General features: G+C 37.4%; 3 protein-coding genes, 1 long non-coding RNA gene and 2 pseudogenes across 5 annotated transcripts; 3 read left to right on the plus strand and 3 right to left on the minus strand.

The window, feature by feature from the left end:
- Positions 1-698: 698 nt before the first annotated feature.
- On the minus strand, positions 699-1,510 carry LOC147518978 (transcription factor PAR2-like). Its single transcript, XM_086594825.1, has one exon. The coding sequence runs from the start codon at positions 1,454-1,456 to the stop codon at positions 1,091-1,093; it is 366 nt and encodes a 121-aa protein (XP_086450951.1). The 5' UTR covers positions 1,457-1,510; the 3' UTR covers positions 699-1,090.
- A 4,405-nt stretch (positions 1,511-5,915) lies between these two features.
- Positions 5,916-7,511, plus strand: LOC147518979 (pentatricopeptide repeat-containing protein At5g46460, mitochondrial pseudogene; annotated as a pseudogene).
- A 1,992-nt stretch (positions 7,512-9,503) lies between these two features.
- LOC147518980 (pentatricopeptide repeat-containing protein At5g46460, mitochondrial pseudogene) lies at positions 9,504-15,073 on the plus strand (annotated as a pseudogene). The gene is made up of 5 exons (XR_015211939.1): positions 9,504-11,642; positions 11,760-11,808; positions 12,082-12,494; positions 12,581-12,630; positions 12,743-15,073. The product of XR_015211939.1 is annotated as a pentatricopeptide repeat-containing protein At5g46460, mitochondrial pseudogene (transcript).
- A 29,857-nt stretch (positions 15,074-44,930) lies between these two features.
- Positions 44,931-45,483, plus strand: LOC147518981 (uncharacterized). The gene is made up of 2 exons (XR_015211940.1): positions 44,931-45,055; positions 45,132-45,483. It is a non-coding gene; the product is annotated as an uncharacterized LOC147518981 (long non-coding RNA).
- A 91-nt stretch (positions 45,484-45,574) lies between these two features.
- LOC147518982 (serine/threonine-protein kinase KIPK2-like) lies at positions 45,575-49,213 on the minus strand. Its single transcript, XM_086590650.1, has 2 exons — positions 47,303-49,213; positions 45,575-46,422 (listed from the first exon to the last, which is right to left on the minus strand). Exons 1-2 carry the CDS (start codon positions 49,198-49,200, stop codon positions 45,612-45,614), a joined length of 2,709 nt encoding a protein of 902 aa, XP_086446776.1. The 5' UTR covers positions 49,201-49,213; the 3' UTR covers positions 45,575-45,611.
- Positions 49,214-52,821: 3,608 nt separating this feature from the next.
- Positions 52,822-54,739, minus strand: LOC147518983 (CCA tRNA nucleotidyltransferase, mitochondrial-like). The gene has a single exon (XM_086594826.1). The coding sequence runs from the start codon at positions 54,676-54,678 to the stop codon at positions 53,128-53,130; it is 1,551 nt and encodes a 516-aa protein (XP_086450952.1). The 5' UTR covers positions 54,679-54,739; the 3' UTR covers positions 52,822-53,127.
- Positions 54,740-57,332: the final 2,593 nt, after the last annotated feature.

Below are 57,332 nucleotides of genomic sequence, written 5' to 3' on the forward strand. Positions count from 1 at the left end.
TCATACTGTTAAACAAGTCGAACCCGAGCCCCAGCCGCTCAGCTCAAATTCCACCCTTAACTTTGATATTGATCGACGGGTGTCATTGGCAACAATAGGCTCTGCACAACGGGGGCTGGTCCTAACTACGTATTAAGATTTAACAGGATGAGCCCCATAACATGTAGGGCCGGATTTCTTTCATCTGACTAAATTGGAGCTCACAGTTGGTTCACCGATTTAAAAACAGTCCAGACGTCCAGTAGGCACTTCTCTCGTGAAGCACTGATTCAAGTTTTGATAGTGCAGAAAAATGGAACTGAGGTTTGATTTTTGGGAAGGATGATCCGTATGTTAGGGAGTCTTTGTCCCCAAAAAATTAGTACCACCTCTATGTATAATGTTCCAAGATTTCATGTAAAAGCACGCTGAATCAATAAGCTTTGAAATTCATTTGAAAGCTGGGCGAAATTAGACGGGGTTTAAAACTTGAATATAAGTATTTAACTGATTTTGGATTCGAGATGATCTTCAAGTCCCTGTAATAAGTTTGTACCATTTGAGCAGAATAAGCGATGGACACAGGATCTGCAAACTATTGTGTGTACTAACAGCTAGTCCACACTCCACACAATTTCCATTCCCGTTTTAGGATATCCAAATGTTGAAATCTGTTTCTATTTCATATTCTCATGATTAAAGATTTAAAGGCCAAGGGCTAAGGCAATCCAGAATACTTTCATTTCTTTCGCAAGTTGTACAAAGTAAAAACAATGCATACATATCAATCACTCATACTACTTCCGAATATCCAATGTGGACTGATTTGATCTAATTCAAGTAGACCTCTAAGCCTTAACTTGATGTGCCTCTGACATTGACCACCTCACAGTAATTAGTTCAACTTCAAGTATGAACAAATTATACAAACAAATGTACTAATGCCAACAGGATAATTGTTTGATCCTAAAATAAACAAAAAAAAACAAAAAAAAAAAAATAGAATAGAATTTCAGACTACTAACCAACTTCTCATCTTGCATTGAAAAAGAAGAAAAGAACATTGTGAGAAAATTGGACTACATTGTGAAAATTAAATAATAAACTACCGCTATCCACCTATCTTTCTATTCTCCTTCTCTAAACCTTCAAAAAGGCTTGTTAAAATTTTCATAGTTTTCACCTGACCTTGCAATGCCAATATATACCCAGCTGTTTCTTCAAATAACTGGTCAATCTCAAGTGACTCTCCTCCAGGTACAAGCCTTTGCAATGCCACGATCCTTCTTTCTACACCCAACTTATCATCTTCTTCATCAACTTCATCATCACAGCATAAACTATCTTTGACACAATGTGTCTTTCTCTTTTGAAACCTGAGAATTTTTCGCTTTGTTGATGAACAAAGCTTTTGGTTCATAGCACCTTTTGAAGACTGAACTAAATCATGAACACCCATTGTTGTTTCTTCCTCCATTGATGCAGGGGAGAGCAGTGAGTGAGGAGGCAAAGAGACAAGGAGATATAATAGGAGAAATAGGAAGTGTATGACTATGAGTAATGGCATAATGGGTTAAATTATTGTTGAGTTCTAGAAATGTCAATGCCAACGAAGCAGGGTCCACTTAGTTTTGGAATTCTAATTACTGTTATTTGGATTTGCTTGTGATAGTGTACGGCTGATTGAAGTTGTATTTTGGCTTTAAGTTGCGTTTGGCTTGGCTTCATATATAGGGCATTTGGCCTAGATGGTGTTACCCAAAATAAATCTTCAGTTTTTGTTTTTGACATTATGACGTTGTCCATGTACATTAGGAAATGCTGTCCTTCACATACAAAACCAAGTTATATGGCTGAATCATGAATGCTAGTGAGATATGTTCACAGAGGTAATTTATTTCAGTGAGACGTAATTTTCATGCAGCTCACTATGCGCATTGCCTCCTAACATGCCCTCGTATTTAAAGAGCGATTCATCTATGAGCTGTTTTACTACCAAATTCAACCAATATATGCTGAATGTTATTACTATCAAATCATATTAAACTTGGTCTCAATGGTTAGACTTTGAGTGAGATTTATGCCAGTTTATCAACACAAACAACGCGATCTTCTATAAACAACTATGAATTTGGTGTGTATGATTTAGGAGCACTCTCTCTGAATATGTTAACACCAAAGTTCAAGAAAAGAGAAAGCTGGGATCAAAAGAAAGAAAAGTATAGGCCCAAAGCATTATGGGAAATGCAACAGAATCATCATTTCATTTGACCATCCAAACACAAAGGTGTAACGTAACGTACCAAGTACCAACTCATTGAAAGGTATAATTACAGTTCCATACTCCCATACAGTGCTGAAGAAATTAGAGGATCGAATCTTTTTTATTTACACAATCCATTAAGAAAAAAAAAAATAAAGGTGAAGAACTATAACAAAGTTACAAAGCCAAGCCACGGGGCCCTGGCCGTAAAAAAAAAGGTGGGGGAGAAAACGGGTCACACTCAATCCAACGGAATCACATGGTTTCACATGATTATCTCGAACCTAACACCACAACCATGTGCTCCCATTCTCCTCACTACCTGTTCTGAACTGATTTTCCATCATACAAATATGCATGCTCTACACGTGTCAATATCTAAATGGACTCAAGTTCATGATTCGACGGTGGTGGTGGTGTTTCCAAGGGGGAAACCAGTCGGCGATTTACTGCACATAATAAACACAGATCCACATTTGTGATAGGGATTGAAGTTTGGGATCCTGTTGGGCATATGGGGCTCCATGTTATCAGTGCTGTTGGATCTTTTCTCTCCCTTTGGGGTACATCTTTATTTTATTACCAATATTTTTCTTGTTTTCGTATCTAGGATCACTGCACTCACAGTTCAATTATTTATTATTTCTTGTACTTTTGTGAATTTTACTTTGCATTCAATGTGGCTATGGTATTCATTTGTACGGAATTTTGGCCCATATCCAGTAAGTACTAACCCAGACCAGAAACCCGACCATTACCGTGTATGTAATGGGCCTATAAGGCCCACGCCCAATGATATGAAGACTATTATTTTCAAGAGTTTGCTTGTTATGAAAGCCAGAAAATAGATGCGTACAATTCCCGCGTTTCAACCAACTTTTAAATCCTTCTTTATATCGTGTATTGGATTAAAAAATGGCACCAATTATACCACCACACGGTATACCATCTTTCAAGTCAAAGTCACACAAACTTCCATAGTTCCATGCCCAAAAAATATAACCAGTACCACGTCACAGTATAGTAGTATACAACGTCGCAACCTAGTATCCAATTATAGTCCGCGCCACGTAAGAAAAGCGAATACTTTAAGAGAAGAAACTATCTGAAGTGACGATCCAAAGAAGTCTTCCTGTTTCTTCTCAATTAAAATTAAACACATAAACTGGATTTAGTGCTCAGCTCTGTTGGATCTTTTTTCTCCCTTTTGGTTACATCTTGGTTTTATTACCAATACTTTTATTGTTTTCGTATCTTGGATCACTGGCTCACTGTGCACTCACAGTTCAACTATTTATTTATTGTACTTCTATGAATTTTACTTTGCATTCAATCTGGTTTTGGTATTCATTTGTACGGAATTTTGGGTCATGTCTAAAGTAGGTAGGGATGTAAATGGATTAGTTTGGGTCTGGGTCGGATTTCGGAATATCCATTACTAAACCGATAAGATAGTATAATATGGTATCTATTATGGGCACCTCCTATTTTGTGTTGGGCAAACCCCAAAAAAAAATATATTACAAATTTGTCATTGCTCTAAAAAATATGTTTTGTATTGGGCACCTCCCCAACTACCTCAAAGTAACCAATTGCAACCTTCTATTGTTCAAAACTCAATTATTTACTCACTCTTCCCAACCCTCAAAAAAAAATAAAAAAAATCCACCACTTAATGATGAAGAACATTTTAAAAATCAAAATTCGTACACCACTTAATGATGAAAAATATGTTAAAGTAATTTTCTTGTATTTTTTTTTAAAATAAAATTTAGTTAGTTAAAATAATGAAATGAAATTAATGAGCAAAATGTAATGATTATCTCATATTAATAAATTGTTAGCAATTACAACATAATTTCAAACATTTTTTTAAAATCTAATCAATTTAAGTCTGAAATTTAATCAATAAAATTTGAATTTCCTATAATATTTGAAATTTCGACATTACAATATCGTTTGGGAGAGCTTTGTGCAACCTATACAAGTCATTTGTGACCCTTGCCCTCGATTGTTTTGGGCCTTGAAAAGTTTGTTGGAAATATTGGCTTGGGGCGACACCACCAAGTAGTTTGGGTTGAGGTGATGCGGCCCAGCTAGGTCGTTTGGCACAAATGTAGACGAAACACCAATATCTGATTAGACCATGTTACTTGTATAATTATTTTGCTACAATAGAGAAAATTGTGGGCATTGGCACTTGGCAGGGCAGATGGTATTTGATTATCTGATGGAGTTTTTATAACTTGATTTGTAACCTCGCACTAGGAAGAGAAAGACTTAGCGAAGTAGCTAGGTGGATCATTAGCTGATGATGAAGTTTCAATCTACAAAATTCCACCTGTTCTAGCAATAGGTCGATAAACATGACCAGAAGACGAACCCATGTAAGCCAGAATCACTTACATCTGATCCAAAAGGACCACTAGGATCTAGGATTAAGATAAAGCCCGAATGCACGAGGCGCAACCATGCCAACGCTTAAACGGCTTAGTATATTGATCAATCCCACCATCTTCACCAGAAGATTTGCGCTTAAGAGTAGAATTGTAGTTATTATTATTAGCGTTATCAATGCGAATGTTTAATAAATGAGCAATCGTGGCCCATTTGTTACCAAACTTGGCACGAGCACGAATAATAGTATCATCTTTTTCAAGAGTGAAGGCTTTGTGTTCAACTTGAGGAGAAAGTTGATTGCACCAACAACAAAATTTCGCACATCAACATTTTTCAATTCATCATTTCTACTCAAACACAGCAACAAGAACCATAACAAATTCATCCAAACTAGCCAAAACTTCAAATTCTCATCCGATACCTTCACAAATCAAAACCCGTGTTGAGTTGTTGAAATCGTCATCATCTCAACAACTATCTTTTCTAGTTTAAATCTTCTTGGTTGAATCTTTAATTTCTTGACGTGAAATCAAACAATTTTGAGATAAAGAGAAAAATATGGATGAAACACCAAGCACGAACACCCCAAAAAATACACGAAGAGAAGAAGAGATGGGAAATTGTTAAAAACCGGTTTCTTGGTTTTTTCTAGTATGGTTTTTTTTGGGGTTGGGGGTGTATTGGACTTCATGTGGTGCCCAACACAATTGCAGACCCCAAGTTGGGCCGGGGTCTATCCAACACAATTTGGGGTATGTCAATAATAAGACCCTATGTATCCAAAACGAAACTGAATTGATAAATCTTATTGCAAATCGAAACTAAACCAACAACTATGAAATCAATCAAATTAAAATTATATTACTTAATTTTAGCCACACAATTTATAAAACCTATACAAAATTCATTATAAATCTTATTAAAAGGCAGGTTCATATTGGTTTGGTGCCAAGAACAATATCTTATCGGAACTCAAAATTACCAAACCGAAACCGAATTACCAAAATTGAAACCGATATATTCGGGTCAGTTATCGGGTTATCGAACCTATTGACGACCCTACTACTAAGTACTAGCCCAGACCATTTTGATCCTTCGTACGTCCATTACTGAGGCCCAATACCGTATATGGAATAGGCCTACAAGACCCAAGCCCAAAGATACGTAGATGATTCTTTTTCTAAAAAGACTTTGCTTGTTGTGAAAGCAAGAAAAGTGATGCTTACATTTCCCGCGTTTCAACGAAATTTCAAATCCTTCTTTAAATCCTTCTATGGTGTTTGGGTATTGTAGTAATGGTAGAATTGAGGATGGTTTTGAGCTGTTTAAGAGGATGCCGAGACGGGATGTTATTTCTTGTACTACGATGATTTGTGGACTTGATCAGTGTGGGAGGAGTGAAGAAGCTTTGTTTCTGTTTCAAGAGATGTGTGTGTTGGGTGTTAAACTGACATCGAGTACTTATTCGTCTGTACTAACGGCTTGTGCTAACATATCAGTTTTGTGCCATGGTGTGCAACTTCATGCCCTTGTTGTAAAGATTGGGTATGTTTTTGATACTTTTGTCTCGACTTCTCTTATAACATTTTATGCACATTGTATGCTAGTTAATTGATAATTCTCTGAAGGTTTTTGAAGACAATTTGGTTGCGAATGTAGTTTTGTGGACGACTCTTATAACTGGTTATGGTTTAAATAGTAAGCATGGAGAGGCATTAGAAGTTTTCTATGGAATGATAATGTCTGGAACCATGCCAAATCAATCCACTTTCACCAGTGCTCTAAATTCATGTTCTGAATTAGATGCTCTTGACAGAGGGAAAGGACTACATACACGGACAATTAAGCTAGGTTTGGATGTTGATGTGTTTGTTGGTAATTCTCTTATTGTCATGTATACCGAATGTGGATGTGTTGGTGACGGAATCACCATCTTCAACAATATGAGTAAGAGAAATCTTGTTTCGTGGAACTCGATAATTGTTGGATGTGCACAAAATGGACATGGGACATTGTCGCTTGAGTTATTTGATCAAATGATAAATGCAGAGGTACCACCAGATGAGATTACATATGTTGGCTTGCTTACAGCTTGTAGTCACTCTAGGATGTTGGATAAAGGGAAGTACTTTTTCGAGAAACTGAATCGGGATCCATCTGTTGAGGTGAAGCTTGAACACTACGCTTGTATGGTGGACATCTTGGGGCGATCTGGAAGGTTGGAGGAGGCAGAGGAGTTTATCTTGAGGATGCCTGTGAAAGCAGACTTTACAGTGTGGATGGCATTACTTAGTGCTTGCAAAGTGCACTCTAATTTAGACGTAGCCACAAGAGCTGCTCATCGTGTTATGGACATAGAGCCACATAATAGTGCGGGCTATGTTTTGTCGTTTAATCTTTATGCTTCAGCTAGCAGGTGGAATGAGGTCTCACACATAAGGATATTGATGAAAGAGAAAGGTTTTGTAAAACAAACAGGATCTAGTTGGCTTACCCTGAATGGAGCAAGGCACCCTAGACGACTAGATTCTTATGCAGAGAAGAATGCAAAAGAAGGTGAAGTTCCTGCCAGACTTCAGCTTGTGTAGACCACGGGAACAAACTTCTTTTATATACTGGTGGTGAATTCTGCATAGGGACCGAGCATCATAAAATTTTCAGTGACAGTCTCATCCTACAAAATGATACTCCATCAAATAAGGACGTAGCAGTCTCGCTAGAAGGAAATTTCTCAACGGACCGGCTTGGTCTTGGGCAATTAATACCAGACTTCAGATAGCTAAGGGAAGGATTTCACGTCGTGCTCTACGGGTGGACTCTCTGGTACGCTATACTATCTTCTTTTAGTACAACAAAAGAATTGATAAACTGGAAGAAATCATCCAAATTCTATTTTAAGAAGACACTACTAGTAGTAATATCTTCACAGCTACTTCTCCTATTATCATTATAATTATAATTATTATTATTATACTAAAGGGTGTGAAGCGAATTGAATCTAACAAACTCTGCGTCATTGCACTTGTTACCAGGAAAAAACAAATGGACAAATGTTCATGACACCTACGGGTGGAATTTGAGCAGAGTAGCTTGGGCTTGGCTGGACTTGGCTCGTTTAAGCTTGGCTCAAGCTCGTTCATTTAACTAAATGAGCCAAGCTTGAGCCCATATTATAGCTCGCTTAATAAACGAGCAGGGTGAAGCTCGGCTCAATATGCTCAAATACCATCATCACAGTGTAAAATAGCCGAGCTACTCGGACTCGTTCATATAATATATGAGCCAAGCTTGAGCCTATATTAAAGCTCGTTTAAATAAACGAGTTGAACCGAGCTTAGTGAAACTCGGCTTGATTAGCTCGAATTCCACCCCTATTGACACCAGAAGGTATTTGAGGTACATGTGATCAGTAACCCGAGCCCAATCCAATTTTTGTTGGTCCTGGGCTAACATTTTAGATCCGTGGTTCAGGCTTGGTCTTGTAAAATCAAAACCCGACTCAATTTTGGGTTGGACTCGGGTTTGAATATCAAATAACCGAAAAACCCGAGCCCGTCTGCATATATGTAAGTATATATTTCATTCATTCTATTATGTTATATTGTTTCTTTATAAAGATTTATTCTTGTCAAAAATAAGGTTGAAAATATCAATTTTAGAGAGAATAATTGAATCAACCAGGGTAGTTTCCATTTCAAATAATCAAATCCCTTTGATTTAGTTAGAATGTTGAATTTCGGTGTTATTTACTTCTTAATTTATTTATTTAATAGTGAAAAAGTGTTGAGTTCTTCACTGTTTAACATTGAAACCTGAAAAACTTACCAACCCAAATTTGGGCTGAAAATTTAATAACCGGGTAGGGCTTGGTCTTGAACTCGGATTAAGCCTCAACCCGACCCAACCCGCCCAAGTTTCACCCCTAATTCTTTTTAAGAGTTTGTTTGTTATGAAAGCAAGAAAAGAGATAATTACAATTCCCACGTTTCAACTAACTTTCAAATCCTTATTTATATCATGTATTGGCTTCATAAATGGCACCAATTATACCACCACACGGTTTACCACCTTTCAAGTCAGAGTCGCACAAACTTCCATAGTTTCATACCCAAAAAATTTAACCAGTACCACGTCACTGTATAGTGTATACAACGTCGCAACCTAGTATCCAATTATAGTCGTCCTGTTTCTATAATTATCTGAAGGGACGATCCAAATAAGTCGTCCTGTTTCTTCTTAATTAAAATAAAAACATAAACTGGACTTAGTGCTCTGCTCTGTTGGATATTTTTTCTTCCTTTTGGTTACATCTTGGTTTTATTACCAATACTGTTCTTGTTTTCATCTTGGATCACTGCGCCCACTCACAGTTCAATTATTTATTTATTGTACTTCTGTGAATTTTACTTGCATTCAATCTGGTTGTGGTATTCATTTATACGGAATTTAGGGTCATATCTAAGTAGGTAGGGATATCAATGGATTAGTTTGCGTCTGGGTTGGATTTTGGAATATCCATTACTAAATCGATAAGATAATATAATATTCAAAACTGATCCAAATTAATAATTCTTATTGCAAATCGATCCGAACCGAAAACTATGAAATCAATTAAATTAAAATTATATTAATTAATTAATTTCAGCCATACAATTTATAAAACTTATACAAAATTCATCATAAATCTTACTAAAATACAATTTTATCGGTTCATGTTCATATCGGTTTGGTGACCGAACCAGTATTTTATTGGAACTCAAAATTACCAAAACTGAAACCGATAGATTCGGATCGGGTTATCAGGTTATCAAACCCATTGGCGGCCTACTACTAAGTACTAGCCCAGACCATTTTGATCCTTCGTACGTCCATTACTGAGGCCCAAGCCCAAAGCTCAAAAACTCTTTCGGATTACGAGAATTGAGGGTTCGACTCCTTCCATCTCCAACGTTAAAAAAATGAAAACAAGAAAAGTGATGCTTACATTTCCCGCGTTTCAACGAAATTTCAAATCCTTATTTATATCATATATTGGATTCAGAAATGGCACCACACCCACTTATTCCCTTGATTCAGAATTCAGGAAACACCTCAAAACCAACAAAATAAAGGAAGCCCATCAAATTTTCAACAAAATCCCATCACCCAATGTTTACCTGTACACAATGCTGATCACAAGTTATTACCAAAAAGGTGAAATAAACGAAGCCCTTAGAGTTTTTAACGATATGCCGGTTAAGGACATTGTTTCTTGGAACTCAATGATAAAAGGGTGTTTATCTTGTGGGGATTTAGATATGGCTAGAAAGTTATTTGATGAAATGCCCGGTAGAAATGTTGTTTCTTGGACTACTATTGTCGATGGGTGTGCGCAGTTTGGGGAAGTAGAGATGGCGGAGGAGTTATTTGGTAAGATGCCGTGGAGGGATATTGCGGCGTGGAATTCTATGGTGTTTGGGTATTGTAGTAATGGTAGAATTGAGGATGGTTTTGAGTTGTTTAAGAGGATGCCGAGACGGGATGATATTTCTTGGACTACGATGATTGGTGGACTTGGTCAGTGTGGGAGGAGTGAAGAAGCTTTGTTTCTGTTTCAAGAGATGTGTGTGTTGGGTGTTAAACCGACACCGAGTACTTATTCGTCTGTACTAACGGCTTGTGCTAACATATCAGCTTTGTGTTGTGGTGTGCAACTTCATGCCCTTGTTGTAAAGATTGGGTATGTTTTTGATACTTTTATCTCGGCTTCTCTTATAACATTTTATGCACATTGTACACTAGTTGATAATTCTCTGAAGGTTTTTGAAGACAATTTGGTTGCGAATGTAGTTATGTGGACGGCTCTTATAACTGGTTATGGTTTAAATAGTAAGCATGAAGAGGCATTAGAAGTTTTCTATGGAATGATAATGTCTGGAACCATGCCAAATCAATTCACTTTCGCCAGTGCTCTAAAATCATGTTCTGAATTAGATGCTCTTGATAGAGGGAAAGGACTACATACACGGACAATTAAGCTAGGTTTGGATGTTGATGTGTTTGTTGGTAATTCTCTTATTGTCATGTATACCGAATGTGGATGTGTTGGTGACGGAATCACCATCTTCAACAATATGAGTAAGAGAAATCTTGTTTAGTGGAACTTCGATAATTGTTGGATGTGCACAAAATGGACATGGGACATTGTCGCTTGAGTTATTTGATCAAATGATAAATGCAGAGGTACCACCAGATGAGATTACATATGTTGGCTTGCTTACAGCTTGTAGTCACTGTAGGATGTTGGATAAAGGGAAGTACTTTTTCGAGAAACTGAATTGGGATCCATCTGTTGAGGTGAAGCTTGAACACTACGCTTGTATGGTGGACATCTTGGGGGCGATCTGGAAGGTTGGAGGAGGCAGAGGAGTTTATCTTGAGGATGCCTGTGAAAGCAGAATTTACAGTGTGGATAGCATTACTTAGTGCTTGCAAAGTGCACTCTAATTTAGACGTAGCCACAAGAGCTGCTCATCGTGTTATGGACATAGAGCCACATAATAGTGCGGGATATGTTTTGTTGTCTAATCTTTATGCTTCAGCTAGCAGGTGGAATGAGGCCTCACAGATAAGAAAATTGATGGAGGAGAAAGGTTTTGTAAAACAAACAGGATCTAGTTGGATTACCCTGAATGGAGCAAGGCAACCCTAGATAAGAGGCTGCATGAGGTATATTTCCGGGAGAATCTTCAGGATCTAGATTCTTATGCAGAGAAGAATGGAAAAGAAGGTGAAGTTCCTGCCAGACTTGAGCTTGTGTAGACCATGGGACCAAACTTCTCAGTGACAGTCTCATCCTACAAAATGATACTCCATCAGATAAAGCGTAGCAGTCTCGCTAGAAGGAAATTTCTCAACGGACCTATACTATCTTCTTTTAGTACAACAAAAGAATTGATAAACTGGAAGAAATCATCCAAATTCTATTTCAGTGATAGAGTTTAAGAAGACACTACTAGTGGTAATATCTTCACAGCTACTTCCCCTATTATCATTATAATAATTATTATTATTATACTGAAGGGTGTGAAGCGAATTGAATATCTAACAAACTCTGCGTCATTGAACTTGCTACCAGGAAAAAAACAAATGGACAAATGTTCCTGACAGCAGAAGGTATTTGAGAGGTACATGTGATCAGTAACAAATGTGTTCTTCATTCCCAAGGCTTTAAGAACCGATTACATCAGATTGTTTTTTATGAGTAAAAAACGAAGCCTATTTTATATAGGAATTCTAAGGCAGATGACTAGACTGGGACATCATGCCAAAAAAATTCGTGATATCTCCAAAATCATAAGCCCAACCAGGAATAATCTCACTCTCATCATCATTTTTGCCCGAAGAGGTAATATTCTGAACTAGTAAGATTCCACAGTTTTGCCTTTTTTGACTTTCAGGGACCCCAGGAACTGAATCGGAACCAATTCGTTGACACCGAACATCTGTCATCATTATCTACTCATTTCTCTTTCTTATAGTCAGAGTATGGTTCAGCTATGGACAAGAAGGAAACTGAAGGCATCCAAACTATAACTCCTCTGTCTTATTAGTCAGACTTGTCCGCAAAACTACACTCTTTTTCTGTAGTCTGTCTTCAACAGTTCAACCACTAACGTCATTAAGATCCGTCTTTGCTCCCCCACAATAAGACCATTTTGCTTCCTTCTCACCAATTTGTTTTTTCTTCTTTTCTCATCACAGAAAGAAAATATGGCTTTCTCTTCATTATCATATGTGTCTTTGATTCTCATCTTCATGATGGTGTGTACTCTTTTCCCACATCCATCTTTAGCTATGAGAAGACTCAGAGGTAAAATAGATAATACGTACAAGACCTTGATATCTATGTATTGTATATCAATTTGTTAATGAATCTCAAACGGGCCTTTTTTTCAGAAGTGGAAACTGATAGTGAGGAAGGATCATTAAAAGACGTTGAAAACATGGTGAGTGAAGCTATATATTGATATTCTTGTTTATTTCTTGCATTGCAATAAGCTTTCGGTATATTCAGTACAGTATTCTTAATTCAACTCCTCTCTACTTCATTTCGATCAGTTGTTAAGGGGTGAAGTTGGACATCTGCCAAGGGTGAAGTTGCATGAAGTGCATTCTGGGCCTAATCCCATCAGCAATTTCTTCCCACAAAGAACTCCATGACTGTTGTACGTGACAGCGTGGTGATTATTTTTCTTTTTTTGGGTTCGAGCTGCAAATATAATAAAGTTGAGGTTTGGAGCAAAAGAACATGGAATTTCATGGGCTGCCAATGTTTTGTGTTGCCTCTCTCTACCCCTAAATAAAATGGAACATAATACAGGAAAGAAAGATACCAGCAAATGTGTTGTGTACTTGTGTGTAACTTTTTCACATATCTCGATATGATTTTGGCTTTTTAGTAATTATAGTTCAAATGTTCAATGCTTGAGTACCAAATAAGATTACTTTAATAAAACACTAGTTCATATCACTTTTAGGTAAACAACCATTACGAAATCAATCACGTGGACGCGTGCACATCAGAATTCTAGGGGGGGGGGGGGGCAGTTTCGTAGATTGTGAGAAATTCTAGTCCATTTTTCGCATGAATAGCTCTGTGAAACCCTATCGATTCCAGTATATATTCTGTAGCATCTCTTGGCCCATTTTTATGTGCCACAGTTATGGCTTGATCTAATTTTTCATTTTTCATTGTTTATTTAGTTATTAATTTTTCATTTTTGAATTTCTGTTTGGAAAAGCACTCTTCAGTCTTCACTATAATCTCTGCTTTCTAATCGTAGCAAAGATTTGATTAAGAGATGCAAAATTAATAACTACTTGTGGACATGCAGAAACCTTAATAATTTCATTTGTTTCTTGCTTTTTCTCGTAAGTTGTACACATATTGTATATGAAATTTTGGTATTTATTTGTTTTTTGCTCTGTGATGATTGATTGCTTTAACCACACTGAAAAAAAGATCTGAAGAGGAAATTATATCTCCTTTTCATTAACATTAGCTAAACTTTTATGCTTAGTGTGTTGCTATATGATCTTTTTTCTTTGAGAATGGGGATCCTTTACCCATTTTAAAAGGAGAAGGAGATGGCCGTATTGAGCAAACAAGTAGGCTTTGTGTTAATAAGATGGGGATTTTTTTTTTTCTTCGACGATCTAATGTGGAAAAACTTGTGCCTTTCAACTGAGAGCAAAATTCACAATGTTTTTTTTTTTTTTTTTTTAAGTAATTTATATTTTATTTTGATCTATAACGAATATTAACTTAATATATTTATCTATGGTAGAAAAACTTTTAGACACTGTTTCCCAGTAATGAGTTTGTCTTGTGGCTTTTCGTAATTCTGAATTACAAAGTTCAGCGAAGTGGGATGTTATCAAATCACCCAAAACTGGGATTACGGCCGCCTCCTTTTGTAATCTGCATATTGAACTAAAAGGAGTACTCATCTAACTATCCAAGTCATCTAGTAAATGTTGTTCATTGGATTAGTTGTAATCTGAATCTGACCTTATGTACCCTTTTCTTAAACTCTGGAATTGAATACCTATTTGAGGCAGGTACGCGCCGTGACAAGAGATTATCAAGAAGAGGGCAGTTGGAACTAAAAATTAGAAGCACCTCTGTGGATTTTGGAAGTTATCCTAACATAACAGATTGTCATCTTTAAACTATAATCAATGTTGAAACTTTTAAATCGTGAAGGCCGGAGAGCTTGAGCAGTTCAATGTTGAAACTTTTAAATCGTGATGGCCGGAGGGCTTGAGCAGTTGAGCTCTGCTGATTGCCTTATTCTGCTCTGCTGAATTTAACTGTTTCTGTACAATTTTGGTTGACGTAATGTGACCAATAGAAAATGTGATGAACAATGAAAACGAGCTGCTGCAACAGCTGCATGCTTTGATTAGATAACTAGAAGAACCAAAGAACACCCAAAACACTTTACTATTGCTCCAAACATAGATTAATTGATGGAAAGAATTCAGTAGTCAAAGTGCACATATAACATTATGAATCATGAAGAGTACGAAGCATTGCACAGCAATCATTATAAATTAAATCCCTCGTCTGTATTTACATCAAATAAAATTACTCGCCACTATAGATGGCCGCCACAACAACAGAAGAAGAAGCACAGAACCGCAACAAGTGCAATAGCTTCCAACACAGAGATGATCCTGAAGAGTACGCTATCGAGGAACTTTGACTGAAACTCAATTCGTTTCCATCCAAACCGGTGCTTTGTAAACAGCTTCCTTGACCATGGCCATGACTCTTTGTTTATCTTCTTGGAAAACCACCGTTTGTTGCCCATCTTCATAGCACTAAACAGCCTCATCTTCTACCAAATATTATGAGAGAGATTCTGTATGAAACAGTTTATAATCAGTTCAATATGTATGGTAGATAGGAAAAGAAATAAACTCGGTTTCTTGGAGTATGACTTTGAAAGACCAGCGGAAAGACAGCTAGTTATGATGGCTTATGCGCGTTAAGATTGTTCAAAAGTAAAAGCTATATATATATGTACGGGCGTATGGCCGAGTGGACGTGAAAGGAGAATATGACATGTGTTGTGGACGTGGGGTTGAAGCCTTGAAGGTATGTGGGACACTGTAGACCGGCTTTAAGACTTTGATGGCTTCCAAAGAAGGTGCATCCGTGCGTCTAGAAGACCAAATCGTAAGTACATGGAATTAAGGACTCTTTATAAATGTAGAAGATTTTTTGGGCCGAGGTTTAAGTCCACAAACCCAATCCAAACTTCTCTGTTCTCATTCCAGTATTCCACGATCCACGACTCTAGTTGGGCCTAGCATACGTGAGGAAGTCTACTAGACTGAAAAATTAGCCTAGCCTGTGTCATATTCAGAAATCAGAAGGCTGAAAGTGTGCTTCTGTACAGTAGTGATTAAACAGAAAAGAGAATGGGTTGCATTGATATGAAGTGCTAAAATGGCTTGAACCATCATTTGTGCTAAAAGGCCCAATTGGCATGCTATGTTGCATTGACTTGCTCTAACATGTTCTGTTTCTGGTTTCATTATTTTCTTGGATGTTGATAATACGCAACACTGAAGTCTATCTTGATGTTAGTAGTTTAGAAACTGACTTGACATTAAGAACTGGGTTGACAGTTAAGAGCACGGTGACAATTGGAAGTCTCACTCTTTAAAGGGGGGATTAAAAGGAAATGGACCAATTTTTTTTCTACCACTAAATACCCTTCATAAAATATTCAAACAAATTATTTAATGCATTTAAAAAATACTATTTGGTCATTTCAAATTTTACTACCGTTTATACCCTTAACTTAACATAGGAAAAAGAGGGTGTTTGTGTAAATTCAAGTAGAAAACCAAATGCACGCAATATGTGAATTATACGCCTATATTAATTATTCATAAATTAGATTTTAATTACCATAAATACACTCTGCTCCTTTCCCCTTCCGTCTCCCTCTTTTGGTAAACAATAACTTTTTTCCTTTCATCTTCTTTTTCCGTCTCCTCATCTTTTCTTCTCGACTCAAAAATCTCTAGACACTCTTCTCTTTCTTCTTTCACTGTCAGTGCAAGTGCATAGAAAAAGAAAGTACTTATTATTAATACTAACAGTGGTAGGCATGCTGTTATTGGGTTTTACTTTGCTAAAGATTTTTTTTTGAGTTCGGTCATGAAGTTCTTGTATTGATTTGTTGGTGAAGAGAGTTCGGACAAGATGAAAAAAGCCTCCATTTAGTCGATTCTCAGTTAGTATTCTCTCCTTCCTTAGTTCCTTATATCTCTATTTGGGCATTTGTATTTTCTTGCTATGCAAATTATTAGTTTGTTGATTTCTGTTTGGAGGTATGATTTATTTTAGGAAATTGTGAGTAGTGGAGGAGGATAAAGTGGGGGAAACCCCGGATGTCGGGAAGGTTGTTGGCGAGGCATTCATGATGTTGTGTTGGATAACAATGGCAAAGATTTGGATACTGTGAGGTTTGTTTCCTGTCTCCAAATTAACCATTACTATTTTTGCCTAACTATATTTGAATTGTTTGCTCTTAATTTGATGAAGGATTAAATGCGGCGGTGATCGTGATCGTATCGTGGAGAGTTAAAGCTCTTATAATAACGGTGAAACAAGAACTAGCAAAAGACTGTTTCATGATAATCTTTTGACCTGGTAGAGTTTGGTTCCTCAGGATATTAGTGTTAAGATGATGTCCACTGTTCAAACTTGGAAATGCTCATGGTCTTTGATAGCAGCCATTGCTTCCTTAGTTACATTAGTGTCAACTGTGCATCTGTTTTTCTTTCCTTTGGTGCCATCATCTTTCACTAACTTAAGTGCCCACCAAATTCAGAATTCTTCTTTTCCAAACAATGGGTTGAGTGGAGAAGTTGGTCCACCTACCAACCTAGATCATAAATTTCCTGTTGATTCACATAACGCTGTGGTTTACCATGGTGCACCATGGAAGGCAGAAATTGGATGGTGGCTTTTCGGCTGTGATTCAACATTGTCGAGGTACGGAGACGTGAAAATAGTGTAGTGTTTGTATTTTATTTGTTTATTACAATGATTTTTTGAGAATTGAACTTTCAAGCTTGGATAAAAAGGCTTGAAGTTTATATGTTGATCTCATCAATGAGAGATAGTAGAAGATCTGAGCAACATTACTTCATTTTCATGTTTTTTCCTACTTGTGGAAATTTGAGCATTTGCACTGATTGTAGAGTTGTGGATAGGATTAATCGCCGACCTTATCTCTTACTTACACCCACCGGTTCTCGTCTCGCAGAGAATAGGTGGAAAGACATGCAAGAGTGATTGCAGCACCAAGGTGTTTGCAACCGGAAGTGGGACTATCTGCAGGTGTTTTCCACGGATTTTCGGTCTATATCTCCTCCTTACGTTCATTTCATTTTTTCTATTAATTTCTGATTGCATGATAATGCTTGTGATCATTTAAAAAAAAAAAAATTAAATGGTTTTGATGTATTGAGTTTCTTTGGTTATCCATTTGCTGGGATCTTATATAAGGTCTGGTACTTTATAGGGGAAGGATGTTCTGAGAGGTTGCAGTTGGAATGCAATTTACCAGGATCACCAGAGCAACCTTATGGGCCATGGATTGTTTCAATCTGCCCTGCTTATTGTGATACAACAAGGGCTATGTGTTTCTGTGGACAAGGAACAAAGTACCCAAATCGCCCAATAGCCGAGGCCTGTGGGTTTCGATCAAGTAAGGACTCCCCAAGTCTCCGGATAATATCTTGTGGTGAATAATGATATCCTTTGTGAAATTGATCATAGGTGTAATAATTTGTTTCAGCTTACCTTCAGAGAACGGTGGTCAAAAGTTGACCGATTGGGCAAAAGCGGACACGACAATATTTTCACAACAAATACTAGCAGACCTAGCGGATGTAATGTGGATTCATTAGAAGCATATGCTTCCAAGGTGAAATTTAAAGAGGAATGTGATTGCAAGTATGATTGTCACGCGTTAGGCGGTTCTGTGGAGGTGCCCGTGCATTGCAGTGTATAAACCGGTCTCGCCATGGATATTGTCGAGGTGGATTTTGTCGTAAAACGTTAGGAACTTCCTTCTCTTTACATCTAGGAATGGATAATCACTTCCTCTACAAACAGAGGTGAATGAAGAAAAAATTGATCCAAAGGATCATGTTTATCAGTAGTCTGCTATAGAGGCTTACTCATAGCAAAAGGTGAACTTCGTTATTTGTAATTTGTCTGTCACACTTTTTACTAATTTTTATGTGACACATTTACTAATGATTTTTCAACCATTCTCTTTGTGTTACCCTTAACTTAACATAGGAAAAAGAGGCGTTTGTGTAAATTCAAGTCGAAAACCAAATGCACGCAATATATGAATTATACGCCTATATTAATTATTCATAAATTAGACTTTAATTACCATAAATACACTCTGCTCCTTTCCCCTTCCATCTCCTTGGTCAACAATAATTTTTTTCCTTTCATCTTCTTTTTCTGTCTCCTCATCTTTTCTTCTCGACTCAAAAATCTCTAGCCACTCTTCTCTTTCTTCTTTCATTGTCAGTGCAAGTGCAGAGAAGAAGAAAGTACTTATTATTAATACTAACAGTGGTGGGCATGCTGTTATTGGGTTTTACTTTGCTAAAGATCTTTTGAGTTCTGATCATGAAGTTACTGTGTTGACTGTTGGTGAAGAGAGTTCAAACAAGATGAAAAAGCCTAAATTCCTCCTTCCTGACTTCGGATTTCAATCGGTCGAATTGATCTTATTCCTCTCTTCTCCGCTTTTAACAAGAACGAAAAGAAACCATAAGTCCACAAAATTCAAAGCGGCGTGCACTTGCTATTGAAGGTATCGTTTTCTTCAAACATGATTATTGGAGAAAGAGAGTTTAGAAAGAGGTATGTAATTTCTCATATGAGTTTTTTTTGTTGATCTTTGAGTTTATTAATTTTGATTTTTGATTTATATTTTACAAAAGGCAGTTTTGCTATCTCAAATTGGGTTTTTGACTGTCGATCAATTTCCCAATTTAAGTTTGCTCCATATAATTTGGTTTAATGTAGCTGGTATGGTGATACCTGATGATTAATTACTTTTGTATGATGTGTTTTAGAAGCTCAAGCTCATGAATATTGTTATTGTGAATATGGTTCAGGTGACTTCAGATCATCATGAAGAAGTGATTAAGGTTGGGATCAGTCCATCACTGAAAGAAAGTGAGTCATTTCAGAAGATTCTCTATGTCATTGCAGGCTATCCAGGTGATGTTAGGTGTTCCGGCCCCCACAAATGTGGCCCAATATAAGCCTAATTCAATACAAGCCCATGCTCAGAGCCCAACTATAAACAAGCCCACGCTCAGAGCCCAACTATAAACAAGCCCACGCTCAGAGCCCATGCTCAGAGCCCAACTATAAACAAGCCCACGCTCAGAGCTTATCTATGAAAAAGCCCATGCTCAAAACCTACATTCCACGCGGTGACAGGTTCTCCCCGATTCTCCAACTTCATTCCACGAGTTGGCCGATGTCGGCAGTTCTCGACTTCAATCCACGAATCCGACAGTTCTCCGCCCGATTCTCCAACTTCATCCTACGAAGCCGGATGTCCCGCCAGTTCTCAACTTCATCCTACGAAATGACGGATGTCCCGCCAGGTTCTCGACTTCATCCCACGAATGGTTCTTCTCCGCGGTTCTCAATTTCATTCCACGGCCGACGGTTCTCCGCCCGATTCTCGACTTCAATCCACGAATCGACGGTTCTCCGCCAGATTCTCCAACTTCATCCTACGAGGTTTGATGATGTCCCGCCCGGTTCTCAACTTCATCCCACGAAGTGACGGTTCTCCAACTTCACTCCACGAGCTACGGTTGTCCCCGCCAGTTCTCAACTTCATCCCACGAGTGACGGTTGTCCCGGCTCTCCAACTTCATCCCATGATTGGGCCAGTTCTCCGCCAGTTCTCCAACTTCATCCCACGATTGGAATATTGGAGAACGAGGAAGTAACTATCACCAATGCTACCTATAAAATCCAACCTTCGTCATTTTTCCGAACTTCATGTCGAGACTTGATCCCAAGCAATATCTTTGGAGTGCGTAGGCAACTTCAAAACGAAGTCCAATCTCATCTTTCCCCAATCACCATCTCCTTCACCATCTCCAAAAACATTACTCACAACCCTCAATCGTGTGTTTTGGCAAATCTTGCTTCGAAACATATTTGGCGTCAGGTGTCTCCTACCCTCAACCACAAAACAAAAGTTACGTCAATGGCTTCTCGAAAAACAAACAACGGTGAAAGTATCCCTTTTACCGCACAAGTTCAGCATTCACCTTCTGCTGGGAATTCACTTTCCAAGTCCGATGGTCCTCGCCATCTGCGGGATCGAGTGGAGGGTATTCAGTATCGATCCATCAACTCAAGTAGACTGTCGTCTCCGACAATTGGAGAGCAAGAATAACAATCTGAAGAAACAGCTGCGTCAACTTCTCGAAGATGATTCAGGGTCTACGGCAAAAAGTGTTTGGGATCGTTTGAACGCTGAAGCATCACTGTCAAAGACTCCGAGTACAAACTCCCGCACCAAGAGAAACCGTGCGAGTCGCTTACGAAAGGCTTCGCGCAAACAAAATGTGCAACGCCGAAAGCCTACACTTTCCAGTGTAATCGTAAGCGAATCCACAAACTCCTCTGCCGACCTTGATGCCGACCACCCTGTCAGGGATCACCAACTCACAAAAGATCTCATGACGAAAACCGGTTTTACCGATTTGAACCGTACTAAGGGAGATCGGCAAAATATTCATATAGGTCAGCAAGATAGACTACCCAACCAACGAAAAACCAAAGAAGTTCCTACACCAAGCTATAGAAGGGGTAGGCAAGTCATCAGTAGTCCTCGTCCCTCGAATAAAGCAGATGTCGCCCGATCTCGACAGCAGGACTATTCACCAAGCAGTTCCAGTTCACAACCAAGTCGCTCAAGTTGTAGTCCCAATCCAAGAGCTCATTGTCGGCCAAAGTATGTTGAAAATGGTAGCCATGGAGATGGAGACTCACTTGCATCAGGTCAAGAAAATGGTTGTGACAGTCCAGCACTCCGTCCGTATTCTCCCGATGTTCACCATAGGAGACGAAGGAACCGAACTCCTCTACTGGCTCGGTCACCTTCACCTACATGGGCCGGGTCGACGAGAACTCACTCCACCTCCTCCAAAGAAATCTTGGCCAAAACGTCCACAGTTCGGTCGTGACCATCGTCAAGAGAATGTTCCATTTTCTGAACGACGTCTACACGAAATGATACTGAAGGCTGTTAATGATAAGGAGTCACGAGAAAATAAAATACGAAATCTTGCTATCGAGAGTGGTATCGATTCTCCCTTCTCTCTCCGAATCCAAACAACTGTTCATCACAAGGACTTCAAGCAGCCAGAATTCGAAAAGTATGATGAGATTGATGGAGATCCTTCGATGCATCTTGTTAATTACAGAAACAAAATGATCTTATGGACTTTCGACAATGCTCTTCTTTGCAAGTTATTCCCGTCCACACTCATTGGAATTGAGTCGATGAGATGGTTTAACATGCTTCCAGAAAGATCCATCCACAATTTTACTGATCTGGCTTACAAGTTTGCCGAGCATTTTCGTCACAACTGGAAAGAACCGAAACATATTGATTCTCTATTCAGTATTAAACAACAAAAAGACGAAAAGCTCAGTAAGTTTGTTGCAAGATTTCGGAAAGCGGCTGTTGAAATCCCAGATGCATCTGATATTCTTGTCATTTATGCCTTCAAGGAAGGCATTAATTATGATAGGGACGGCATTTACAACTCTATTGTAAAAGACGTCCCAACAACTCGTTATGAACTTTTCTCTCGAACTCAACAGTTTATTCGAGTTGAAGATGATGCATCGGCACGAGTTCACAGAGATAGGGATCGAATAAGCAAGCCGCAGGAACAGAGTCAAAAACCGAAGTTTCAACAAACAACCGATCAAAAGTCCAAGAGTGATGGTAGGCCACAACAATGGAACGACAAAGAACAAAAGAAACTTCCAGAGTTAAAGCTTACCGCCCTCAACAAGAAGTACGCTGTTATCTATGAGAAGATTAAGGGAAAGAATATCTTATCTCCACCTTTTCCTCTCTCCGAAGATACCAAGGCTACACGTGATAAATCCCTGTGGTGCAAATTTCACGATGATTTTGGTCATGAAACTGAACAATGCCGATCTCTAAGGGGTAGAATCCAAGGTTTGATCGAGAAGGGTATGCTTCAGGATTATGTGCTGGGTAAAACGAAACAAGCTTTAGTCGTTACCGCACACAATGTAATCAAAGTCGGTCATGCCAGAGTTGATTCAATGTCTAACACCCAGCGCAAGAATTTCAATCACTCCAAGATCACTGATCTCAGCCACCACTATGTTTATAGTGGATATGATTTTCTCCACGGAATGGGTACTGAAACTTATGAGGAAGGACCTCTCTGTTGGACTGACAATGACCTGATAGGAGTGCACCATCCTCATTATGATGCCGTTGTAATACAAGCTTTTGTTGGAATTCACCGTGTGCAGAAAATAGATACAGGTAGTTCGGCAAGTGTGATCTACAAGCGTTGTTACAAAGGACTCAACCTCCCCGATAAAATGATAGTTCCCGATCCAAATCCTATCATTGGCCGATAGGACAGCAAAGAACATCGGTTGGTAGATGCTCTCTTCCGTGACATTAATGAACAAGGAAGTTACAATTGATTTTCTTCTCTTGGATTGTAACTCCTCCTACAATGTCATTCTGGGAAGAGATTGGATTCACTCAATGGGAGTCGCTTCTTCTACTTTCCATCGCTATCAAGTTAAGTGTGATGGTAGGGTATGCAAAGTTCGGTGATCGATAAGCGACTTTGAAGTGCCATGAGTCTATACTCGAAGATTATAAAGATTCGAAGTCAAGAGTAACACCATCCTAAATGTCGATGGGAAAAAGTAGCAATTACAAATTCCATTGGCGGGTAAACGCTATGGAGCAGCATTATTTAGGTGGCCCCCGACCATCGATAGACTCCTCGGCAATGTACGGATCGGCAACAAAGAAGAAGAAACCACTTTTATTTCTGCGGAAATTTCCAAGAAAGAACGGGATAATCTCATTGAGCTTTTGAAGAAAAATTGCGCGGTGTTTGCGTGAATGGTCGAACAAATGCTTGGGATTGATCCTTCACTTGCATGTCATGTCACAGTGGATATCGACAAAACACAAAAGCGGTCGTCGGAAGCCTCGCCAATGGCTCCCGATCGAAAAGCTCAAAGTGAAAGAAGAGATCGACAAACTTCTAAGTGTTAATTTTATTAGGCCTGTACTATATCCGAAATGGATATCAAATGTAGTAGCAGTCCCTAAGAAAAATGGGAAACTTAGAATCTGTGTTGATTTTACTGATGTCAATAAAAAATGTCCTGTTCACCCGTATCCTTTGCCTCGTATTTCTGAAATGGTTGATGCCACTTCAGGGTTTAAACGAATTTCTTTTATGGATGCCTCAATGGGATTTTATCAAATTGCATTAGCCGAAGATGAACAAGAACTTACAACTTTCATAACAGACCAAGGCTTATTTTGCTATAAGGTAATGCCTTTCGGTCTAAAAAATGCACCGGCAACATATCAGAAATTCATTAATACATCATTTTCAGACTTCTTAGGCAAGTTTATGGAAGCTTATATTGACGATATGGTCATCAAGTCGCATGAAGAGTCATCACACCTTCATCACTTGCAAAAATATTTTGATCGGCTGATACATATTCGAATGCGTCTAAATCCATCAAAATGCGCATTTGGATTAGCATCGGAAAAATTTCTTGGATATCTTATGACCAAACGAGGCATTGAAGCTAACCCCCTCGATCAAATCCGTGCAATTACTTGAAAATGCCCTCGCCAAAACCAAGAAGCAAATCCAAAGAACTTACGGGTAGGATAGCGGCTTTGGGTAGATTTATCTCAAAATATTCAGATCGGCTCCACCCTTTTTCCAAGACATTAAGGGATCCCCAAAATGGACGGATGAGTTGTGGCGTAGTTTTCGAGAAAATGAAAGAATACCTAGTACTGACCGCCAATTGTTTGTCCGTGGTCGACTAGCAAGAATTGGCGAAAGATCGTAAATAGGCGCGTGAGTGCCGTCTTATTCATTGATGATGAAAATGAACAACCAATTTTCTTCATAAGTAAGACCCCACAGCTCCATAAACAAGGTATTCACAGATTGAGAAAATAGCTCTCTCACTTGTCCATAGTGCCTAAGATTGAAGCCTTATTTTCAAGGGCGTATCATCAATGTCTACACCGAATACCCCTTGAGAAAAGTTCTTCAAATGCTGATTCGAGCCGACTAGCGAGAATGGGAAACATATTTGAGTGCCTACTAAATTATCTACAAAGCCCGATCATCCGAGAAAGGCCACTTAATGGCATCACTTATGGCCGATTTTCCGTCGATGACATACCGACCATGGAAGAGCGGTTTGATCTAACCTCCTCCTAATCCACAACAAGGATCGGCCGATCCATCCACAAGTGCCGACCCTACTTTATGGACTATACACACGGACGGTTCCAAGAACAAATCGAGTTCAGGCCTTGGTTGTGTTTTGATCCGACGATGGCGAAAATTGAAAAATCTGTTTGCCTCGGATTTTGGCGCATCAAACAATGAAGTTTGAATATGAAGCGGTTCTTTATGCAATCTGAAGCGGCACTTGACACGGGGCGACAAAAATCGAGTTATTCACTGACTCAAAGCTTGTTCGCGAATCAATTTGGTGGATCTTTTGTTGCTTTCGAAATGATAGGATGGTCTGCATATGTCCAAAAATGCATGAGCTATCCATTCATTTCAAATCCATTGCTTGCTCACCAAGCTCTCGCAATGATAATCGTCATGCCGATGCCTTAGCCTATCTCTCTCGCATGATTGATGTTAACAATGAAAGAAAAATCTATATTGATTTCCAACCTTTTCCAAGCATAACTGTCATAGAAGAACATGTTCAAAACTTATATATTGCTCATCTATGCTATTTCCGGGGCGACATCTCGAATTCGAATTGAGCAAGTGAATGCCGTAACAACAAGGAAAAGAAAAAGAGAAGAGCTAGCTCAATCGGCGGCACATGTTCAGAATCTCACTCAGAGGAAGCAGCTCAAGAAGATTTAGCCGACCATCAAGGTTTGGCCGATCATCGTGTTGAGAGTGATTCTCCACCCACACATGATGCCGACCAAATCAATGTTGATATGGAAGATGAGTCCCACGAAGCAGATAATTCTCCAGAAGTACCACATTTGGATCTCCAATCTATCGACGGTGACACTTCACTAGATGATTGGAGACCTATTTATTTAGAATTTCTGTAACATGGAACTCTACCTGAGGATTCGTCGCTTTCCTACAAAATTAAGAGAGATGCCTGAAAATTTGTCATAATTCCAAATTCTAAAGGAAATCTCCTACTTTATAGGAAAGCAAATAATTTCAGTCCTCTTTTCAGATGTCTTTCCAAAGATCAAGGTCATCTAGTTCTCGAAGAGATACACTCCGGACTTTGTGGAAACCATTCTGGGGGACGTAGTCTTGCACATAAAGCCATGACTCAAGGATACTGGTGGCCTAGCATGCAAAGACACTTTCAATGAATTTGCCCAAAATGCATACCATGTCAAAAACATGCAAATATGGGCAAACTTCCAGCAACGGAACTCCACCCAATTCTAAGCCCTTGGCCTTTTGCGAAATGGGGCTTGGATATTGTGGGACCCCTACCAAAGGCTCCTGGAAGTGTACGATTTTTATTGGTTCGCGTGATTATTTCACTAAATGGGTAGAAGCTCAACCGCTTTGTCAACATCTCAAAGAACGGATGTATGCGGCGTTTCTTATGGAAAAACATCGTTTGTCGCTTTGGAATTCCATCTAACATCGTCTCGACAACGGTAAACAATTCGATCTTGGAAGAAATTCACAAATTTTATTTCACTAAAAAATTCAAAGATAATTTCTCCGCTCCATATTATCCACAAGCAAATGGACAAGCGAAGCAACCAATAAGGCGATTCTCTCGACTTTGAAGAAGAAGCTTAATGAAGCAAAGGAAATTGGGTTAAAGAGTTGCCAGCGTGATTGCTTTGGGCTTATCGCACCCACTCCAAAGCATTCTACCAATCTTTCCCCTTTCAATCTAGCTTATGGCATGGATGCCGTCCCCTCCGCACTAATTAATTGCACCAACTACAAGGGCGACGATTACAAAACCGGTAACAATGATGCTACTCTAACTTTGGTGGCGGACTCAATTGATAAAACTTCGAGAAGAAGCTTTACAATGTCTAATAAAATATCGGGCAACCATGAAACGCAAAATATGATAAAAAACTTTGCCTCAAGAGTTTTGAACCAGAAGATTGGGTACTTAGCCGCAAACAGAAGCTCATTGAATCTGGGAAGCTGTCAGAGAATTGGGAAGGACCGTTCATTATTGATAGACCAGCATCCAAAGGGTCTTATTTCCTTCGTCGAATCACCGGAGAAAAATTTGCCAAGCCATGGAATGCTTTTCATTTGAAAAAGTTTTATCGTTGAATGTTTGTTTTTCATTCATTGTAATCATTTTATAATTCAATAAAATTCGATCCATCTTTCATTTTAACTAGAGATCAAATATCCCAAATTATGTTATCATTACATTATGGGGGCGGCGACCCCCCAAATTTTATTATGTTATCATTACACTACGGGGGCGGCGATTCCCCAAATTTCATTATGTTATCATTAAACTATGGGGGCGGCGACACCCCCAAATTTCATTACGTTATCATTACACATGGGGGGCGCGACACCCCAAATTTCATTACGTTATCATTACACTATAGGGGCGGCGACACCCCAAATTTAATTACGTTATCATTACATTATGGGGGCGGCGACACCCCAAATTTTATTACGTTATCATTACACTATGGGGGCGGCGACACCCAAAATTTCATTATGTTATTATTATATTATGGGGGCGGCGACACCCCAATTACGTTATCCTTAATACTTATATCTATTTTGCCAACCTACCTCAAAACCAGATTACACAACTATTATATATTTTGACCGACCTATTCTGATTACCAATCTAATAAAAAATAGATAAAAACCAAATATCATGAATACAGTGGAAAAAAGAAACATAATTGAGAAAGAAAAAACCGTAACCTAACCTCACATCATCATAACAATAAAGAATAAAAACTTCACTCAAGAAGTTCGCGCATAATGCTATCCTCCACCGAACTGGAACACCTAATAGATCCGACGGAGATACATCTTCCAACTTCCTATAACACATAGTATAATAATCTGACAGCTGCTGCAATTTTTCCCGTTTCTCAGAATCTCTTGATTTCCAAAGTCCAACACTTGCCGATGCTTCACGCAACACCGCCCCAGATTTCTTAATTTCAACTGCATGCTTCTCAATTATATCATCCTTCTCTTCACACCCTACTCTAAAATTTTCCACCCTCTCATGACATTCATCTAACTCCTTCTTCAAAAATGCATTCTCTTCCAATAGTACCTTGTAGTCTCCTCTAATCCCCTCAGCCTCGCAAACTCGTTTAGCCAATTCCAATTTCTCACATTTTAAAATCGCAACTTCATCACTCAAAACCTTCTGCTCCTTGAGAACAACAATTTCTTGATTCTGTTTCGACACTTCAGCTTTCATGATATTCATTTTCATCTCATAGTCGTGCAAAACTACTTCATTTCTCATAATTACTCCTCTCAAATGTTCATTCTCCTGAAAGATGAGCTCTCTCTCCTTCCAAATATTTCTCAATCTCGCATATTCACTGGTTTTAATCTTATAATTTTCTTTTGCTTCTAAGATTTCTTTAGCACAATCCCCAAGCTTCGACGCCTAATAGAAAAAATAATGTGTTACTCAAAAAAAAAAAAAAAAAAAAAAAAATCACACACACACTAAAAATTACCTCTGCAAGCTTTGAATTCAACATATTAACGGTTTTTCCAAAATCTACACTTCATTGATAATCCAAACACAATAACTCTGGATCTGAAATATTAGACAAAAGGATTTAAAATAATAATATATAATAATCAGTAAATACTATTTAAATAGCTATTCAACATCTAACCTTCAATTGCCAAGGCGCTTGCGTCCCGGAGTGATGAGCATAGGTGTTGTAGAACAACCGCTCATCCCTGGCTGCAACGAAGAAGGTACAGTTGATCCAACAATGATGTCGGCACTAACAAAAGTAGACACTTTGGTTGACACACCTGCATTGGTGTCAGCAGAAGTCGGCAATCCAACATTTGTACCAACAATCGTTGACATTTCTGTTAACATACCTGCATCGGTATTAACAACAGAAGTCGGCAATCTAGCACTAGTGCAAACAACAGTTGATACTAAACTCGACACACCAGCAATGGTGCCATCAGCAGAAGTTGCTACACCAGCATTGGTGCCAACAACAGGTGTTGGAACTCCAATACTACTTCCACCAAAAGAAGTTGGCAGTCCAAAATTGATTTTGACAACGGTTTGAACCCATTGTATCTCCACCATCGTCAACTTTTTCCATCTACATTACCAAAAGAACCATTAAACAATAAATAACGAATATTATTCAAAATCACAGAAACAAGATCAACACTAACATCAAGTCCGGATATCTTTGTTAGTCATCGCTTCCCCAATCGATATCATCATCATCATCAATCTCAAGCACATCAAGTAGTTTTATGTACGGAAGACAAAAACCTGTGACAATGAAATATCATTCCAAAACATATTATAGGTATTACATATATGATATTTTAAAAAGAAATATTATATAATGTACAGGTTCTCGACTATCAATCTCTTCCTCAATTTTACTTGAGTTATCCCCATTTTCTTTTCCTTCTTTTTTGGGCGTACATTTCTTTTCTTCTTTCTAATATTTTCTTGTCCACTATCCTCAGAGTCATCTCCTTCTACTTCTTCGTCATCTTCACTGCTATCATCCACAATAATATTCTTTCTCTTCTTTGAGCCATAGTAAGGTGCAAATTCCCTAGGCTCATTCAAATATCCTAGTTTCTATATCATGATAATAATCTACTATATATCGTCGGAAACGAAAAGATCATAGACATCTGCATTATGACTAAACAAACTAACAAATTTCTTTTTTATCATCTCGCTACTAAACACTGATTTATTTGGAAACTTCAGAAAATCCCCTATTAAAAAAAAAAAACAAACAAACAAACAAACAAACAAGATAATCAAAATGTGATGCTAACTATTTAAAATTATAATTATAAGAATATTAAGTTAATATCTTACGTGATATATTGTTAGGATAATCAATATCTTCGAACCTCCAATTGCCTTTAATCTTAAAACCATACAATTTCGCATTCTTGTAGTTCGAAGGCATCCCATAAAACCGATAATTCTGGTTGTGATGGTTATGATATCCCAATGCATAACTTTTAGAAGAGGCCTTGTTTTGCCGCAGAGGCTTCAATAACTCAAACAAAAGGTCTGACGACATACTATTTTGATAAACCTTACAAATTCTCGCTACACGGGCAAATATAGCCCAATAGCCAGGAGATAATTGTAAAGGATGTACTCTCCATCGAGCTAATAACTCGGAAACTGATTTCCGAAATGGAACACTACAACCAAGCCAAAAATGTGAAAACAATAAAATTATTTCATCCTTTTCACATTTTTGGTCGATATCGCTACCAACATACTCAATAGAAACATCATCTCCGATATCATACTTTGCTCTCAAACTATCAACATCAATTCCCTTCGCCACCCTATTCATATTAAAATCCCCTTATCACCCCATCTCCTCTTCAAGTTATAATTCTTCTTCCATTATCAAATATTTTCAATCTTGTCAAAACTAAACAAAATAAAAATCTAACCTTTTCACAAACCTCAATTCAATTGATCAAACCCGCAAAACATGTAATCACCTTGGTAAGCACTAGAGTCTCCAACGTGCAAAACCTTATTGAGCAAGAACAATGAAAAGAATTATAAAATCAACTTTGTTTTATTTTGATTTTTGTTTTTTCTCTCTCTCTCTATTATATGACTGATGAAAGAGCCAACTTGTGTTCTTTTTATATCCAAGGACTAATAAATAACCTAAACCAATAGGTTTCCATGTGTTTCACAACCAATAAAAATCATTGGTTTCTTGTGTTGGGTCTTTCACAAACAATGGGTTTCTATTGCACAAACAAAACAATGGGTTTCTATTGCCGCCTCCTAAACTGGTTGGGTCTTTCACAAACAATGGGTTTCTATTGCCGCTCCCGAATCGATTGGGTCTTTCACAAACAATGAGTTTCTATTGCATCCCCGAATCGAGAAAGATATAAAATCCATTAAATTGCCGACCCCAAGCTATCTTTGAATATCATTCATTTTTGGAGTTTGAAAAATGGCATGACAAATTAGGTTGGGTCCGAATCGCTATCAAAGAAAATTTAAATGGCATCGCATTGGGTTGGAATCAATCACGATCCTTTTGAATTGAAAAATATTCTTGTTTTTAGAGATTGAGATAAATATCATTATCTTTCTTTGCAGCCATATGCTCTTATGTTCTCTTTTGTTTTACGATCCTAATATCTAATATCTAATCCTAATATCTAATTAGCCCCTAAGCAAAATCCCAATACCAATACTCTCAGAAAACTTTTTTGTATGGGGCGGCAAAGGTGGTACTCAGGTAGAGAATACGCTGGGTTGGGCTGTGATTGGCAACACATTCTGAGATGGAACATTATCTGTTTATGGGTGGGATTTTATATTCAGATTTTCGATGGCTATCTACACTGTTTTATTGCCACTCGAGTAACCGATCCAATAATGCCGCTCCCATTGTCGCAATGCCGCTGGTGCACTGAAGAATAGCCGCTTTGAATTGCCGCTGAATGTTGCTGGCTATAGTAACCTTGATTTGCCGCTGCCAATAGTAAACTCAAATTGCCGTAAAGCCAAGTTTCAAGCTGATTTGTAAGCACGTTATGAAATATTGAGGTCGTGATACAGGAACTTATACGAACTGGAATTCTCGCTGGGGATCGCCCATGCCTCCCAAATTATGAAAGCTTGAGACAAGAACTAAATGTTTGTGATAGACAAGAGCCTAACACTGCCCTTCATCTGCCTAAGCAATTACTTGAAGCAGCGGAAATTTGTGAGGGACTGAGTGGAAGGACTTTGAGAAAGCTTCCATTCTTAGCTCATGCAGCCATGCCCATCCCTTGCAGTTGTGATGCTAGCAAGTACATGCACACGTTGATACATACAACAAGAAGGGAGCTATCAGAATTAGTTAGTTGAGCTCAGTTTTTCTGATTTAGCAGCCTCTCAAATCTTTTGATGACGAATGTCTCCTTACTTGGACATTTGTGCGGGATTTTGTCTGGATATGCCTATACCTATGGGTTATTCAACGTTTTACTACCTGGATCATCTTTCTATTCTACCATCGAGAGCTCCTCATTGCTGTCAACATGTGTGGACAACCCAAATTTATTTTGTGCACTGGAGGCAATCCATCTGGTTATATGCCTACACATACAAGTCCAAATTCACCACCCAGTAGTTTAATTTCCAGCAATATATGGAGAAACCTTTCCTCATGGATGCCACAAAGAGAAATGCCCAGATTGGCGGAAGCATGGTATACTAAACGGCCTGTACTTGTTAAAGCTGTTAAATTGATACTGGACGAGCTGAGTTTAGGTGTATTCAAGGCCATTTCAGAGTTGATTGTTGTCATGGCTTCGCGACCGATGAATTTTTGGAAAAGAAAGTTGCGGATTTAATTAATTGCCGAATCCAACGTGTAAGACATGCCGCCGATCTCTTTGAGCGGTTAGCCCGATCACTTTTGCCGATCCCGTGATGCGAATCTTTGAACCGCCGATGCCGCTCGAGTTTAGATTGCCGCCGAGTTTAGATTTGAAGTTTGAATTGCTCGAGTTTAGATTGCCGCGGAAGTTTGAATTACCCACTGGACTTGATCATGAATTGCCGCTCGAGTTTAGATTGCCGCTCGAGTTTAGCAGAAGTTTGAATTACCGCTGGACTTGATCATGAATTGCCGCTCAAGTTTAGATTGCCGCAGAAGTTTGAATTACCGCTGGACTTGATCATGAATTGCCGCTCGAGTTTAGATTGCCGCTCGAGTTTAGATTGCCGCAGAAGTCTGAATTACCGCTGGACTTGATCATACCAGCACTAATGCACCGGATCCCATCATTTTTTACCAATTTACTAACCTACCAAGTACCATAAATATTAATACTTCTTTGCCACACGGGCCTTGCCCATGTAACAAAGAGAGGGTGATGTTCCGACCCCCACAAATGTGGCCCAATATAAGCCCAATTTAATACAAGCCCATGCTCAGAGCCCAACTATAAACAAGCCCACGCTCAGAGCCCAACTATAAACAAGCCCACGCTCAGAGCCCATGCTCAGAGCCCAACTATAAACAAGCCCACGCTCAGAGCCCATGCTCACAGCTTAACTATAAACAAGCCCACGCTCAGAGCCCAACTATAAACAAGCCCACGCTCAGAGCCCATGCTCAGAGCTTATCTATGAAAAAGCCCATGCTCAAAGCCTACATTCCACGAGCTGACAGTTCTCCCGCTAGTTCTCCAACTTCATTCCACGAGTTGACAGATGTCCCGGCAGTTCTCCAACTTCAATCCACGAACTGACAGTTCTCCCGCCAGTTCTCCAACTTCATCCTACGAGCTGACAGATGTCCCGCCAGTTCTCCAACTTCATCCTACGAGCTGACAGATGTCCCGCCAGTTCTCCAACTTCATCCCATGAGCTGCCAGTTCTCCTGCCAGTTCTCAAATTTCATTCCACGAACTGACAGTTCTCCCGCCAGTTCTCCAACTTCAATCCACGAACTGACAGTTCTCCCGCCAGTTCTCCAACTTCATCCTACGAAATGACGGATGTCCCGCCCGGTTCTCGACTTCATCCCACGAAATGACAAATTAGTTCTCCCCCAGTTCTCAACTTCATTCCACGAGCTACAGTTGTCCCGCCCGGTTCTCTAACTTCATCCCACGAGTGGACAGGTTGTCCCGCTTAGCTCCAACTTCATCCCATGATTGGGCCAGTTCTCCGCCAGTTCTCGAACTTCATCCCACGATTGGAATATTGGAGAACGAGGAAGTAACTATCACCAATGCTACCTATAAAATCCAACCTTCGTCATTTTTCCAGAACTACGTAATCGAGACTTGATCCCAAGCAATATCTTTGGGTACATAGGCAACTTCAAAACCGAAGTCTAGTCTCATCTTTCCCCAATCACCATCTCCTTCACCATCTCCAAAAAACATTACTCACAACCCTCAACTGGTGTGTTTTGGCAAATCTCACAAAAAACGAATCGGTACTAATGAAATGTATCATGTAATAGTTATTTATTTATATTTTTCTGAAAAAATGAATTCATCTTAAACATTACAAGGAGTCACATTGGTTCAAGCAAAGAAAGTTTACAAGTTCAATTATCAATTGCAAATAGTTTTTTTTGTAATATGTTTATTGCTTTCGTAATAATCTGTTCATCGGTTTTTTTGGCTTCCGATAATGGCTTCATATAATTGCAATACGTTATGTTTTGTATGCGACTTTGATAATGTATGTTGCTGATCAACACTTAACTTAAGACTATTGAAAGTTGTAATTTCTTATGATTTAGTGTACCAATCGCTCTATTGAAAGCCAAATTGTAACCTACGCAAACATTCAATAATTTCAATGTTATATTATTCAGTGGTGTGACTCTTCTATTTTTTGTCTGCATGTAGTGATTTCTTTATTAAGTGAAGTGTGTATTGACAGTCATTCCTAATGACTGGTGCAAGAGTTCAATGAAACAAAGGTAAAATCACTGAACTTCATATTTCTTCGATCTTGAATTAAAGTATCCGTAAAGGTTCGGTATGTGTTCGCCCTACATTGAATAGTTCCATCACTATTTTGACCTCTCAACATCATTTTCTAACTTTTTCTCTTTGTGGGCTTATAAAATATTAGTATATCTTCTCCTTTTGTTAATTGTTCACTACTTCACTCTTTCTTCTCCATATAACACTTTTTTAAGTCATGATCAAGTACCAATAAGCAATTTTTATGTTAAAACTCGGTGCTTGCATCAATTGTATGTAATAAGATTTTGCTCAAGATGGAATGCTTTAGTGTGATAGCAAACTGCATTAAATTATAGCATAAGATGGTTTTTCAAATTTTAGTGTCTATATTTTATAGAGTAGTAATATACTAATATGGATTGATTTCGCTAAGATGAGTAGCTGATATGACTTTGTCATATATTTCAATGCATTTGAGGGCATATATCTTGATATCATATTTTAGACCTTGGAGTCATGGACATAAATGGTTATGATGATCATCTATATCTCAACATTTAACTGACTTGATTTTGAGTAAGGTTGAGCAGCATGTATCTCAGCTTCTTGGCAAAATCCATTAATAGAGCTACATAGAATACTTATTACACAACATCCTGCTCAAATTCAATTTTATTCTCTTCTATTTTTATTTGTCTGCTTCTCCATTTGGATGTAGATGGATGACTAGCTAGGTGCACTATGACAATTTGTCCAACAGTTGATCATATGGTTTATATTATTTGGGATAGTTAGGAATACGAATTGAACTATGTGACTGACTCATTTACTTCAGCATAAGTGTATTTGCTGAAATTTTAACTCTTCTAAGAAATTTATTTGAAGGCATGTTGTATTTGTATAGTACATAATTTTGTCTAATAAAATCATGGCAGGGGTGTCTGCACTAACCAAAAACTAGGCGATACCGTGAGGATATTCTGTTAAGCATATGATCTGTAGAACAATGCTGCCAGATTATTGAAAATTAATATTAGAGATGTTTTTTGAAATGCCAATGGTGAAACTGTTTGAGCTAATGGCTACATACAACATGTTTTTAGTAATGAATCAATGTTCATCCTAAATGGAATTGCGAGTTCTGATCCGAATTGAAATGCAGTGATCTCACTGAAACAATTGACAATTGTAGCGTATTGGGTGTTATGTTGTCTGGAAGTGACAAAGTGCATACTGCATGATAGATTATCATTATATATGATTGTTAGGTGTTATAAAGACCATTGTAGGGGAATAAGTCCAGTCCTATAATTTTACTTCACATATGCTAGAAGCACCTTAATTTCGAAAGTAAAGGGAAGGTGGTGCACATTTTTGCCTCTACAAAAAAACATCATATAGGTTCTTCAAATGCACAACTACCGTACATGAATAACAAGTGACTCACAGGTTTGGTTGGCATTTGCACTTAATAAAGAAGTTTGAGAGAAGACATCTTCGTTTTGTAGAGGTACATCTATCTTCAATATTGCTGTGATATTTTCACTAATTTCTGTTCACCTGGGGTCTAATTATAGGTTAAACCAATAGTTCTGTGACTCAGATGCCACTCCCGCCCAAGTAAAATGGATGCTCAAGTGAGTTTTTGGGTTTGATTTATTTGTATTAGTTATTGTTTTTCGATGAATATTTGATTGATTTCTATTTAATCCTTTGTACGAATGGATTCAAGAAAACTTTGGTTTGATTATTCTCTCATGCTTTCAAGACTTGGTACGAATAATATTGTAACAGATTTTTCATCATTCATTTTGTGTTAAACATCACTGTCACGTGACTTGAGATAGATATTCTTCTTCTCAACGTCATTACCCTATTGTCCTTTTTTGGTTGTGTGAAGTGCTATGCTCAATTGATCTGGCACCTGTGTCATATATATGTTACTTCTTTTCTGTTTTGCCCTTTCAACTAATGGAAAAAGGGTTATTACCCAATTAAATTTGATTTGACATCTATCTAAAATTTGCTTGAGTATCCCCCCCTATTGTTAACCAGTCAACGTGATACAAAAGGAAAAAGATTTTCTAGGTGTGTTGTTCTTTAAACTTCCCTTTGAAATGCAGTGTGTTCTTTCCATCCATAGATGTTCTCGATCTGAATGAGTTTGGAGAATCTTGGGAGTCAACTTCCAAGTTGAAACATCGTGATTGATGGTGTTCACTATTGATTTAGGATGGGATCAGAAGCAAATGGTGTATCTCTGTTTGTTTTACAGAGATGCTCAAGTTAGAAAAACAGGTAATTTTTTTTTCTTACCAAGTTTCCCTTCTTAATTTTAGCATGCTCATGTTTAGGTGTAGATGGTAGTATTATTGTACTAATATATCTATGTGTTTTTTATGATTGTCGACAATACTTTTGAGCACCTCATAAAAATAACTACAAAACCATCCTCTTCTTGTTTCTAGTAATATTGAGTTGAGAAAGAGAGCATACCCCCATTGAGGATGTCTGATGAATAATGTATTGAATGTTTTAAAATCTGTCTTCGAGCAGATATGAGCTGGTATGAATAATTAAGTATTAGTAAGTTATCTTGCGTTAACGGGAAATGCATAAGCAAGCAATTCACAAAGTTAATGTTATTGTCACTTATAAATAAAGTAATTGAGAAACCTGTGCTACACTAAAAGTGGATGCATAAATTTTGATGGTGTATGACAATGACAGTATAAAGGGCTCCAATAGGTTATAAACTAAGAGAGAATTGATTGAAGTGGATCACTCCTTTGCATCCTAGACTGTTATTAGACCCAAAATGAGTATGCATGAGTATAGGTTGAGGGTTATATGAAAGTAATATAAATAAGGTAAAAAGGACATTGATTATGGCAGTGAAAAAGGTCAGAGGAGCAAAGATGAGATAATATTTAATTTTGTATCGCTTAATGCGGGCTTAAAATATAAACACGTTAAGAGTGGGTTTTTTGGAACACTCGGTTTGGGAGTTTCCAATGCTCGAGTGGCATCTCCGATTTTTATGGGGTTCACTCCCTAAGTTGTGCTATTGTTCCCCTTTGCTTCTATGTAAGATAGATATTAAATGTGTAATATTATATATGATATGTGATTTATTATGAGGTTTTGGGTGATCGAAGTTTCACTCTTTTGGACTTCATAGTTTATGAAACAACATAATAGTGTCATTAACATTGTTTCAATTTATCAGAATTTCATGCGAAGTTTCTTCTGCGAGTTGCACTTTATGGGTTTTCTACTCTTGGTATTTTGGTCAAGTTGCACATGCACGTTCCATAGAGACAAAACTTTTACAGTCAAGTCGTTAGTTTAAATTCTAGACCACCCATTTTTGATATCACCTCAATCATACTTTTTTTTTTCTTAAGTTTGAATATTTTAGCACTCTTGAGGCCGGACAAAGAATAATCTAGATACCTTCAATGAAAGGAGGTTAAATGTGGCCTTTTAAAAATGCACAAAACAGTATACTCTAAAGTCTAAACAGCCATCAGCCCTCAAGTGCATAGCCAAACTTGAATACTGCAGACCCTGGACATTTCATGGAGCAGGATTCAACAAAAAGATCTCACCCGCTATTATTGACATATACACGAAAATTTTCATTGGGGATTTGTCTTTCTCAACATTATCTATCTTATGAAAACAATGTCTATCTCACACTAAAATTCTTTCATTCTTCTTTTACATAACACTATGATAATTAGTTGGCATTTGACGTGTTTAGTTATGGTAATTGAATTGCTAAAGGTTTGATATTAGATCGACTGATGTGAGTTCTTTTGTTTATGAAGTTATAGTTTACAGAGATTTTCAAGTCTATCAAAGGTTTTATCTTCGTATTGTATATGGACTTCTTACATAGTGGACGGATTAGGTCCTTATGGCCCTTGTGGGTGTATGTAGTTGATGTTCTATTTGACTAGGTCCTGATTAAACTTATGACATTGCTTCTATTTCGTCTGTGTTGTTATTGGAATGAACACTTAATACTGAGTGTATTTGGACTTGAAAATTGTGGAGGTTGATAATCATTTATAGTAATGTTTCTTTGCAGTCTTGTGAGGAGAGCAAGTGCGAATGTCATAAGTATAGTACAAAATATCAGGATATGGGTATTTATCGATATTCAATTTCTGGACATATATCGTGGATATATCCCCCTCTTTGAGGATATTTGACATTGTTTCATATGTAAATATCGTGGATATATCCAAAATATTGACAAATATCGTAGATATTGTGGATATTTCTTGATATATCATGATACATTATTTATATTTATTTGAAATATAATGGTAAATATTAAATAAAATTGTTATATATACAAAATATCGCCAAATATCTCCAAATATTGCAAAATATTACAAATATCGCAAATATTATCGAAATATCACTGATATTTGCAGTCGTATATATCTCTAAACATATCGTGATATTTATGTATCTTTTTCTGAAATATGGATAGATATCCCCAAATATCGCAATATATCGAGATATTTTGTACTATAGTCATAAGTATCATTGCCAAGTATGTTGTTCCAGATGAGTGGGTAGATTTATTGCCATTTCTGTTTCAGTGCAGTCAGAGTGCCCAAAAGGACGTGGGGAAGTGAGTGTACCATGCCAATGATAACCTTTTTTCTTTGTGCCTAGCTTTTGTCTGCTAAACAATTTCATTATGGTTTTCTAGCTTCCTTGCTACCCCAAGTGAATGTTTGATTTCGAAATTGTTCATGTGGGTTGATCTGCTGAGAATTTACTAAAGAAAAATGGTCGAGATCATAGTACTGCTGAATTTGCTAATATATCACTTCATTTGCGCAGAAGTGACTGCGTAGGAGTTTTGAGAAATGGAACGCCATGTTTTTTTTTCGCACCATGCAAATGATACAAATAAGTTTTACTTCACATTAGAACCATTGGCCTTTGTATTTCATTTTTTGTATTACCAAGTGATATGTTAATTATTTTTGCAAATATGTTGAGAGTCATATTGGTTGGATTGTCTTCCTTTTTTTTTTTTTTTTTGTATACATGCAAAACCAAAGGCCGCAAAAAATATAGTGACCCAGGTGCTATTATTCTTTGTGTTATTAGAACATGACACGCATAAAACGGTATATCAGTGTTACGTTTGATAATTTAAGGGGTCGCCCGTGATATAACTAAAGGTTTGAGCAATTATTCAAGTCCAATTTGTGCAAGTCGAGTTTGAGCAATTATTCAAGTCTAATTTATTGATTCACTTTTAGAAGAAATTGGTCATCAATTAGAAATAATTCATTGAAACACTAACCTTCCATACTATGTAAACAAATACATTCACCAAAATTTAACAGAGATTTTTCAGTTTTTATTTCTATTACACTCATCGAAAGTTCGCTCATCAGGTTTTTACATTTTCAAATCTTTTGAAATTCCTGTGTGTGATAACAATGGCAAAGATTTGGATACTGTGAGGTTTGTTTCCTGTCTCCAAATTAACCATTACTGTTTTTGTTATTATTATTGGAATGAAAAAACAAATAAAAATCAGTACATTTTTCGTGTATAAGCTGCTGTGTTCTGGCTTCTCATACTTTAATGCAGTTTGGTTGTATTAACCTAACGTAAAAAACTTAACAAGCAGGCCCGTGGTGGGCTGGGCAAAGAGTGCCAGCGTCAAACAATTTTTGTACATTAGTAGTGTTGGGATCTACAAGCAGACCAATGAGCCACCTCATGTTGAAGGGTATGTTGTATGCTTCTGTTATGTTTTTGTCGAACTCTCATGTGTTTCATAGTGGGTATTTTCAGTGTGCAACAACTTCATGGTTTGCTAAGTTACTTATTAGGTCTTAAACAAATTGTCTCATTTTGTGCATGTACAAAATTGAATTAGTCCTTATTGTCCGACACACTCACAATTTTTTAGTTGAATCTGTATGTTTCTTCACCTTATAGTTGATTGCCACCAAAATCTATAAAATGTGTTCGAAACTAAGTTGTAAACTGAGTATACCATTAGCAGTTTAGCTCAAGTCTGAGAAGAGTGAGAACATAGTTTCTCTTTAAAACAATCACATCTTATTCAGCCAACAAGTCTGGTGAACGTCATATCGTATGAGGATTACTATTTCCTGTACTGGTAGCTAAGTGATTTGCTTCTTGATATTCTTTAAGGGTGTATTTTTAATCTAAAACTTGGAAGACTAAAATGAACATATATAAAACTACAAGAAGTTTTGAATAGATAAATGAGTTGTGATATTAATCTGATCTGAGTAACAATGGAAGTGTATAGTATGTAATGTGTATATAATGATGCTAATAACAGGCAAGTGCAGTTTGAGAAGTTTGTTGCTGGAAGAGTTGCGCTACTGAGATAATTGCACTGTCAAAGCAATCTGCCGACATCTAACAATGGCGAACCAATTCTTAAGGTAACATATTTTCTTGCTTGGTTTAAATGCATGCAAGATACTGGTATGGATTAAGAGGTTGTGATCTTAGGAATGAAGAGTTTCGTATCGATTTGGGCAATTTTTTAGGGAATTGCAACTTAAAGCATGAGTTGATCAAGAGAAGAAGAAGAAGATATTAGACACACAACTATACCGTTTGGCTTCAACATTAGATTTTTAAGGTCGTCAATATTTCCCTACATGGACCATGGTAGAATATTATACCTTGAAAGCACTCACAGCCCAGTTAATGCAGAATGCAAATTCAAATCAAGTAAATACACTTATATTCATATCTTGTGGTCCCACTGTAATAACATCATGGTCCTCGCAAAACTGGAATGAACAATTGTTTACAATGAACAATGTGGTACAAATATTTAAGTGTGTTGTAACTACATCAGAAAAAAAAATATCCCCATATTTGTAATATATGACTTCTACAAATATTCCTTCATGTGCATTTTATTATGTCATTATAGTTTCATGTGTAGTTTGTTGCTTCATGTGCTAAGGAAATTTGCAAATTGTGTATCACTCCTAATTTTACTCAACTTTTAAATTTCCGAGTGCATAAGGAATGTTTGAAAAACTATAACTGTTTTGGGTCAATGTTGGGAGCTTTTGTTCTAGGCCTTACGAGTTACGATATTGAGAAAATGAATTCTCGGTCTCCTTCCCAACCATGTTAGAACCCCAAGTGGGTATTGAGTACACCCTTTAGTTTGAGCATATCATAGAGACAGGTAAGACGTGCTTTGGTAGTGAACAATTTGTGTGAGTTAGAGACTACTCATGCATCTATACACAGATGTAATAGGAAATAAGGCATGCCATATATAGGCCCATTTACATAAAAGTAGCAAGATAGATCATGTAGATAAAGTTGAGAAAGGGAATGGACTAATGCTTACCCCTTTGCCACGCGTCCGTCACATCTTAATGGTGTGTGGTGGGTTTAAGCCCATGTTTCCAAGTTAACTTAGTTAGGGCTTTCAGACCCAATTCAGGGTTGTCATTTTCCATCTTAAAAAAAAAAAAAAAAAAAAAAAAAAGAAAAGAAAAGAAGTTGGTGTTTCTGCAGGTTAATTTAATGTCATGAATATACTATGAAAGATAGCCAAATTTTAATTATTATTATTTTTTATCAGTAAAATTCATTTAATTTGTATATATACTAATGATAAAAAATATTGCAATTTTTGAAAGGTAGACAATTTGAAAGGCAATGCAAGTAAAATGATAATCTCACTAAACTTGAGTTGTTGCAGGTCTTCCCCGAGATCTTGCTTTTCATACAATAAGTGAAAACTGCAAACCGTAAGGGATCTTTGTGGTAGTACTTAGTAGTGTCAAAGCAATTGTAATCAATTCGAGTATTTTGAAAAATGAATTTAAATGCTACTTATTATTTGTTACTGCGTGCTAGCTCCTTGGATCTGTAAGTCCCTGGATGGCAAGACCTTTAGTTAAATGATACCAAGATTCTGCTCTTAGTACGTTGCTGCTTATATGTCACAGGTTTTGGGAGCAGCAACCATGGGCATTAACTCAGAAAAGGATACAGGGTAACTTGAAAGACGATGTTGCATCACCCGGGGGTACCATCATTTCTGGGATTCGTGAGTTGGAAAATGGTGGATTCCATTAGATTCAATGAATGCATAATTGATGCTGCCACTAGCAGCCTTATTTTATCAAAGGTAATAAAATGCTTTAGAATCCCTAAATGTTGATATTAGTGCTTTCTTTTCTCTTAGGTATTTTTTTAGATTGTTTTTTTAAAGATTAGATGTGAATTCTGTAATATTGGTCCCCATCCATGTTCTTACACACATTGAGTGAGATATATACCAAATCCACGCCATCATTTTGAATTGTCCGTCACCATAAATACATTTAATTAGTAATTAAGACGTTATAAAAATGAAAATACTATAGAGAGAGAGAGAGAGTACGAAGGGAAGGAAACCAATGCCTACCTTTATATATCGTAAACCCAAAAATGAGCATAGACTAAGTGTTCATCTTTTGCGGGATGAAATGAGTTATGAACCAGGAACTGCCGCTAATAGCCTAATGAGCATAGTTTTGGACATAGCAGATTATATATGTAGCAATACTTATAGTTTCTTATATATGCTAGGGATGCATGGTTTCTATGGTTATAACTGAGTTTAGGTATATTTGTTGTTTAATTTAAAATAATTAATTGAACGACTGTTTTTTAAAATAATAACTATTTAATGGTGTTTTTTTGTCTGGTTGCTTTGCATCATCAGACTGTCGCAGGAGTCAATAACAGAATAGCATTAATCACATAATATCGAATAGTATACAATAAAGGTCTTTGTGTTCTAATGTTGTAGTTATTAGGAATGTTAATGGAGATGAGATGGTTAGAGCTATCAATCAGCATAGTGTCACACACTTGCCAACTCTCCCGCCATTATTGATGGCTTTGATAAGTAGAAAGACTCTAGAGAGGTGTGATTTGGGGACTTAGAAACAAATTTGAACTGGTGCAACTCCTTTGCGTATGAAGATTATATATTACTTCCTTTAGAGTTTTCCTGGTGTTGATTTCATTTAGGTGAATGTTGATTTCATTTAGGTGAAGTGAAGCATTATTTGTCAATTACTTACGTATTATTTAAGTTTGGCTTAATTGAACTTCCTTTTCTGGATTTATAATTTGTAATTTGTTGTTATAATGTAGAGCTGATCTTTTTTTACTTCTATGCTATGTTAATTAGGCAACATAAAAAGGGTTAGAGTTGCTTGCTTTGTAGAGCACCATAAATCTCATATTTAATTGTGCTTGCTTTGGGTGTAGACCTCAGCGATGTTCCTTATTATTGGTACCTTGCTTTCAATAACATTATCATCAGACAACTTATTTGATTCAAGTTGTTCATTTTTGTGTAGTTTTTCTGTTTGGTTGATGTGGATTATTACTTTTTTGAATTGCATTTTTGTATGTGAGTCCTAACATGGCATTGCATTTTTGCTCAGAGCTTTTAACATGGCATTGCTACTCAAAATGGTGGTTCCCTTGCATAGGAGATAGTCCCAGTAAGAACTCAATTATGGTAACAGATTTCACCGTTTGTATAAAACTTATATTATTTATCAGCTTCTAAGACGATTCCGGTTGAATTTCCTAGGGGAGCTAGGGGCTCCATATTTGTTGATACGGATGAAGGTGTAAACAAGATAAAATGAATTGATTACTATCAAATACTTTTCCTATACAGTTGTTTCTTCTTATGAGATGCTTTATCTGTAGCTGGGAAGAGTATAATTTTTGAGATCATGGAAAACGACAGGGCAATAATACTGACATTGACATGACAACTAAAACAATTTGGAGTTCTGTTCCTAATGAGAATCAAAATGCTTCTTTGCAATACCAGGAGGTTATGTTGAATGTGCCTTTTGATACTCTACATTCAAATTCACTAGCAAAAAATCACTGATGGAACTCAAGTTATAGATTGATGTCTTCTATACAGTGAGGTAACAGGTGATAGCAATGGAGTTACTACATCTATTGGGAGCAAACACTTTTTTTTCGGAGGTTCAAATTGTTGAAGTTCATTGCTCGGAAGATAACAATCTGAAAATTGGAGCTGATGGTGTGCATGATAGAGTTATTCAAGTGAAACATTTAGAAAAACAAGCTTTATATGTTGGTGCTTTTAACTTAATTACTCTGTTTTACTAATGTAATTTAATCAATTGTGTAGTGTTATACTTTTTGTGTGTAACATATATTGATGTCTTTCTAAACTAAGACCGGTTCAATTAGATGCCCAGAGGGTGTGCACTATGCTAGTATATATAACGTTCTAGCTTGGTCAACAAGGTACCTAAAACATTCTAATCGAGCAGTCTGAGTTCAATTGGGTTTAGAAGTTCGATCAGTTCGAGTCCAAATGCACACGAATTGGGGTGCACGGTCCTTTACGTACAAACTCTTACGTTTAATAAGTCAAATTGTTGCTTGGGGGCAACTCAATAAGCGAAAACTTGAGTCTCAAGAATGCTAAACCGAATACACTTCGAACATGATTACTGATGAAACAAGGAAGTTATTCTCTCTATAAATATACATGGAACTACGACCAATTCCCTCAAAACTATTTTTATGGTTCGGGTGATGACTTGGAGCAATGAATTAATCTCAAACAGAGGTAGACTGTAAGAGAGAGAAGATGAGGAAGAATGGTGTATAGGTTGTACGTTTCTCCTTGTCTTGCTCCTTCTCTCTTTTCCAGTCCATCTCTCTTATGAGAAATACCAGCAATGAGGATTACCAGGACAGTATATCCAGGTAAAATATATTAACTTAAACGTAATAATTTTAATTCTTGTTATTTGTCAATTTATGAATTCTTTCTTTCTTTTAGTTTGTTCACATGAGGATTGACGTGGGTGGGTTTGTTCCAAGAAGATATGCCGCATACATCAATTTGTTCGCAGCAGGCAGACTACTTGAGTTTCAAGATGGGTAGTTTGATAATCTTCTTTGTCCCGTAAAAGTATATTTTGCTAGAAGCATGGCACAACTAAATTAACAGTATGATGGTTTCTTAATACAGGGTTTATCCAATCTATAGTTACAGTCTCACAGAACATAATCTCGACCCCCTTTGTATGAATATCTAATTTAATCCACAGTAAAGATTCTCAATTCTCACATCTAGTACAACTAGATGAGGATATATATGCCCCAGATTTTCTGATATCTTGTTCATATTATTATACACCAAATGGCTTTGTAGCCTTTCTTCCCTTATATCGAAATAACGAGCTACAAGTATTAACTGTAAAGAGGAAGAGAGAGGAGATGTGGGGAAACGGATTAAGAAAGATAATCAACGAGTTTGCTAGAAAGTATCAAACTCGGGGTGCTCTGCAGAAGACATTTTATACTCCACAAGCTTGTTCTCCTCAGCAGTCGTCAGAGAAACTCCTGTTTCAGAAGATTTAGGCACCGTTGGTGGGACAGCACATCTTATTAACGCCCAATTCAGCCCCTTAAAGAAGGGATGTTTTCTGATCTCAGCTGCGCCTTTGGCTGATCCAAATCGGTCCTTTGGCTCCTTTCTTAACAGCCCTCTGATCAGGTCCTTTGCCTGAGAACTTACAGACGAGCTTTCAGGGAACTTGTCGTCATTTCCTGGTCCCTTAAATGGTGTTGTACCAAACAGAAGCTCATACAAAAATATTCCAAACGTCCACCAATCAACAGCATTGCCATGGCCTTCACCTCTTATTATCTCAGGGGCCAAATATTCATGCGTGCCAACAAAAGAATGAGATCGTGCATTAGTTGGTTCTGCCAGAAGCTGTGGAACCTGAGTCATTGAATTTGATTTTAGCTTACGAATGTTTGTTGGTGTGGATACGTGCCTAGGTGTGAAGCAAGGAACTTGGACCCAGGATGGTTGGACACAGAAAGGATCAGTGCAGATACATCCTACGCATGAACCTGATATCCCTTTAGGGGGCGTTGGGAGAGATAAAGATGCTTTAACTAATGTGGGCTTTACTGTGCATCGGAGGGACAAATCAAAATCTGAGAGCATGATGTGACCATCTTCACGAACTAATATGTTTTCTGGCTTCAAGTCCCGGTAGACTATTCCAAGCATGTGTAGGTATTCCAAAGCAAGAAGGACCTCTGCCACATAAAACCTGCAGAGATGACAACATGAATTAGTCCAGATTAGAGGTTCTACAAACATAAGCTTCTCTGGTCAAACTAATAATCATGAAAGTTTTCTTGGATGCCTTTTGTGTATTTCAGGATGTTAAACACTTCCTGGGAATTCATTGAACAGACAGCTCAACAACAATTTCTTCATTAACATGATACAAGAATGAGATTGGGCTGAAGATGACCTTCAACTCAAACTGGACTCACAAGGATTTCAAAGACCAGATGACATCTGAAAATCCACTAGGGCACGATGACGAGGCTCCACTAGCAAGTGTAAAGAAAAAAAAATACAAAGGTTCTCATAATCCCAAATCAGTCAGTCTTCCTACTTTGTACGGAAATGTTACATGATATGAGGAATGCAACTGGTAATACAGAAGACCATAAAAAAAAAACTGGTAATACAGAATTATATATTTATAGGAGATTATTCGCATCTCTACCTTCCACTTTTCTTCAGTACAAGAGGTTTAGATACTTGCAGGAATTCTTATTTTGCTTACTAACAGATGTTTTCGTTGGCAAATTGGATGGGAATTTGGCAAACCCAATTCAACTAACTCAACTATCATAAAATTTTGACAAGAACTGTAAGAACAGGGAAGAAGCATGCTTTAGTGTCTCAAGTCTGCGAATCAGTTTGAATATTGGCCGTTTCAAAACCAATTAATGAACCGAGAATGAAGTAAAATCCCAACAAATGAACAAACGTTTTATACAGAGAATAACTAACGGTGCATACATACAAATGCATGTGCGTTCTATGTCTATGCATGAAATGTGTGTTTTATTTGACACTAAATGACGACAATGCAAATAGTATATCAGCAGTGCAGCTTAGTTCAAATTTCCTACCTGGCTGCTTGCTCAGTGAAAATACTTCCAGGCTGCTTTTGGCGCAATATGTGCAGGTCTCCCCCTGGGCAATACTCCATGACCAAAATGGAAAATTTATTTGTAGTAAAATAAGCAAATAGTGTAGGGAGAAACGGATGATCCAGTACTTGCAGTATATCTCTTTCAGTCAGGGCCCTAGGCATCTTCTTCCTGCTACCCAATGACTCATTGTCCATAATCTTCACAGCAAACAGGCAGTTTGTTCCAGTCAGCTCAGCAAGATAAACAGTTCCTAAATCTCCACAACCTAGTCGCTTGAGCAGCTTGAAGTGCCTCAAATCTAGGCTACCATGCTGCATTTCAACCCGGCGGATTGCCTCCCACCGTAAATCTTTTGACATGTGGGGCCTACTTCCACTGCAACTAGACCCACAAACATTGCTTTCATCACTGATGCATGTAGTGCTGCTGTACGCACCAAGACTACTTTTTGAGCTTTGGGAAAAGTCTGCTGCTTCTCTTGATCTCGAGCATTCACTTGCTTTTGCATCAAAATTTCTTTTATTGCAACTGTCTAACCCCTGAACTGATTTATTTGCTTTATAATCTGCATTACTCAAACTTACATTAACATCTAGACAAGTCCTGCTGAAAGCTGGACAAGCAGGTTCCTTCAGAACATTCTGATTAGAATTTTGAGCCTGACAAACTACTTTACTTGCACTCGGACTAAGAGCACTGTCGACATCTGCAATACATGTATTAGAACTACTGCATGCAGGGCTTACCTCTTTCTTCATTTTCTTATTAGGAAAACAGTTATTCTTAGGAACAGGATTGACTACACGTGGACTATTGCTGACTGATTTCTTTACCTTACTGCTGGCACTAGAGTTCAACAAAGAAGATGAAAAGTTCAGTTTGAGATTCTTCCCGAACTTCATCATTGCTCTTTTGCTCTCAATGTCCTTTGAAGCAGTAGTATCCTTACTTAGTGTTTCTGTTCTATTGCTGATATTTGAACAACATAAAGACAGTGCAGATTTCAGTTTTCCTTCCTGCCCAAGCTTCAAAGTTAACGCTTGTGTACCAACTTCTGTTGGCACAGGACCAATCCCCTCTTCCAGCTGTGCTTTTATCATGGATATCTCAGTTGTTGCAGGAACTGCAAACTGGGGAGAAGAATGAACAGTTGAGCCCAAATTTTCTTCCCTCGTTGCTTGTGAGGATATCTTCTCGGAGGAGTTCAACTTACTTTCTTCGGGAACAAGGGATATTTGTAGCAAACACCCTTTGCTTTCATCTAGGGTTAGACCAGAATCGTTAGCCTCAACAACCACTGCTCTGTATAGCCTCTTGACAGCAACAGCTTCTGCAACTTTTGATGACGCTGTTGACTTTGATACACGCTTCATAGCAGCAGCCTCTGATGCATGGGAAATGCGTAACCCTCTTAGTGCCTGTTTCAGAGTCACAGACTCGGATATTCCAATACCTGATGCTTGAGATATACCCCCTCTAATTGGTTTCTTTGATGCAGATATTTGTGAGGAGCCTTGACTGAATTGGCATGATGGACCTAATCCCCTAGCTGAAGCTCGTACTTCAATCGCTTCAAAGAGCTTATTAATTTCATCCTCTAATGTATACCTGCCTGCTGTTTTCTGCCTTGAAAACTTTTCAGTTCTGCCATCCACTATCGGTCCACCACTTAGACGATTAGTTTCTTTTGAATGTTGGGATGCAACCAACTCATCCCTCAGTTCAACAATTTCACAAGCTCCATGAAATGGATCCATATCTTCTACTATTTTCCTACTCAACTGACCACCAACATAAGAGAAGCAAAACGCCACAGCTTCATAGTAATCCACTTCTAAGGAGGCCTTTTGAAGATGATAAAGCAGAGGGAACATCAACGACTAAGATCTCCAACTTCCATTTTGAAGTATCCGCATATTCTTCTCATACTACAAAATTTGCCATGATTACCAACAAGTAAGACGCAGCGTAAAAATCATAGCATCTAGTGTCATATCTTAAATACACAACATCAGGTGTACGTCATATCTTAAAGCATTTGATTAGAAACACTTCTCTAATATTAGTTCCATTTATTAGCACTGTCAGTCGAAATTATATTTCACAAATGACCAGTTTATAAGCCCTGAGATACAAGATTCACTAGTGTATGTAAACTATGTATGGGCAAAGTTCTTTAGGTTTACTGGTCACGCTACCCAAAAGTGGCCCTCCGAGTTTCACTTTGCCATCCTGAGTCTAATGTAAGCCATTTAGCCATGACAATTCAAGCAAACAGTTGAGTTTAACTCGTCACTTCTGCAGTTCTTAGTTAGTCTCATCTTCTACCAAATATTATGAGAGAGATTCTGTATGAAACAGTTTATAATCAGTTCAATATGTATGGTAGATAGGAAAAGAAATAAACTCGGTTTCTTGGAGTATGACTTTGAAAGACCAGCGGAAAGACAGCTAGTTATGATGGCTTATGCGCGTTAAGATTGTTCAAAAGTAAAATATATATATATATATGTACGGGCGTATGGCCGAGTGGACGTGAAAGGAGAATATGACATGTGTTGTGGACGTGGGGTTGAAGGTATGTGGGGAACTGTAGACCGGCTTTAAGACTTTGATGGCTTTTTTAAAGAAGGTGCATCCGTGCGTCTAGAAGACCAAATCGTAAGTACATGGAATTAAGGACTCTTTATAAATGTAGAAGATTTTTTGGGCCGAGGTTTAAGTCCACAAACCCAATCCAAACTTCTCTGTTCTCATTCCAGTATCCCACGATCCACGACTCTAGTTGGGCCTAGCATACGTGAGGAAGTCTACTAGACTGAAAAATTAGCCTAGCCTGTGTCATATTCAGAAATCAGAAGGCTGAAAGTGTGCTTCTGTACAGTAGTGATTAAACAGAAAAGAGAATGGGTTGCATTGATATGAAGTGCTAAAATGGCTTGAACCATCATTTGTGCTGAAAGGCCCAATTGGCATGCTATGTTGCATCAAGAAATAAGCCGAAAGGTCCTAATTCCAGTTTATATCACTGATAAAACCAGCCGGATTTACAAATTATTGGTTAGGACAAGTTAGACGTCATAATCACTAATAAAACTGGTTTTTGGTTTTTAATCATTCAAAAGGACAAGTCCATGTTGACTTGACTTTTTTTTTTTTTTAATATCTAATTATACCCTTCTATGTTTCGTAGTATATAAGTCATCATTCATTTGAACTAGAAACAAAAAAATTGGAAAAACTATCGAGCGAAGCAAAAAGAAAACACAAGATCAATCGTTTTCGATTGAAGATTAAAGCTGAATCTAGAGATTCTATATTTCATTTGATTCGATTTGAAGGTTTGTCTCAACTTTATTATTCAAATCGAAATTGATTCGATTCGATGTTTGTTTTGATTCATTTTATTTGTTTGTTGAATTAGAAGGTTTTTTTACTGTTTGTTTTTGTTAACTATTTTATTAATATATGTTTATTTTGATTTGATTCGATGTTTTTTTTGTTCGATTCATTATGGATCTAACTTTTTGAGTATGCACTAACAACTGTGCATACCACATTTTTTTAATGATGTGGTTGGTTGATTTTGCAGTGCTATGGATTTTAGTATGCTACCACCAAATGTCAAGAGGGGTCCTGGTAGACCATGTTTTAAGAGAATTGAGAATACGGATGCAATGCGCAACAAGCGTCATAAGTGCCGAAAATGTCATTCGACGGACCACCACAATCGCAAGACTTGCATTGGGAAAAAGAATGCAGACCAAAAGAATGAGGGGCAGTGGAATGAGAGGGAAAAGAGTGAGGCATTCTGATGTTGCAATTATTTTTTTCCAATGTCAGTAAACATAGAGGAAGTTGCACATACATTCAAGTAAACATACATGATTCTCTATTGGATATTCTGTCAGAATTCAATAAAAGTTTATTTTAGTTTGTTGGTTCCATTTTTTTTTTTTACGTATCTATCATGGAATTTCATCTCCTGTCAGTCCACATTATTTTTGTATGTGAGAGGGTATGCGTAGTTTTCAGTGCACACTTGAAGGGGTATGCACGGACTTTGGTGCATACCCTCTTTTGGGTGTGCACTGACAGTTTTTGCCTTTTGGTGGTGGTAGTTCATCAACAAAAACTAATTGTCAGCTACCACAATACATACACACAACCATCTCAAGCTGCATTGAAGCAAATCCATAAAGAGAGACAAGTAGTGCGGTTGAAACATTACCAGTTAATTCAGAAACAATGTATCCTACACTGACATGGTATGCACAAGAGATTTTTGTTTGTTTGTTTTGTACAAAACCACAACATGTAAACTTGGTTAATGCACAATTAATACTTATACTATATTCAATTGCATGAATTAAATTCATTAAAAGAAAAATATATAATGTAAACCAAAGATTGTAACATTCATTAAAAAAGTACTTATTTTCAACTTAAATTCATTATCCAACAAAAACATACATCAGTGGCACTTGAAAGTTGCAACTAACAATTTCATCCATTCGGCCAATATACATTTCCACAATCAAATTCATGTGCGATGTTTAGTATGCACTGATGTCTGTGCATACCTCGCATACCAAGAAGTAGTATGCACTGACACTTGTGCGTACCATTTTCTTTATGATGTTTGGTATGCACTGATGTCTGTGCATATCTCGCATACCAAGAAGTAGTATGCACTGACACTTGTGCATATCATTTTCTTTGTGATGTTTGGTATGCACTGACGTTTGTGCATACCTCGCATTCCAAGAGGTAGTATGCAATGACACTTGTGCATAACATTTTCTTTGTGATGTTTGGTATGCATTGATATTTGTGCATACTAAGGTAGCATACTAAGATGGTATGCACCGACACCTGTGCATACCAGGGTACTATTGTCTTTTTCGGACAAAAGTCAACTATTGTCCTTGAGAGTGTTTTTAAAATGCAGGTGGGTTTTTTGGTTCATTATTTCGGAATTTTGTCCTTTTTAGTTTTGTTTGACTTGCTCTACCATGTTCTGTTTCTGGTTTCATTATTTTCTTGGATGTTGATAATACGCAACACTGAAGTCTATCTTGATGCTAGTAGTTTAGAAACTGACTTGACATTAAGAACTGGGTTGACAGTTAAGAGCACGGTGACAATTGGAAGTCTCACTCTTTAAAGGGGGGATTAAAAGGAAATGGCGTCCTTTCTACTTTGTAGGACTCATGTATGTAAACTATGTATGGGCAAAGTTCTTTAGGTTACTGGTCACGCTACCCAAAAGTGGCCCTCCGAGTTTCACTTTGCCATCCTGAGTCTAACGTAAGCCATTTAGCCATGACAATTCAAGCAAACAGTCGAGTTTAACTCGTCACTTCTGCAGTTCTTAGTTAGTCTTGATATGATGATGTCTTCAGGGATAGGGAAGTACTATATGGATCATATTCGCCAGAGATGGACTGGATTTAATTTTAGATTGAAACATTAAAAAGGTAAAACAAGATGCATTTGTGTTAGCCCGACGTCAAGCAGTGCAAGTTTTCAGCATGTGTGACCAAGTGTATAGGTGCGCAACAGACTTAAAGTTACTACAAGAAATAGTAGTGCAGTAGTGTGTTGAACCCAAAAGAAAAAGGTTACTTACAATGTAGGCAAGCATTTCAGTACGAGTCTAATACGTTTTGAATAAACCAAGGTGCCAAGATGATGTACGCAGGAGATGTTAACTAACTTGCAAAAAGTAAAGTCCGCTCCTTCAACCTCTTGAGGAGTCAAGGATTCGTTCTTGATGCTCACCTTGCTTTCTCTCAACATTAGATCCTGCTTTGATCATGTTTCCTTTTCTCGTTTTCAATGTTTGCGCTCTTCATCCAGTCAAGACATTCCTCTAGAGTGCCATAGCGATGGGCAAGCTGCCATCTAAGCGATCTCCGTTTCCATTCCCTGACTCGTGGCCCCTGCTTAAGCTGCAATGTGCTCATTATTACATTCCCATCAACTAGTTTTTCCATCTTCCACACATTGTCAAGACCTAGGTCCACAATGGTATTTTCGATTCTTCTATACAATTCACCACCTGTTTTCAAAAAGGATTCCATATGACTGTAATCAGTTCCAGAGGAAATTAATATGGAAATCAACAAGGTTGCCCGCCATAAACTTTCAAGCTCTCGATCTTCCAGAAGAAGAAATCCTAGTTCTACCCTAATCAATTGTCTTGAAGTGACTGATACAAGAAGTTCAGAATCTTCTAGAACATGCTCAATGTTGTCTGATGTCATGGAAGGAATCACAGATAGGATTTTTTCTGATGCTTTATGCAACCTTATAACATTGTTTGCATCCTTGGCACCCTTGGGAGAGTTCCTCAAAATATGACCAACGATTCTGTTTGCACATTGTAATTCTCCAAGTGGCAGAAACAGCGCCCCAAACAAGTAAAGCTTTCTTTGTTCTTCATGAAAGGTTTCAAACCCAACTACTTGTAGAAGGCTCCATGCAGCACTGACATAATGAACACAAAGCCTGTTGCATCCTTCAAAAATTATATGCTCAAATTCACGAGGAACACTAAACACAACCCAAAATAACTGCAAATCACAAATGTAAATCATTGCTCTGACCGGATCATTGCCAGAGATCATGAGATCGATCTCCTTACCAATCCTCTCTCTACTTACTTTACCCACAATAGCAGCCTTCACTTCATCGCTAGCAGCAGCTTTCTTTAACTCTTCATCTAATACAAATCCAAATTTTGCACCAAAACGAATGGCACGTAGAACTCTCAAAGGATCATCCAAGAACGTATATTTTGGAGGTAATGGAGTTACTATCTTTCCAAACTTCAAATCTGCCAGACCTCTTCCCGTAAAATCTTCAACTGATTTGCTATGGATATTGTAGAACAAGCTGTTGATTGTTAAATCTCGTCGATATGCGTCTTCTTCAGCTCCGCCAAACTTCATAATAGGAAATCGACTGTTCTCACTATAGTTTTCTGATCTCAGGTTTACAAAATCGATCTGTTCACCAAATAGACTCATATTTTCTGTTTCCAAGTGTTTAGATTGATCAGGATTGCGGTGGATGCTATACCTTTTTTGTTTTTCTTCTCCAGTGATCAGCAAGTACTCATTCACCTTTTCGCAAAACTCACGACCCAGCATGTTATCCAATGCAATATCAACATCATGACATTCCTGGCCTAGAAGCTTGTCTCGTACCCAACCTCCTGCAACTCTAAGCGTAGTTTTAAGATTGAAGTGACGAACCACTGCTAGTAATAGATCAAAGATTTGTTTCTCCTTCTCTGCAAGATCAATCTTCTCCTTCACTTGAACCGGTTCGGTTAAAGAGCCCATGCTTCTCCAACCAAAACCTGCAAGGGAAGAAACCTAAACTAACACTCAAGGTATTGCAATGCTCAAAGCAAGTTTCATGAGTTACACTAGACAGAAAAGAAAATGTTAACTGGTTTGTATGTCTAAAGCAACATAAATCACTTGAAATAACAAACAACTTTCACGTTGAAGATCGACAAACATTAAACATTCAATAAAAGAAACATCTTTATATATATAACATAAACTAACAGTTATATCAAGGTTATACACCTTCACTTAAATGATCAAAACAACATATAAAAAACTTTAACCAAACACTTGTGAAGCAAAACAACAAAAACTCATTTTTAAAAGATTATATCCATGCTTGAGTTTTTTATATGTTTGACCTCTCTTTTACGTACGACGACACCTTAATATTAAAAAATGATGGATCTGATTAACCTACACATGGAAAAATAGTGTATTACCAGAAAGCTCCCTTGATGTAACTGCAGGAATGGGAAAGGGCATAATGAAGTAGTGGTAAGGTATGTGAAAGGTTTTATTTGATAGTAGAGGGTATTTTGGGAAGAATAATATAGCATCAGAAAAACATAGAGGAGTGTGTAAAATAATAAGTGTGTATCAGGTAAAAAAAATGCGGCTTTGTGTGGTCGATGACGCCATTTTATCTTCAATGGAGTCTGTAGAATTTTACCGTGTGCAGTGGGAACTGGGAAGGACACAGATTCTGAAAATGGGTATCCGAGTCCAGCCCATTTAGTATTTTCCCAAACACCCACAAAACCACTTTTATAATTTTATTCTCCGTCCTTAAATCTACTATTAAGGGTGTGTTTGTTATGATGGAAAGGAAAGGAAATACTATGGAAAGGAAAGGAAAATAAGAGTGGTCCACCTTTTCCATAGTTTTAAAGCGCGTTGTTTTACCCATAAAATTTTTCCATATGGAAACAAATGGAAAAGGTTTTAAGTTTTAAATTTCCCCCTCAAATTTTTGTGGAAAGGAAAGGAAAGGAAATAGATAAATAGGAACTTACTACTAATACACTCCACTCAACAATACAATTATTCCTTTCCATAGCTTTTTTTGCAAACAAACATGATTATTCATTTCCCTAGTTTTTTTCCTTTCCTTTCCCCAGGTTTACCAAACACATACCATTTAAAATTATTTCCTTTCCATTCCATTCCATAGTGGACCACCCATTTTATTTCTAAATGTTTTTAATTTCATTTATATTTTCTACTTTCTTTTGTTTGCTACTTAAATCTACTTTTAATTTTACAAAAGCACTCTTAATTTTCTGCCTTTTGTTTAGGCATACCCAAAACAAAAGCTAGCAAATTAAGAGAGAATTTTTTTTTGCCCCGTTTTTTGTCCTTTTCCGATTACAATATAATTCTCTTATCTATTCTATTTATTTTTAAAAAATAAAAAATTATAGATATGATGAATGAGAACAACCAATTTGATTTCTATTTAATTCGATATGCACGATAAATTAGAGCTTTAAAAATGCAAGTATCTTTTACGGAAGCTATAACAAACTCTAATGGCCATTGGTCATATCCACATATTAATGGTTTTGATTTTTTTTTTAAATAAACTTTTCATATTTAAAACTTGTATGCCCTTCAAAGAAGTCAGACTTAACATGCAATTTCGGTGGTTGTAGTTTATCGGTTATAATTCTAGGTTATGGCTGTGGAGACCTAGGCTTAAATCCCAACATCCACATTCCAAATTAGTCTTTTTCATTATCACAAAAACAAAAACATAAAATATAAAACAAATGTGATGAGTTGTTTATGAAGGTGCCAAAGTGTTAGACAACTGGTTCTCATAAATATGTGTTTATGAAAATTGGTCTTGCTATTCATAAAGGGCTAGGAGCGCAATTTGTAGCGCATTTGACCTCTAAATCATTTGTTTGATATATTTTTTATATCAATACATATATTTTTGAATGAAAAAAAAAAAATAAATAAATGTGATTTATATTTTTTTTTTTTCAACGGCTCGAGTTTTAGGTTTAAAGTTCTAAATGAGATTAGTAACTCTTTGATGCTGGCGGGGTTCGAGCCCCATACCTTTAGTATTATCACCAAGAAATAACATTATATTAATATTAACATTAACATTGAAGCATTTTTTTTTTTTTGAAAGCTAGATTGAATTAGAGATACAATATTAGTTAGATTAATGGTGGTGTATTAAATGATAACGAAAAATTTAGTTGTAGTAATATGTAGGTAACCTGTGAGATGGGTGAAAAAAAGGAATGAAAACATGAAGAAAAAAAAAATATTTGAGAATGAATAAAATGTGGGTGTAGAGTTTTTTTATTTTTTATTTTTCTGATAATTGGTGTAGAGTTGAATCTATAGGCATTTTAGTTAAAATATTTAAAAATAGGTTTGATTATAATTATAATCCGTGAGCCTAGCAAACTCTTGAGGTCGCTTTTCTAAAGTCTCCCAAAAAACCACTTGCTACGTGTCACTCTCTCCTTTGTCTGACTGTACCCCCCTCCCCTCCCAAATCACTTATGTGGTTTTTTCCCACTCTTCGCCTCCAATCTCTCCTGCGGTTCTCTCCCAACCTCTCCCAATCTCTCAACTTCTCCCTCAACTCTTCTCTCTCATTCTCATCACATACTAATCTC

This window comes from Coptis chinensis, chromosome 2 (assembly GCF_015680905.1).
Source record: "Coptis chinensis isolate HL-2020 chromosome 2, ASM1568090v1, whole genome shotgun sequence".
NCBI classification, from domain to species: Eukaryota; Viridiplantae; Streptophyta; class Magnoliopsida; order Ranunculales; family Ranunculaceae; genus Coptis; species Coptis chinensis.

Excerpts from the sequence above, each read along its gene's own strand:
- LOC147518983 (XM_086594826.1), bottom strand. The coding sequence starts at position 54,678 with ATGGGCTCTTTAACCGAACCGGTTCAAGTGAAGGAGAAGATTGATCTT.
- LOC147518978 (XM_086594825.1), bottom strand. The coding sequence starts at position 1,456 with ATGGAGGAAGAAACAACAATGGGTGTTCATGATTTAGTTCAGTCTTCA.
- LOC147518982 (XM_086590650.1), bottom strand. The coding sequence starts at position 49,200 with ATGTTCCCTCTGCTTTATCATCTTCAAAAGGCCTCCTTAGAAGTGGAT. Across the intron at positions 46,423-47,302 it reads TTCACTGAGCAAGCAGCCAG|GTTTTATGTGGCAGAGGTCC; the intron begins GTAGGAAATTTG and ends TCATCTCTGCAG.